Source organism: Equus asinus, chromosome 2, assembly GCF_041296235.1.
Source record: "Equus asinus isolate D_3611 breed Donkey chromosome 2, EquAss-T2T_v2, whole genome shotgun sequence".
NCBI classification, from domain to species: Eukaryota; Metazoa; Chordata; class Mammalia; order Perissodactyla; family Equidae; genus Equus; species Equus asinus.
The window spans coordinates 76,610,343-76,682,431 of record NC_091791.1 but is presented as its reverse complement, the minus strand read 5'-3'; the positions used below and the strand labels follow the sequence as shown (position 1 = coordinate 76,682,431).

The 72,089-nt window shown below is 42.7% G+C and overlaps 2 long non-coding RNA genes across 2 annotated transcripts; one reads left to right on the top strand and one right to left on the bottom strand.

Moving 5' to 3' along the window:
• Positions 1-13,098: 13,098 nt before the first annotated feature.
• LOC139041243 (uncharacterized) lies at positions 13,099-24,436 on the top strand. Its single transcript, XR_011496065.1, has 3 exons — positions 13,099-13,356; positions 13,963-14,009; positions 21,750-24,436. It is a non-coding gene; the product is annotated as an uncharacterized lncRNA (long non-coding RNA).
• Positions 24,437-32,787: 8,351 nt separating this feature from the next.
• On the bottom strand, positions 32,788-46,886 carry LOC123283380 (uncharacterized). The gene is made up of 4 exons (XR_006524023.2): positions 46,797-46,886; positions 44,794-44,949; positions 41,149-41,284; positions 32,788-38,000 (listed from the first exon to the last, which is right to left on the bottom strand). It is a non-coding gene; the product is annotated as an uncharacterized lncRNA (long non-coding RNA).
• Positions 46,887-72,089: the final 25,203 nt, after the last annotated feature.

Genomic DNA, 72,089 nt, shown 5'->3' with positions numbered 1-72,089 from the left:
CACTTTGAGGAGTAAAGTCAGAAGTGCTTTTTAAAAAGTCTGAAGACAGTTGAGAGGTTAATAAATGACGTCCAGCTCTGCTCAGTAAATCTAAGGCAAAATCCCTCAGCAGGAAATAAAAGCACATGTGATTACAACCTAAGTAACTGGATGATTGGAGCTTATACATAGTCGTTGGGTGCTTAAAGGTTTTATGTTTTCCCGTCTGGTCTCTGTAATTAATGATAACAATAACAATGATACTACTAAATAGTTATCAGTGACCAAACCCTACCATTTATCAGGTATTATGCTAAACACTTTAGACATGGGACCTAATTTAATACTTTCAACAATATGAAATAGACACTAATTTCTCTAGAAAGATTCAGAGAAGTTAAATCACTTACTTAAGATAAAATAGTGGCAAGAATCAGAACTGTGAGTTGAACCCAGCTACCGGATCTCCACATCTGTGCTGCTTTGTGCTCCGTATCCAGGCATCCAGACCTGTGGGGAATGGCGGGCAATGATGAACCTATAAAGCCTGGTTTCCAAAAAAGCTAGAAATATACCCTTTCTTTGTTCTTTCAGCTAAAAATCTATTTAAAAGTTAATATACATCTCTACATCTTTATTTTTTATCATCTTTATATAAACCACACACCATACAATTCATCCATTTAAAGTGTACATTTAATGATTTAGTATTTTCATAGAGTTATGTAAGCATCATCACAATCTAATTTTAGAGCATTTTTGCCATCCCCACTTACTCTTCAGTTTTCTTCAAAGAGTTATGTAGTTTTAGCTTTTATGTTTAAGCTTACAATCATTTTGAGTGGATTTCTTAATATGATATCAAGTGGAGTCCCAGTTTCATTCTTTTTCATTGGATATCCAGTTGTCTGACCACCATGTTTGTAAAGACTTTTCTTTCTCTCACTGGCATCCTTGTTGAAAATCAATTGAGTTTACTTGTGGACTCAGTTTTCTTCCATTGATCTATATGTGTATCCCTATACTAGGAACATAGCGACTGGAGTACTGTGGCTTTGTAGTAAGCCTTGAAACCAGGAAATGTGAGTCCTTCAACTTTGTTTTTATTTTTCAAAATTATTTTGGCTTTTCGGGGCCACTTGCACTTCCGTATAAATTTTAGGATCAGTTAGTCAATTTCTGTGAAAAAGCCAGCTGGTGTTTTCATAGAGATTGCCTTAAATCTGCAGATAATTTGAGGAGGATTCTCATGTTACCAATATTAAGTCCTCTAATCCATGAACATAGGATATTTTTCAATTTCTTTCTTTCTTTCAATATTGTTTTGTAGTTTTCAATTTATAATACTTGCTTTTCTTTTGTTAAATTTATTACTAAGTATTTTATTTCCTTTGATGCTATTGTAAAAGAAATTGGTTTTTTAATTTACTCTTTTGTATTGCTTCTGTATATTGTATCCTGCAACTCTATTCGATTTGTCTATTAGATAGAAATTCTGTAGAATTTTGTATATGTAAGATAGTCATCTGCAAATGGAGATAGTTTCATTTCTTCCATTCTAATCTGGGAATCTTTAATTTTTTTCTTGATTAATTGTTTTGGCAAGAATCCAGTACAATGTTGAATAGAAGTGGTGAGAGTACATATTTCTGTCTTGTTTCCTGAATTTAAGGAAAATGCATCCAGCTTTTCACCATGAACTATGATGTTAGATATGGGTTTTTCATAGACGATCTTTGAGGTTGAGGAAATTCCTTCTATTTCTAGTTATGTTGAGCCTTTTATCATGAAAGTTGTTGGATTTTTCAAATACATTTTCTGTATCTATTAAGATAACCACATGATTTGTGTCTTTATTCTATTACTGTTATACGAGTTGATTTTCAGATGTTAAACCAATCTTGCATTTCTGGAATAAATCCCACTTGATCATATTGTATAATCTTTTTGTGCATTTGCTGGATTTGGTTTGGTTTGCTACTTTTTTTTTTTTTTTTTTTTGCTGAGGAAGATTAGCCCTGAGAAAACATCTGCTGCCAATCTTCCTCTATTTTCTATGTGGGTTGCCGTGACTGATGAGTAGTGTAGGTCTGTGCTTGGGAACTGAACCCAGGCTGCTGAAACAGAGTGCTCAAAACTTAACCACTAAGCCACTGGGGCTGGCCCAATTTGGTACTATTTTCTTGAGAATTTTTGCATTTATATGCATAAGTGCTACTTGTCTGTAGTTTTCTCTTTTGCATAACATCTTTATCTGGTTTTGGTGTTAGAGTAATGCTGCTTCTCATAAAATTTGTTGAAAAGTGCTCCCTTCTCTTCTATTTGTTTGGAAGAGCTTGTCAAAGATTGGTGTTGATTCTTCTTTAAATGTGTGATAGAATTCACCAGTAAAGCCATCTGGGCTTGGGCTTTTTTTTGTCAGTGGTTTTAAATTACTAATTCAATCTCTTTCCTTTTATAGGTCTATTCAGATTTTATATTCCTTCTTGAGTCAGTTTAATTAGTCCACATGTTTCTAGATATTTGTCCATTTTATCCACTTATCTAATTTGTTGCGATACAGTTGTACATAGAATTCCCTTATAATTCCTTTTATTTCTGTAATATCAGTAGTGATGTCTTCATCACTCTTCATCACTCTCTCTTTTTGCCTTGGTCATTCTAGCTAAAACTTTGTCAGTTTTGTTGATCATTTCAAGGAACCAAGTTTTGGTTTCACTGATTTTTCTCATTTGCTTTTCTATTCTCTATTTTAATTATTTCTTCTCTAATGTTCTTTTTATTTCCTTCCTTCTATTTTTTTGGGGGTTTAATTTCTCTTATTTTTCTAGTTTCTTAAAATGGAGTGTTAGTTTATTGATTTGAGATCTTTCTTCTTTTTCAACTTATAGGCATTTAGAACTATAAATTTCCCCCCAAGCACTGTTTCAGCTGCATCCCTTAAATTTTTCTATGTTGTGTTTTTATTTACATTCATCTCAATTATTTTCTGATTTTCTTTGTGATTTCTTCTTTAATCTACTGATTATTTAATAATATATTATGTAATTTCCACATTTTTGTGATTTCTCAAATTTACTTATATTATTGATTTCCAGTTTTATTTCATTGTGGTCAGAGAAATACAATATAAATTTTTATATATATCAATCTTTTTAAGTTTATTGAGACTTGTCTTATGGCCTAGCAAATGCTAAAGAATGTTCCATGTGCACTTGAGAAGAATGTGTATTCTGTTATTGTTGGGCGGAGAGTTCTAGTGATGTCTCTTAAGTCTAGTTGGTTTATAGTGTTTTCTAGTCTTCTATGTGCATTTTAATATAGTTATCCTCTTCCTTAGTGAATGGGAAGTATTGAAGTCTCCAGCTGTTATTATCAAATTGTCAATTTCTCCCTTTAGTTCTGTCAGGCTTTGATTCATCCATGTTGGGGCTCTGATGTTGTGCCTATGTTTATAATTGTTAGGGCAAGAGAGTTTAAGCATGGCTGGCTCGCCTTGTTAGAGCAGGAAGCTCAAGCGTGGAAAGGGCTGAACATTCTACTTGCTTGTAAGGTGGCTGTATTAGTTTCCTGGGACTGCTGTAACAATGTCCGGTAGTATGGGTGGCTTGAAACAATAGAAAATGATTCTCTCACAGTTCTGGAGGCCAGAAGGCAGAAATCAAGGTGTTATGGGACCATGCCCTCTCCAAAGTCTCCAGGGGAAGAGTTTTCTTGCCTCTTCCAGCTTCTGGTAACCCCAGGTGCTTCTTGGCTTGTGGCAGCACAACCCCAATCTCTGTCTCAGTAGTCATGTGGTGTTCCCTCCTTGTCTGTGTCTGTGTCTTTTTTCCTCTTCTTATGAGGACATCAATCATTGGATTAGGGCCCATCTTAATGACCTCATCTTAATTTGATGACATCTGCAAAGATTCTATTTCCAAATAAGGTCACATTCACAGGTACTGGATGTAGGACTTCAACACCGCTTTTTGGGGCACACAATTCAACCCATAACAATGGCCTTGGGAGAGCAGTTTCTGTGAGGTGGTGGTTCATCTGCCAGACGTCTGTGACAATGAATCACATCTATCCAACTGAAGGACATTTTACTCCACAGTCCCTGAGGAAAAATGACCCACTGAAGCACCCAGGAAATGTGCCTGACTCCAGAATCACTCAAAGTGCAAAGTACCATCACCCCAAGTACCCTAATGAGAAGTGCTTCAGTCCAGGATCCTTCAAATAACAATACTTCCATCAACATACCCCAAAATAGATCATCATCTTTGCCCAGTTAGGGCCCATTTTGGGATAGACTGGGACGGCTGCCATATTCTGATTTCAGCTGTGTCAACAAGGCAAGCTTGACCTGTGTCTGCCTAGGTTTAGAGTCTTAGAGTGAAGCTTCATTGCTAGTTGATGTGGAGCATCTTGGACAAAGTCCATTCTTTCTAGGTGTGTGCTGGGCGCTTCCCTAAGAACGATGTACAATGAACTCTTTACACAGAGGAGGAGTTAGAGGTTCAGAGAGGTCACATGAGTAGCCAATGCTCACAAGACTCATTAGTAGAAAAGACAGATTTTGTGCCATTCTAGTGTTCTTTGCATTGCACTATGCTGATTCTATTTTATTGCAAAGCTGTTACCATCAGTGAACATTTTGTCCATGCCTGGAGCCTTCAGACTGGAGGATACTTGATGGAAGCTGAAGGGAATTCCTGAGGTCTGTCAGTGAACCCAGGGCTGAGGGTCTTTAGTATCTCAGAGGGCCATTCTTTCATCTGTTCATTGTTCATTAATGTTGGCCAAGCACATACAAAGTGCATACAAAGTATGGCAAGGAAGCTATTCCCAAGAAGCTTGCAGTTTTGGAGGCACAGGCATTTACATTCAGCATTATCAGTGGAGGAATTCTGGGGGTAGCCACCTAATCCAGACTGGAGGGCTCTTCCTTGAGGATGTGACCTCTGAACCAAGTGCAGGAAGATTCTAGGAATTAGGTGCATCATATAGAAAAGCCTGGATGAGGCAAAAGAATGGTCTCCTCGGGTTTGAACCACAGGGGAAAAGGAGTCCTAGAGATGAGCCTGGAAATAATCAGAGGTGCTGCCATGAGGAGCTTTGATGTTACATGAAGGAATTTGACACTCTGACTTAAAGTCCTCAGAGAGTTGGGAGTTATCCAGGGAGCAAGAAAGATAGGTTTCAGATTTCCAAATGTCTCCACATTGTGCAAGACAGAATCCTACTCACTGCGTCTGTGTTCCTGGGCCCTGACATTGCTCAGGGCCACCTTGGGCTTCCCACCCTGCCTGAAAATGAAGCAGCAGCTGCAATTGGGCTGTGCCCTCTCAGAGCTGGGGTCAGGCTTTATTGGGGCCATGATCTCTGTAAGATCCAGGCCTTTTTTCTAAGCCTGTGATCAGAGGCATGCTAGGCCTGGCAGGGCGGAGGGAGAAGCCTTGTTATCTTAGCACCCCAGTGAGCAGGGGATGCTTTCTGAGCCCCTGAATTTGTGCCCTTCGACATGGCCATGAACAAAGACAATAATGATCTTGGGATTGGCATGTCAAGAAAGCCAAGTCTGTCAGATAGGATGGGAGTTAATAAGACCCTTAATTTAGGCATCTATTCCACCATTCACTCAAGCATCAGATATTTATCAAGTATCTACCATGTGCATGGCCATCTGCTTACCATAGAGATAGAGAGGTGGGAAAGGGTATCCCCTGATCCTCACTTCCCCATAGTGCAATGAAGCAGACACCCTGAAAATGTTCCAGTGATGTGGTGTTATGATGGAGGTGGGTGTAAATCCATGTCTGGGAGCCCAGAGCAGAGAGCAGTTAACCTAGATGCAGAGACATCAGTCCATGGATGAAGACACAGACCCCAGAAGGTTTTGGCCCCAGTTCTGCCTGAACTTGATTGAATTACTGTTCTCACAGGATCCTCCTATGAGGAAGATCTTTCTCCCAATTCCTTAAAAGACTATATTTCAGACGTTCTCCATACCCTTATCTTTAATTCTTCCACCTCAGTCTTAGCTGATGACCAAAGAGACAAAGTCAGCTCTTAGATGTCAATGGTCCCCAACACCTGTCCTTAACCACCGTCAGCCTTGGGATACTAAGGTTCTAGATACTGTCTCCACTCTCAGAAGCATATCCTTAGCCCTGACTCTCCTAAACTTCAGATCTGTCCCCTCACATATCCCAAAGGTACTCCAAACTCAACTTGTTTCAACTCAATATTCATCAAGTCTGTAGCCTTTCACACCAAAGAAACATGGTTATCTTTCTGAATTCTATAACTTCATTAATGGTGGGGGTGCTCACCCAGCTCCCTGATCCAGAATTCTAGGGATTACCCTTGAATTCCCCCATGTGGTCCTTTGGATGTAGGAACTATCTAAATACCATTCCTTCCTCTCCTATTCACTTCCAGTGTTACTGTCACATCATCTTTTACCTGAATTATTGCCATTGTTTGACTGTGATTCCTCGCCTATAATCTGCCCTTTCCTAGTCCACCTTCCACACTGTCCCTAGGGTGAGTTTTCCAAAAGCGCAAAACTTATCATAAAATCCACCATGACATTCCATAGCTTACAAAGCAGACAAGAGCCTTCAGAATTTGCTCCCTGTCTACCTCTGCTCACCTGTTCTTCAACTTTCCCCATCACCTTTTTCCCTAGCTTAAACTGCAGCAATCTGGAGTTGCCCTTTCTATGGACACTGTTGACCACCTCCCCACACCTGCTCCCCTCCCTGCAACAGATTACCATTTTCCCCAGATCCTTCAAGGAGGGCTGCTTGCCTTCAGATCTCTCTGTACGTGGTGCCTTCCTGCTCTACAATCGGCCTGGGGCGGACAGAGAGATTAAGGAAAAGTTTCTCTTTCTCTCTGTCTTGCTTGGTGTGAGTAATGAAGCCCATGGCTCCATTGCCACTGGTCATTATCTTGAGACCACTAAAGGGACAGCCCTAGAATGAAATTTATGGTGAGGACACAGAGAAGGCACCAGGATCCTTAATGGAGGCATTAGGCTGCCAAGTGGCATCTCAGCTGGAGGCCTGCTTGGATTCTAGTTATGTAAATTTGGCAAAGATTTTCTGTTACTCGTAGCCCAAATCCAACAGATGCCAATTCAAGCCTCCATGCCCACATACACTCTGCCTGGACACTGGGTAAATACATGTCCCAGATGGCCGGTTTATGTTCCTGGTTTGTGTCCATCAGTCGAGCATAATTATTAACAGCATCCCCTTTCAGGCGCCAAGGTTCCTGGGTCTCGACTGTAGAGTATGTGTTTACTCTACTGGAATTACTCTGTAGGGACAGACTCTGCCTGAGAACTCCTACTCAGACATCTAGGGCTTGTTAATGCATCACCTGGATGGGGAGGCTTATTCAATCTCCCTCTTTACTTTCCTACTCATTGAAGGGAATCCTCTTGCCCCTTTGTAACAACGCCTGTTGTGTGGACATGGCTGGTACTGGATATACTAGACTGTATTGAAATATTTATATTTATTTCTATTAGATTGTGAGCTTAATGGCAGGTCCCACATGTGCTCAATAAATGGCTGTTAAAGACACAAATGCATTGTTCAAGGTATGTTATTTTCATACAGTAGGTGGAACATCTGAACCACAAAGTGGCCTCATACTTATTTATGAGTGACACAGCTTGACAGAGCCTCTGGCTCCTCTTCCCGGGGCACAGATCTCAATGACCAGCAGAGAGCAGTCATTGTGAGGCTTTCCTGACTGGCACCCTCAGCCCACTGAGCAACCCACAAGGTCTGCCCTAAAGAACCCAGCACAATGCTCTGGGCTCCCACTTGGCCTGGGGAGCCTGGAGCAGGATGACACTGAGAATGTTCCTATGGGCTCCTAGCCACTAGGCTGAGCTGAGTGGGGACTACCTCAGAAGCCAAGAGTTGTTGGAATGCACAAGGCTCCTGGGTCCCCATTTCACTTCTCAAAACGAAATGCCCTTTATTGCCAGGCAGACTTCAGGCATCTTAGAACCAAGCCCCATCTGTATTCTCTCTGGTGCTCTTTGTCCCTATGCAGAGGATGTTGCCAGTGGCCATGAACAGTTTCTCTATTGGACAGGCCGGACTAAAAGGAGGCAGAATGGCTGTGGGTCTTCATTTCACTTCTCTGCTTGGTCTACTTCATCTCCGGGACTCTGAAGGTGCTGTGCATGGTGCCCTGTATTCCCTTCTCTGCCACTCTGGAAACCTTAGCTTATTAGGAATTTCCATCATCCAAGAATTTTGAAGGGATCAGGGAACCCAGGAAGAGTTTACTCCTTAGCAAAGATCTCTGGGTTCATCGAAAGGGAGAATCATGCCTCCCTGGTTAGCAAGGAGGGCTTTAGAAAACACTTCGCAGTCAGAAGTGAAGGTAAAATCAAGGAGACTGAGGAAGAGTGATGAAGGCACCCTGGCATTCTCCTAAGGCAGCACATGGCCAACGGCTCAGTGTCTCCTGCCTGCTCTGTCCATGGCTCCCCACAGGGTTCTGAAAGCCCAGAAGTGTCAGGGCAAGAGGTTTTACAGAGAGGGGTCAGACATGAATACACCCATTAGAATAAACTCCTAACTCTATAACATGGCATTCAGACTCTCTTCCAGCATTATCTCCCTAGTCTGCTATCTCTGGGACACAGATGCTCACAATGTCTCATCATTGGCAAGAACCCACACAATTCTCAACCTCCATGTCTTTGCATAGCCATTTAACTTGGCCTAGAATGTTTCTATGTCTTTTCAATCCAGAAAAACTGTACAGAAACTTGAAAGCCCAACTGAAACAACTTCTCCTAAGAAGTCTGCCTTCTAGGAGTTTCTGAGACCAAAGAAATCAGGGTCTTCTTTCTTTTTTTTCTCCTAAAACTTTGCACGTACACTGGCTTTAGATGTTAGGATACTAGAGTAACTATTTGAGTGTGAGTGTGTGTGTGTCCAAGTTACCACCTGAGATCCCTTATTGAGAAGGTACTGTCTTGTCTAGGTTTCCAGAATGTTCTCCGCTTCATAGTTGATAAACTGAAACATTGAATGAGTTGACTCATGCCTGTGAGGAGACTACCATTTACAGGAAGTTAAACTTTAAAACTATGAGAAGTTGTCTTTTCTTCTTCTGGTTTGGCAAATAGCTTTCATTCTTTAATGGAAAGCTTTAATTGGAGACTTAACTCTGTATTTGGTAATGGGCCTTACTAAAAATGGATTAGAGCAGTTAATAAACTCCCTCCCTAAATGTTAACATATTATAGGGCCTGCAAAGGTTACTTAACTTGGCAAGAAAACTCACATTAAAGATCAAAATAACAATTTCCTGGATTTCTGTGTGGGCTTCTAACTTGTCCCAGTATCCTTGGGCCACGAGTAAACAGCTGTGACATAATCAGTAACTTCTGTAAATCGACAGAAATCCCAAGCTCTTTGCTGTTCTCTTGCAAGGAGGGTGAAGGAAGAAACAAGAGTAGACATGAAAGAGTAACTAGTTACCACAGCCAAGTTTTAGAGCGCATGTTGTGAGCCACCCTCTCTTCTAATAGCTTCGCCTAAGTGAGCTCTACAACCCAGCTGGGATAGGTTCTGCCGTGAGTCCCACCTGGACAGTGACTCACCTGCGATGCAGAGTGGGTGGGTCTTTCCCTAGGTCATATAGCTGGGACCCTAATTGATGCATTTGATTTGAGAGCCATGATTCATAAACACTCTGTTAAATTTTCTCCTTAATTAGAAACAACTTCAGGTTCAGAGAGGTCAGCTGAGACAAACAGACAGAGACATGCCCTGAAGGACAGGATCTCACATTCTTCACTCCAGGACAGGGGCCAGTGAGCCCCGGGTGCAGCCAAGCTGGGCTGTGGAATAGGCCTGGACTGTGGTCTGAATTTAGCTCCGTAAGGGGCAGGCTGCCTTTTGGCACGTTGTTCAAGCCCTCAGTACTCTGTTTTCCTCACCTGTAAAATGGGTGGTTTTGAGGGTTAATTGAGACACTTGATGTATGGAGCTCAGCATGGTATCTGGGCACATGAAGCGATGGAATAGAAGGGTGAGGGGTCGGAGGAAAGGCGGCCGTGGTAATAAGCTTCTGCTAAGGCAATCGTCTTAGAATTGTTCCCATTTCTGTGGTCATAAGAATGTCCTAAACAAACAAAAATTTCCGAAAGGCCCTCAGGAATCTATTTGTCCCCTTGTGCCTTTCTCCTCTCAGAAGTGGAAACCAATTTCCACTTCTCTTTTGCCTCCTTGCCTCCCATTCAGCCTTACCCATCTGCTGGATTGTGGTCTGGCCGTTCAGCTGCAAGGACTGGCCCTTAGATCTGTGTGTGGTCCCCAGCTTGCACCCAGGCACTCAGCATTGCACAAATACAGCTGTGCAAAAGTGTGCTGCCCTCACCTGCAGCCTGGCTGAGCAATATCTTGCCAGCCCATGTCCATTGCAGGGTAGGAGAGAGTGGAGCTATTCACCTGAGAACGTCCTGCTGGCTTTGGCAGATTGGTGACAACAGGTGAGAGTCTTCCCTCTTTGAAGCAGGGCTAGTGAAGCTAGGTCCGTCCACCTTTTAGCAAAGTCACAAGGATGCTTCCCACAAGTAAGAGGGGATTGTGGGCTATTTCACTGAGCTATCACATTGATCTTAAAATCAGATGGAGAAATTTATGGATTTCAAGGAAAAGTCTCAATGTTAGTGACATTCAAACACCAACAGCCTGGGCTCTGGTGGTAGGCATAGTCCCTTGGTTCAGCTATCCACAGCTCTGCCACTTTCACAGGCTGAGCCAAGGTGACTGAATTCCTCACATAACCAAAACACTCATTCATCATGCGTGTTTATAGCAACTGACACACTTCAAGGCCATTGACAAAAGGCAGCCTGCTGATGGCCAAGGGTTTCACTGGTCACGCAGTGGGAAAGGACATTGGCCAAGCCTTGAGATCTGGGTAATATGTGACTTATCTCAGGAACGTCTGACTTTGAAAAATATACAGAGTGACCCACAATGGACCCTTAAAATTCTACTTGCTGGCCTTATTCATTCTCTGCCTCATTAAAAATGTTGGTTGTTTAAAATTGCTGAGGGATAATTAAACAGACCTGCAGTTGATTTATGGGAGACAAACAGAGCTATGAACGCACAGAAAAATTGTGTTCTGAGGGAGGTAATTTATGAAGATAAAGCTAAATGCTGATAGGGAAGAAGCCCAACTCAAGACTGGCTCCAAATCTCTGGAGGCCACAAACGTCCAGGTAAGTATCACATCCTGACATTCTGGCCTATGTTTTGAGTTTAGTGGCTTTTTAATCCTATCTCAAGACCTGAAAGAAAAAATGAAACGCTGCACCCACATACCTACATATACCCACATGCACCCCCATTTACTTCATGTAACCACGGAGGCTAAACTATGCTTGGAATTTGAAGTGGAATCAAAGAGAATGGTTGTGATAACTGAGTCTGATGAGTGGTCTTCCCTTTTTTCAACATCCAGAGGTTCCCAGCAGTGTGCCTAATGCTCTCCATAAGGTTGTTTTTCCAAGTTATGAATTGGAGGGTCTTGGTGCAGTTCAAGCATATCTAGGGCTTCGGTCTGGGAGTTCTTTGGGTGGGCTGGGGAAGGTTTCATTGATTTCTGTTCTTGGTGAAGCTCACAGTAAGAGAACAGAACAGAACGGTTTCCATGGGGAAAACCGTCTTGGAAGGCAGAGGACATCCAAGACTATGAAGCACTTGGGTTTCCCAGCCTGGCTGAGCTCACTGCTGGTCTTGGAGCAACCTTGGTCAGCAGAGAGGGCATCTTGAAGAGGGCCCTGCAGCCCTGTGGTTCCAGGCCACAGCAGCAGCTTCCAACAGCTGCACCTGGGCCATAGCCTTTGTCCTGCCCTCTCTGTCTGGTCACTTTTGTCCGTCATTGGTCAGTCAATCAGGGACATCTGCTTCTGGCCGCTTTGAAGGGATGACTCTCTTCTGCCTCAAAGGACGGCTCCTTCCATCCTGAGAGGTAGTCCTAGGGAAGCCAGCATGGGCCAGGTCCTACCTGGGCGCATCCGTGCATTGACCCAATGCTCACTTCTGGCCACATTTTCTCTCATCAGCTGCACCCTGAGCATATTTCGATTCCTAGCATCTCCGACTCAGTGGCCCACACCAGAACCGCGGGTAGGGTTCAATACCTGATCCAGGATCCCAGATAACTTCCTCTGCCTGTGTTGTCCCAGATGTGCACCCCGAGTGTCCCATAACTTCCAAGGGAAAAAGAAACTGAGCTCTAGGAATGACTACAGGGCAAAATAGCATTCATTAGCTATTTTCTCTATGTGGATCTTTTAATGAAGTGCTCCTAACAAAATCAAGGCGATCCTAAGAAAAATGGCTTGATCCCAATTTCCTTCTCATTTCATCTCTACCCTTCCTTCTGTATGCTCACCACGTAGGAAATCCTACCCTTCTCTAAATCTACCTGTGTTCCTGCTTCTGTGTCTTTTCGAATGGCAATGTCTTCCTCGGGAATGACCTTCCTGCCGCTCCTGTGTCTCACTTATTTAAAATGTCAGCTTCAGCATGAAGCTTTCCCTGTTTCCTTCTATCAGAAATCAGCTCAGAATCTGAGTAACTTCTCTCTGTTCTGAACCCCAAAGCTATCCACAAATCACCACTAAAGACCTCTTTGTTTTAACAAAGGATACGTTTTGCCAACCTGGTTTGAGTTAGTGTGTCAACTTGGAAATACTTAAAATACTTAAAATACTTTTAATGCAGAATTTAAGTTGATTTAAACTATCCTTGTCCTCAATTTGTCTGAATTGGTAAGTTTATTGTATGGAAAAATAACCTCCCCATCCTCATAAACCCATATCTTAAAAAATAGCAAATGGTTGCGTTATTCCATTTAAATGTCCTCGAGACTTAAAAAGGCAACTACACACTTAAGGTTTTAATGTTTCTGTCATATTTATCAGTAATTTTAACCCAAGAGGTATTAACAAAGTAGAACTTGTTGTTCACATTGGAAATGAAAGTGCCTCCTGCTCTGCGAATCACCAAGGCAGCGCCGTCCCCATCGGTGGTGTCCTGAGCTTGACAACCAAACCCGGAAATGTTTGTTTCCTTTTTACATAAATAGGAAAGTTGTACTGCTGCACTTGTGACCCTGAGCCTGGCCTCTGCGTTGCACTCTATTCTGGTAAAAATGTCATTTTTCTCTCTCTATAAAGTATTTGGACAATCAGCAGCAACACAACTATAAGCTAGAATGTGAAACAGAGTGAATATTATCAGTAAATAAAATCAACTTGTTGACTTGTGGAAAATTGACCCATGAGGACTTGAGGAGCAGCCTTCAAAGCTGGAGCCCCATGCTGAGGTCAGTGCATGGTCTTGGCTGAATCTGGAGATGGACAAGGGCTGGGCATGTGTGTGGGGAAGGGTGCCATAGGGCGCGGGGTTTCAGTGGGTATTAAGATTTAAAGAAAAAAAACCCCACATTGTTCTTTGAAAAGAGATAAATGAAAACTGTTGAAGCAACAGGCCTCCAGGGACTAATTACTTGCCTGCTGTAATTCAGGAACTTCACCGGTGACTTACTTTGACTCAACATGTCAAATGCCAGTTCTGTGTTATGAAATAAAATACACATTCTTTTAATGTAAACAATACAAAAATGTTCTAAAATGTCCCAAGATGTTAGTCACCTTGGACACATTCAGTGTCCCGTGACTTGTCCCCACGGCTTTATGCCCAAAGATCACTTGAAGTGTAAAAGGAAGAGTAGAAGAATAAACAGTGCGGCCATGTAGTTAAAACCCATGGGGGCACCTCCTTCACGTGGGGGCTGAGGAGCATCTAAACAGCCGCTCAGGGGAACTCAAACTTCAACAGCATATGGTGTCGCACATTCAGAATCCAAAAGCGATCCCCAATAAGAGCCCCCCAAACTTAGCTATCTGCATTCTGCTTTTGTTTCATGTAGGTTGTTGCAGGAGATTGGAAGGAGACTGCTGGTCAGCTGGTACCCTGGTAAGTTTGAATCAGCAGTGGGGAAGGTGGTAAAGAGGATGGGTTCCCATCGTACCCCCTGGTTTTCCATGCAAACTGCCTCAGTTTCTCCTAGGGGGTTGTATAGATCAAATACAAAATGTATTTACAGCAGGCTAAGGAGTTGTGCACAGAGAGCATGCAGTAAGTGCCAGCTCTGTTTAAATAGCCCTCTAGGCACAAACACACATTGACGCTCACTCCGTGCCAGGCTCTGTGGCAGAGTGAAGAGGAGTAAGACTGCATTCAGGAGCACAGGCCCCTGTCTGGCTGCTTCATCTCTGTCTCCTGGCTCAAGGTCTAACAAATAACAAAAACCCAATAAATATCAGTTGAAATAAAGACAGGGTCTCTATCTTCACGCTTTCCATAGTTTAGAAACAAACACTTTTTTGGTGAGCAAGATTGTTCCTGAGCTAACATCTGCACCAATCTCCCTCCATTTGGTATGTGGGATGCTGCCACAGCATGGCTTGATGAGTGGTGTGTAGGTCTGCACTCGGGATCTGAAGTGGAGCATGCAAACTTAACCACCATGCTACTGGGCTGGGCCCCAGAAACAAAATCTTTCTAATTACCCAAGGTGCAACCAGAGAAAGAGAGGCCACTCTAAGTATTTATAGCAGAGGAAACTGGTTACCCAGGTGACAGGAGGACTGTGAGCCCAGAGCACAGAGACACTGGAGGGTCCTGCAACCCCACTGGGTGAGAGGGACCAAAAGGGGCCAGGCGTGAGGGTCATCCTATGAAAGCTGAGAACTTGGTTTGTCTGGAAGGAGTTGGAGACCCAGGGAAGACTGCCAGAGATACCACCTAGGTGTGGGGAAATGGTGATGGAGAAATAACCTGGCTTCTCTCTTTCTTGCACTCTCTCTACTAATATGTCTGTCTGGGTGAATCCTGTCAGAAACCAGCTGGCAGAGGAGTCCAGGAAACACAGCCTGAAAGGGTTGACCCCTCCTTCCCTGAAGCTCTATCCCCATAATGCTGAGAGGGGAAGGGTTTGGAATGGCTCTGAGGGCAAACAGGCCTAGGATCAGCATGTCTTGCATTTGGATTGCACTGCACAGCCTAGGAATTAATTTCCTTAATGTACTTCATTTTAGAAATCCACGTGAAAGCTCTATGAGCAGTGCATTCTCACCTCATTTAATGTGTGAGGAAAGTAAGGCTCAGAGACTTCTGGTAAATAGCTCTAGGCCACCTAGTTAGTGCACAGCCCAGCAAGGCTCAAGGTTAGATCTCCCAACCCACATCTAGCACCCCCTCTTCCTCCATGTCACCCTTAGGAGGTTGTTTTTCCTCTCTTAAGAACTTGTAAAAGGTTTCCTTCACTTGAAAAGGTTTCATTTTACAGTGTTCAAGTCCTCAATTGCCTTCTGCCTAGTTGTTCTCCCCGTTATTGAAAGTGGGGTACTGGAGTCTCCAACTATTATGGTTGAGTTGTCTGTTTCTCCCTTCGTTTCTATCAGTTTTGCATCACATGATTTGGGGCTCTGTTGTTTAGTGCATATATGTTTATAGTGGTATATATTTCTGATTCTTATTATAAAATGTTTCTATTTTTTCTAGTAATACTTTTTGTTTTAAAGTCTATTTTGTCTGATATCAATATAGTCACTACAGCTTTCTTACACTTGCTGTTTGCATGATATGTCTTTTCTATCCTGTTACTTTCAGCCCTTTTGTACCTTTGAATCTAAAGTAGGTCTCTTGCAGAAAGCATATAATTGAATCTTGTCTTTTTTAAATCCAATCTGACAATCTCTGTCTTTGATTGGATTGTTTAATCCATTCGTATTTAATATTGTTGCTATATTGGATTTACCCATCTACCATGTTACTTTTTGTTTCCTATGTCTCATGTCTTTTTTGTTCCAGGTTCAGCATTTTAAAAGATCACTTTATAAAACTATAGATTTGGGTTTTAGGTGCAAAATTTAATAAGAAAATGTTAGTTTTCTTTCCTCCCTTTGTGCATGCAGATCCTTCAAGGTCTTCCTTGTGAGGAACACAAAAACCTCTTCACCTTGCAAGTCCTGGTGAGCCACTCCGGGGAGGGGATACGGGGATGAGATGTGGTTAGGGAAATGCTCAGTAGCACCTTAGCCACCACTCTCCCTTCCTTACACCTCTTTATAGAAAACTCCTCAAGTCATTTCAGGCATGTTAAGAGGCTAGTGTCTGAATGGCAAAGGAATTCTCCTGGATCTAGCTATCACTGCCCATGAGGAAGAGAAGGGTGGCTCTCTGAGGATCACATCAGGCTAAAGCACTTTCCCCCACAGCTCCCAACACTGGAGCACCAGCCAAGGCTTCTCCCTCACCAAAATGGACGTTAGCTTACTCCCTGAAAACTGCAGCCTGGTTGTAAATGATAACAGGGGAGCCAATTTGGCAAATATCTTAGAGAAAAAATCTCTGAGATATTATCAAGCGAATAAAGTAGAAAATTATACTCCTTGCTGAACCCACCAGGTACAACTAAGGATGCATGTGGAAGGGACCAGGGGAACACAGGTTTGGAAGACAGTTTTTGATCCTAGTTAAATGGTAATGTGCCAGCTGCTTTTCTTTTGTTACATGTCCTTTATTTTTGTTTTTAAAAATATTATAATACTTTTTGATTTTTGGTGTAAGAAGCAATAAAAAATGAAAAATTAAGGATGTATTGGTGAAAAGGAGGGGGGAGGTAAGGAAAAGTTTGGAGAAAGAGAATATGAAAAGAGGGAGGTTCAACCTTATTAGGGCTGCAGACAAAAGATAATCCCCTCACGTTTTGAGCCAGCTACACTTGATGAATAATGAAAGGAGATCTGAGCCTCATGTATGTTTTAATATTTATTTAGTGTAGTAAAAGATTGGGGAAAAATAAAGTAAGGTATCACAGGGAGTTCAAGACCTAAAATGGACCATCTGAAACATGATCTTAAAAAAAGATACTGCGATTCCAGTCCAAAGACTTTAATTTCACACAAGGGAATAGGAAACTTCATGCCTATAAAGCATTTTTTATGTCTGCCTATTTGCCCTGGGGGAGAAAGCAGAAGGCTCATCTCTGCGCCCCCATCCTCTCTGAGCTCTGCAGGCGGAGACTGCTTCTGTCCGCTCCTGTTCTATGCTGCTGCCTGTGACTCTCTGTAGGACCCTGTCCCTGGGCCAGCTGCATCTCAGGCCCCATGTCCAGGATCCCACCTTGTTTCCAAAACCACCTTGGATGTCACTGCCTCGTGGAACCTTCCTGACCCTGTTTTAAAAGGGCACTTGGATCCCCTACAGTTGCATCCCAGAGCTCCTAGATTCTGTCCTCCTAGGAGAAACAGTCACTTCTTAGGTTGGGTCACGGTACCTGTTGGGTGGATTTATATGTGTCACCTTAGCTAAGCTGAAATGTTATTCCCCAGAATTCTGTGCTCAGTTGTCTCAACAATTCTCTGAATTGTTCCAAGAGAGTGTGGACCACACTTTACATGAGATGTGGAAAGTCACTGCTAAGGAGCAGCCTACCCTCTTAGAGGTCAGTACAGATCATTGTTGCTGGGGCAGCCACCAGTGGAGCTTCCAGGGTCCTGCTGCACCTCCCGCTCCAGTCTCTCCAACTAGAGATCAAAGCAGTTCCAGTTGGTCCTTATTGGTCTGGTGCTGCCAAAAAGGGATCCTTCTTCTCATGCTTCCTACATTTCGTGTCCATCATCCTTCCCACAGGCTCCAGGCTTGGGCATCTGATACAGAAGCAGCAACCTCACATGGACTGCGTCCAGCCTAATCCCTGGGATAAACGCCTAGGACATAGACCCAGTGGTTCTCTTTGTGGTGGGCCATTGACTGGGGCTCACCCGCATGCCACTCTACCTCTCTTTCAGGCTGGTTCAGGGATCAGGTCCGATTCTTCCTAGCAAGTTCATGTACACAGGTACTCACAGAACACAGGCTGGTTTGGGGACTTCATTATCTTCAAGCTTAGATTCCCTTGCAGGCCGATAGTGGGGTGAGTCTGAGCACAGCAAGGCCTGGCTGTGTCCCACAACTAGGGACGCTTTGTTTTTGAGGGTTCCTCTCACCATGTGACTACTTCTCATGGCAGGTGCTCAAGGACAGGATTCACTCTGATGGCAGTGACTTCTCAGATGCCTTCCTCTGACCAGATGGCCAGGAGATAGAGTGTGCCCCCAGGGACAGAGTGGGTGCTGCCAGCGCGGCTGTGGCTCTGCAGACTTGCTGTGCTGAATCCTCGTTAGGAAGCCCAGGAAGGGACATGGCCTCTTTGCCCCCTTTTGGCACAGATGTGTTTGCCTCTCCAGTATTTCTAATCTGGCCCCAGGTTCTTCCACAGGAGGACAGGCTATGGCTGCTGCCTGGTTTGTGCGACCTAATAATTAGGTCCCTATGATGCCCTGGGCTTCAGTCACTTATGTCCTATCACCTAACTCTGGCTCAGTGTGGCGACTGTGCCTTCCCCTGTGAATGTCTCCCCACTCCTGTGAGTTTCTCTGTCTAGGAGTAGAATGACTTGTGAGGTGCCCAATGAATGGGGGCCAAATCATCCTTTCTATTGGTCCTCTTTGAATTGGAAATTCTCAGCACAAGTCACTACTTTGAATTTAAGAGTGACTTTCAAATGCCGACAAGAGCAAGCCATCTGCATCTGTTGCTGGGTTCCATTCTCAGGACGTGAGGACAAAGCAGGGCCCTCTGAGGTAGCAGACACAAGGCCCAACTCACAGTCTTGCCCCTTGGCCAGTTGGTTGAATGGCAGCTCCATCTCATACTTCCCACCCAAGAGCCTCGTTTGCGAGGAGTGACCAGGCCAGTGGAGTGTCATGCTGGGTGTTTTAACAAACTGACCTCCAGGGTTTCTTCCCTTTTATTGTTCCCTAAAGTTCTCTGAAGCACATGTTACCATGGTTACAATGATAGACCCTTGGAGCATCAGCTCTCCAAGTGAGAGGAGACATTCCACTGCCCAGTAGGTTCCTGTCACTTTTGGAAGGGCACTGGATGTCAGCAGAGAAGGAGTGTGGGCATCTGTGGGGTGATGCACTGACCGGTGCTGCACTCTTAGGCTGGGGTGGACTTAGGGGCTGAATGGTGCACCCCCCCAAATTCATATGTTGTAGTTCTAACACTTAGCACCTCAGAATGTGACTGTATTGGAGGTGGGGCTTTTAAAGAGGTAGTTTAGGTAAAATGAGGTCATTAGGGTGGGCCTTAACCCGATATGCCTGGTGTCCTCATGAGAAGAGGAGATTAGCACACAGACTCACACAGAGGGAGGACCAAGTGAGGACACAGGGAGAAGACAGCCATCTACAATCCAAGGAGAATGAGCATCAGAAGACACCAAATCGGCCAACATCTTGATCTCAGACTTCTAGCCTCTAAAATTGTGAGAAAATAAATTTCTGTTGTTTAAGCCACCCAGTATGAGGTATTTTGTTACGGCAGCCCCAGCAAACCAATACGTGTGTCGACTTAATTCCCCTCCATTTCCTCTAATGCCCTCCCCCACCCCATGTGACTTTGATGTATTTAGTGGCCACTCAGTGAGTAGTCATTCAACAGAATGAGACTGAATGCACGTGGCTAGCTTCCCTTTTCACATTCCTTGTGTTTTGGAGACAATGTCTGTATATCACCTTTGGAGGCCCCACTGTGGCCCCTGGCCTGCACTGGCTGCCTCATCTCAGCAACTTGGGGGTGGTATTTCCTCCTGGAGGACATGGAAGAGTAGCTACAGGGGTGCGAGGGGCTGGGCCTGGAACCTGGACCTGCAGATCCTGCTCCAGTGAGGTCCCTTCCCCGCTCCAGGCCGGTGGATTCCGCTCCTGTTGCTTATCCTTCATGGCCTCCTCCCTCCTGGCCTCTGCTTCGGCTGAGGAATTCCAAGGACACAGGCATGGAGAGGAGACACACAGAGGACCAGGTCACAGAGCTGAGGGCAACTGTGCCTTGAACGTGGATTTCATTGACTTGGGATCTCCCTTTGTCTTACTCGTCTTAAATCTTAGAGACGGCAAATTGTACTTGCCAGTCTTATATATTTCGGCATGGGGATGTGAAAGAAAACCATATGTCAGTCTGCTTTCAGTTTAGTCACGTATATGGTCAATGAGACAGCAGGGCAATTTGTCTGCATGTAAAGCAAAACTATCTCTATTCACCAAAGCTGCCCATTTGTTAAAATGTTATAGTAACAGTCAGACCTTCACTGGGTGATGGTTTACAGTTTCCTGACTGCTTTTACAAGCATTTTTGTTTTAATACATGCGTTATTGTCTCTGTTTTATAAATATAAAATTAAGATCTGCATGCTGTTCTGAGAATCATGGTGAAATCTCCCTCTATCCTGCTCAGGTCTTGAATCATCCCTTTGTCCAGCGGAGCCATACTGTTTACGCTAGCCGCCTGTTAGTCACTTAAGAGCTGTCTTGGTTATCAGATGGACTGTTGGCGGCATTGCAGTGATTGTGTTCCCTCCTTTTACTTAATAATGGCCCCAAAGTGCAAGATTAGTAACGCTGGCAATTCACGTATGCCTAAGAGAAACCATAAAGTGCTTCCTTTAAGTGAAAATGTGAACGTTCCTGACTTAATAAGGAAAGAAAAAAAATTGTATACTGAGGTTGCTAAGATCTACGGTAAGAACAAATCTTCTATTTGTGAAATTGTGAAGAAGGAAAAAGAAGTTCATACTAGTTTTGCTGTTGCACCTCAAATATGTATGTATAGGAAAAAACAGTATATGTAGGATTCAGTATTATCTGCGGTTTCAGGCATCCACTGAGTGTCTTGGAACGTATCCTCCGTGGGTAAGGAGGACTACCGCATCTCTGTGCCGCTGGCCCAGCACATCAGACCTGCGTGTAACTCAGCCCACTGCACCATTCTCCACTTGGACTATGGGAGATGGCTCCTCAAAATCTGTGAGAACAAGAGAGCTCCTTTTTAGGAAAGCGTGTTTCTAATCCTGCTGGCTTTCCCAATTCCCAGGATCTGAGTCTGTGAAAAGTGCCCCCATCTTCCACCATCTGTAGGCCCAGGCCAACCTGTGCCTGAGCTGATTCAGACTGGTGTAGAGAATGTCAGCAGCTGTCTTTCCCAACCTGGGTCAGAAAATGCCACTGTTTCTCCATGTCCAGGCCCCACTAGAGAGAAGTGGCCATTTTTGAGAATTATGGCAACCTCTCCCACATGCCCTGTTGAGAAATTGTTGGCCTTCCCTTCTGAGTAGGTTTGGGTGACCTATGTGTCAAATGCTGGCATGGCTCAGAAGCTAGCCATGCTCTGCTACTGCCAGGACCCTGGGCTCCTGAATAGCCCTTGGTGTCCATCAGTACCCACCTGTCTCAGGACCTACGGTGCTGCAAAGTGTCTGAGTTTTAGTTTATCCCAGCCCCTTTCCACATGGGTGTAATTTGAAATTGGGCTCTGCTTGATTTCCTTCTCTGCCTTCTGTTGGAGAGTTTGCCAGCTGTCCTGTCCTAGACTTAAGCCAGTGTTGGACCTAGCGTCTCAGGCCCTGCTCTTAGCGTCCCACACCTGTAGTGGGCAGAATTCTGAGAGTCCCCAAAGATTTCTATCCCCTGGTGTACACATCCCAAATAAGCTCCTCCCCTTAATTGAGGGCAAGACTATGAATATGATGGATTAGATTGCAGAGGTGAAGGTCAATTTGCAGATGAAATTAAGATCTCTAATCAGTTGATTTTGAATAACCAACAGGGAGATCACCTGAGCCCTTAAATGAGATTAGGCCCTTCCTGAAGAGAGATTCCAAACCTGAGAGATCCTTCTGCTGGTCTTGAGGAAGTAAGCTGCCACGATGTGAGAGGGCCTGTGGATGGGCCATGAGCGGGGAGCTGAGCGTGACCTCTAGGAGCAGAGAGCAGCCTCTAACTGATGATGTCCAGTGGGCAAGAAAGCTGGGACCACAGTCCTGCAGTTGCAAGGAACTGAATTTGGCCAAGAACTATGTGAACTTGGAAGTAGACCCTGCACTCCAGAAGGAAATGCTCCTCAGCCAAAAGCTTATGAGAGACCCTGCCCAGACTTCTGACCTACAGAAACTGTAAGATAATAAACACGTGTGGTTTCAAGCTGCTAAGTCAGTGAGAATTTGTTACACAGCAATAGAAAACTAATGCAGTAACCCTACTTCTATCTCCCTCCACCATGTTGGTTAGGTTTTTATCACAGCTGTCAGGTTTCCTCCCTCTCTCTGCCACTGCCTGACTTCTTCACTGGCCTGCATCCTGGGCTCCCATTCTTCAGACACAATGAGCAATAGGTTCATGGTATGGTTGACAAACCCTAGGCTCTGGGCTATAGCTTATCTTCCCCAAGGTCAACCCCTCTGGCTCCTTGCACTTGAATGAGCGAGAAGGAAGGAGAAAGTTTGGGTCCCATGGTGCTTCTCTGGTGGGCTCCACTCCACATAGCTATGTTCCTAGTTCCTATCAGATAATTTCCAGGACCTTACAGGAACCACAGAGCCCAGCTGCTTGAAATCAGGAATGCTCTCCCAAGCCTTCCCTAAAGAAGGTCAAGAAAACATCACCATTTCCCCAGGCCCAGACCACAGTAACTCGAGACTAGAGAGGAGGGAACATTGTTTAGAATTATAATGCTTTCTCCCATATGCAGGGTTGAGAAATTGTTGACCATCATTGCTTAGGAGGCTTGGTGATTTATTTGTGAAATTCTTAGGAAGGATTGCAATGAGAAGGAAATCACCAAGGTCTCAAGGCTTCTGAGCAGCGTATTTAAAAATATGCTATATATTCAGAAAACACTTAGGATAAACCACAGGAAACACACAGGAGAAAATTCATTCCGTGTCAAAAACAGTTGGAAATGTAAAGCCCCAAAATGTGCCAGTGAAGATGGAAAATGGAGTCAGACCTCCAACTTGATCTCCGTTTATCAAGCAAAACGTCTCTTAAGAATTTTTATTTTGATGTAATTATAGAATCATAGGAAAAAAATATCATTGCAAAATGGTACAAAGTCCCATGTCCCTTCACCTAGCTTCCCCCAATGCTGATATTTTATATAACTGTAGTACAATATCCAAAACAGAATTTACATATAATTGGCATTACACATTGTGAGTTGAATTATGTCTCCCCTCCAAATTACATGTTGGAGTCCTAATGTCCCAGGACCGCAGAACATGAACTTCTTCGGAAATAGGGTTGTTGCAGATGTAATTACTTCAGATGAAGTCATATTGGAGTAGGATGGGCTCCTCCTGGTGTCTTACAAGAAGATGACCATGTAAAGAGAGAGACACACAGGGCGGATTCCAGGTGATAACAAAGGCAGAGATTTGAGTTATGCAGCTCAAGCCAAGGAACGCCAAGGATTGCCAGCAAACCACCAGAAGCTGGGAAGAGGCAAGGAGGGATTCTCCCCTGCAGGTGTCAGAGGGAGCACAGCCCTGCTGACACACCAGTTTCAGACTTCAAGCCTCCAGAGCTGTGAGACAATAAATTTCGGTTTTTGGTTTTTTTTTTTTTGAGGAAGGTCAGCCCTGAGCTAACTACTGCCAATCCTCCTCTTTTTGCTGAGGACGACTGACCCTGAGCTAACATCCATGCCCATCTTCCTCTACTTTATATGTGGGATGCCTACCACAGCATGGCTTGCCAAGCAGTGCCATATCAGCACCCGGGATCTGAACCGGCGAACCCCGGGGCGAAATGGAACATGCGCTCTTAATCACTGCGCCACCGGGTGGGCCCCTTCTGTTGTTTTAAGTCACCCAATTTGTGGTACATTGTTATGGCAGCCTTAAGCAACGACTATAGTACAATACTAGACTAGACTAGTGACTGTGTTCAGTTTTCATCACTTTTTTTACATGCATTCATTCATGTGTGTGCATGTGTATAGTTCAATACAATTTTGTCCCATATATAGATTTGCACAACTGCACAAATATGACATGTTAAGAGGACGAAAATACAAGGTACAGACTGGGAAAAAACATTTGAAAACGAGTTATCTTGAAGAATGCGTATTCTACTGTTTTTGTGTGGAGTGCTCTGTGAATGTGTACAGGCATAACTTATTTTATTGCACTTTGCAGATGTTGCATTTTTTAAAAGACTCTCCACCAGCAAAAAGATTATGACTCATTGAAGGCTCAGATGATGGTTAGCATTTTTTAGCAATAAAGTATTTTTTAGTTAAGGTATGTACACTGTTTTTTTTAAAGACAATGCCATTGCACACTTAATGGATGATACTATAGTGTAAAGATAACTTTTATATGCACTGGGAAACCAAAAAATTTATGTGACCCACTTTATTGCAATATTTGCTTTATTGCGGTGGTCTGGAACTGAATCCACAACATCTTCAAGTTATGCCATTATTAAATTCTGTTGGTTGATAGTGTTATTAAGTTTTTCTATATTCTTGCTGATTTTTTTTTTGTGTGTGTATCTGTCTAGTTGTATGATCAATTCCTGAGGGAGTGGTGTTGAAGTCACTGGCTCTAATTGTGGATTTTAAGTGTTTCTTTTCCAAGTTTTATGAGTTTTTGCTTCAGGTATTTTGAAGCTCTATTATTTGGTACATACACATTTAGGAGTGCTACATCTTCTTGATCACTTTTAGCATTATATTATATTACATCCCTGTTTGTCCCTGATATTTTTGTATGCACTGAAGTCTACCTTATCTGATGTTAATATAGCCACTCCTAAGTATATTAGGTGAGTTTTTTTATAGATAACATATAGTTGGGTTATGTTTTCTTAACCACTCTGCCAATCTCTGTCTTTTAATTGCTGTATTTAGACCATTTACATTTAATGATTATTGATATGTTAAGACTTAAGTGTGTCATTTTATTATTTGTCTTTATTTATTCTTGCTCTTTCTTGTTCCTCTATTTCCTTTTTCTTGACTTCCTAGAAGTAATTTCTACATTATTTAGAATTTTATTTTGATTTATTTGCAGTATTTTTGAACATATGTTTGTACAGTTTTTTTTAGTGGTTGCTTTAGGTATTACAATATGTGTAAGGAACTTATAATTATCTACTGGTATCATCATTTTGCCACTTTGATTGAAGTGTAAAAACCCTATTTCCACTTGGGTGTCTTTATCCTTCTCAATTTTTAAATCTAATTGTCAATATTTTTTCTACAAAAATTGAACACACATCAGATGACATTATAGTTTTTGCTATGATTATCAAACATAATTTTAAAACATCATGAAGAGAAGGATAGGAGAAATATATTCCCACTTTTAACCATTTTATTGTTCTTTGTTATCCTTCTGTTATTTCTTTTCTGTTTGGAGAACTTCAGCCATGCTTTAAGAGTATGTCTTCCGGTGACACATTCTTTGAGTCTCCCTCATCTGAGAATAGCCCCATTTTCCTTTCATTGATGAAGGATATTTTCACTTGGTATAGAATTTGGGATTGAACTTTCAGTTCTTGAAAATGTCATGTCACTTCTTTCTGGCCTCCTTCGTTTCAGTTAAGAAATCTGCTATCATTTGAGTCATTATTCCCTATTGGTAATGCATCATTCCTCTCCACTTTTAAGATGTTTTCTTTTTCATTTTCAGAAATTTGATGTGTTTTGGCATGAATTTATTTGAGTTTATCCTGTTTGAGGTTTGCTCAGCTTCTTGAGTTTATAGATTTATGTTGTTCAGCATGTAATTTTCAGCCATTATTTCTTTGGATATTTTTCAGCTCCATACTCCCTCATCTCCTTGTGGGTCTTTAATGACATGAATGGTAGATATTTTTTGTTGATGTCCTACAGGTCCCTGAGGCTCCTCTCATTTTTTTCCCAGTCTATTTTCTCTCTGCTGTCCAGATAGGGTAGTTTATATTTTTATATCTTGCAGTCCACTGATTCTTTCCTCTGTCCCCTCCATTCTTCTGTAGAGACTATCCATTGAGTTTTTAAGATTTCAGTTATTATATTTTTCAGTTCTAAAATTTTCGTTTATTCCTTTTTTATAATTGCTAGTTCTTTGCTGAGATTTTATGTTTTTTTATTTGTTTCAAGATAGTTAAAAATTGCTCATTGAAGAATTACTATAATTGCTACTTTAAAATCCTTATCAGATAATTCCAACATCTGAGTCATGTTCTTAGAATCTGTTGTCTGTTCTTATTCATGATATGATTTTTCTGGTTCTTGTTACAATGTGTAGTTTTTTAATGGTATCCTGGACATTTTGGCTATTGTGTTGAGAGTTTCTGGATCCAATTTTGTCTGCTTTCTTTAGAAGTCACTCATCCTGGTTATGTGCAGTACACAGGTCTGGGTTGAGATAGATGTTCATCTCCCTACTCAGCCCTACTCATATCAGGATGAGGGATAGGAAATGGGATGGTGCTAGCATTGCCTCATTGCTGATAAGTTGGAGGAGAAGTTCAGCTTCCCAGTTAGCCCTGGTGATACTGTGGTGGGGGTTGGGGAGCGAAGGAGTTTTCTGTTGATATTTGGCTAGAGTAGAACAATTATTGTCCAAAGACTTTCTGTTCTGTTTTTGATCACCATTTTCCCAGTCCTATAGAATTCAGGATTTTCTTGGGCCTTTTTGTCTGCACCTGTTGGTAGTTCCAGGTTGCATGCTTCTCCTCTTTATGCTTCCATGAATAACATGGAAGCATAAAGAAAACCCAGGGATCTCACAGCTGTGTTGTTCCTCAAGTCTCAAGGTCCCTAGGAAGTTGCCTTAGTCTTTCCACTTTTCAGAGTCTTCTTATGTTTGCTTTTTTCTTTTGTTAAAATATTCTTAACATAAAATTTACCATTTTTAAGTGAACAGTCCTGCGGAACTAAGTATAGTCGCATTGATGTGCAACCATCACCACCATCATATCTAGATCTTTTCATCTTCCCAAACTGAAATTCTGTCCCCATTAAATAATAACAGCCTATTCTCCCCTCCCCAAACCCTCGGTAACCACCATTCTACTTTTTGTCTTTGTGAATCTGATGGCTCTAGACAGACCTCATGCGAGTGGACTCATAAAATAGTTGCCCTTTTGTAATTGGCTTATTTCATTTGGCATAATGTGTCAAGGTTCATCCATGCTGTAGCATGTGTCAGAATTTCCTTCCCTCTTAAAGCTGAATAATATTCCTTTGTGTGTATATACCACATTTTGTTTTTCCACTAATCTGTTGATGGACTCTTGGGTTGCTTCCATCTTTTGGCTATTGTAAATAGTGCTGCTGTGAACATGGGTGTACAAATATCTGTTCAAGACTTTGCTTTCAATTCTTTTGGGTATATACCAAGAAGTGGAATTGCTGTCATAGGTAATTCTATGTTTAAGTTTTTATGTTTGACTTTTTGTGTTATATCCAGTATTTTATATTTTTAAGAGGGAAAACTAGGGAGGAAATGAGACTACTCCACCTTGGCTGGAACTGGCAAGCTAATCAATTAAAAAAATATTTTTCTTAGAGTTAAGAAATAAAACACATTACAACATAACTGTAATCTCTTAGATTACAATCTCAAGGATCTCTTGAAGTTTGTGTCAAGATCACGAACACACGTCTCCTTGGAATCCATACTTGCTTCTGACACCCGGCAAGTTTTCCTGATGAATGGTTAGGTTCCAGGCCCTCTGGTCAACCAAGAAGTATAAATCCAGTGAAGCAAATTATTTTCTGACTTCTTCAGTGTGATTTTTTCTTTATTGGATCTGCTAACATATAAGTAACACAGAGGTGTTACAATAAAGCTCATAATAATCCTTTTTCTTTTTCAAGAAACTTTCATTTCTGTGATCTCACTGATCCCCATAACATGACTGTGAAGGAAGCAATCAAAGCCAAAGTCATTTATCTCAATTATATAGAGAAGGAAATGGGCTCAGAGAAGTAGATTTGGATGAGAATTCTGTAGCTTCTGATGCTTAAGCCAATGTTCTTGCTTAACATAGTACCCATATCACTTGATTGAATTAATGACAGTAGGACCACTTCAACATTTTTGATTATCAGCTCCATCTTTATCAATAGAGAATGTCTTGTAAATGGGGCTGTGCCTTGTTTCTTAGCCTGGGAACTGTGAGAAAAGGATAAGGATGGAGGGAGCAGGTTGGTGGGTTGAGAACATCTGGTTTGCATTTGGCATTGGAAGGGATAATAACTCTGTTACCCAGCCTTGTAGTTTCTCTTTCTGATTTATCATTTGAGACTGGCTTGGTCTACCCTGGAGCAGGACATTAACATTAATACAAACTGAGGCACATTTTTTGTGAATTTTAGAACTCAGGGCCACCTATGGTTGAGGATTGTGTGTACAGATGACTTAGTGGTGGAACAGCTCACATCAGGCTAGGGTAACAAAGACAGAGGCAGCAGGAGGTCCACAGAAGGGATCACTGGACACGTCTGCTGATAGATATACCTGAATCTCAGAGTCACATGCTCTGCCGGGGTCTGGGATGTCTAGTGGGCTGCTTAGCAATTGATCCCATGAAACTCTCCAAGTGGAAGGTCAGATGAAGACTCAGAGCCTCACATTACAGAGCATGATAAGGTTTGCATAGGATGTCCTGAACTCCCAGCCTAATGACTGGTAGACTAAGTGCCCTGGTGGTCCAACAGTCTCTCTGGGAAGCCTCCTTGCCTCCCTGGATTGGAAAGTCAAGTTCCTGTGGAATGTGACCCAGTTATCAAGCCAACTCAGTGTGTGGTTTTTATGCTAATGTCAGTAGTCTCACTCATGTTATATACCTATGCTAACCAGACGAGGCAGAGCACCAAGTCTCAGGTTTGGGCATACAGGTAAGATGACAGGATTATGCACAAAGGTTTTTCTTAGCCGTTCTCTCCCTTTTTTAAAAACCATTCAAATACAGATCTTCTTTGACTTATGATGGGGTTACGTCCCAATAAACCCATTGTAAGTTGAAAATACCGTTAAGTCCAAAATGCATTTAACACTCCTAACCTACTGAACATCATAGCTTAGCCCAGCCTACCTTAAATGTGCTCAGAACACCTACATTAGCCTACAGTTGGGAAAAGTCATCTAACACAAAGCATATTTTATAATAAAGTGTTGACTACTTGGTTTAATTTATTGAATATTGTACTGAAAGTGAAAAATGGAGTGGTTGTGTGGGTATAGAATGGTTGTAAGGCTATCAGTTGTTCACCTTTGGGGTCACATGGCTGACTGGCGCTGTAGCTTGCTGCCAGTGCCCAGTATCATGAGAGCATCGTACCACATATCACCGGCCCAGGAAAAATCAAGATTCAAATCTGAAGTACAATTTCTACTGAATGCGTATGGCTTTTGCACCATCATAAAGTCAAAGAATTGTAAGTCAAACCATCTCAAGTCAGAGACTGTCTTTAGTTTTTCTATTTTGTTTCCACCACTAGATGTGCAGTAGATTTGTCTGCAACATGAGCTCGTTGTGTGACTTTGCATTCCCTAATTTTTTTATTCAGTAGAATAATTTAGTTCTATCTTTAATGACCTCAATAAATGACCAAGTTTGGATTGTTATATTTGGCTTCTCTCTGCTTTCCTTGTAATAGGAAAGCAATGGGAGCAGATATTTAGATTTCTATTACAACCATTAAACAGGTTATCAGTGAAACCTCAGGAAGTTATGTTCTGCCTCTGAATGAGGAAAATGCCCTCTTCCAGTTCTTCATTTGTCATGTTTATAGCCTCTGAAGTAACTGAGTCACACGTTCTCCTGGAAGTGCCTGCTGGACAAGCTGCTGCCCTGAGAGCAGGAGAGTTGGCACTGGCATCCGAGCATTTGAGCATTGGTGTCTGGCTTTGGTCCTTGGAGTGAAACACAGACACTGGGTGGAGGAGTCAGCTTGTTCCCATGACAAGGACCCGGGGGCTCCAAACCTCACCCTGACTCCCTAATTGCCCCATTTTCTCACTCTGCTCCCCTAGATTAAAGCTTAGGAACATTCTGCAGAGACAATCCCTTGGACTCTCATCCAGAGCCTTTTTTAAAAAATATTTTGTATATGTCTAACAAGTTTAGCAGATTAGAATGGAGGAAAGAGGCTACATATTTATGGAAATATATTTCTTTTCCAAAATACATCCAAAGTGATCAAAAAGTTTTTTTAAAAAGTACCTGAAATGATAACTGTGGTAGACTGAATAATGGCCCCAAAGATGTCCAGGTCCTCATCCTTGGAACCTGTGACTATGTTATGTTACATCACAAGGGGGCATTAAGGCAGCAGATGGAATTAAGGTTGCTAGCCAGCTGGCTTTGAGATGGAGACATCATCCTCCATTATCCAGGGGAGCCCAAAGTAATCACAAGAGTCTTTAAAAGTGGAAGAGGAAGGGGGAAGAGTCAGTGTCAGAGAGATGCAATGCGAGAAGGTGTGGCCTTTGCTGGCTTTCAAGATGGTGGAAGGGGCCACGTGCCAAGGAGTGTGGGCAGCTTCCAAAATCTGGAAAAGGCAAGGAGATGGTTTCTCTCTTAGAACTTCTAGAAGGAACTAGCCCTGCCAACACCTTGATTTTGGTGCAGTAAAACTGATTTCAGGCTTCCCACCTCCAGAACCGTAAGATAATAAAATCTGTTTTGCCACTAAATCTGTGCTAATTTGTTGCAGAAGCAATAGGAAACTAATATAATAGCATACCAAAAGGCCTAATTTCCCAAGCTTTTGGGAAATGTGAGGGTATTACCATAAATTATATGGCAATACTGGAACTTGGGGTCACCCATGGAGCAGGTGGTGTGTGTAGACGTCTGTTGTCCAGCCTTCCCTCTGCAGGTGCTTGCTGAGCCTCTCATCAAGGGCTGGAGCATGTTTCCTTTCTGCTTTAACCACAGACTGTGGCAGAATCGCTTGTTTCCAGCCAGGCCTGAAGAGGTTTGGTCATGCCCCCTCTGGCTTTCCTGGAAGCAGTCGACCTATAAGAAGTCTAAACATTTAAAAAATTTTTCTTTTTCCTAAAGATTTTATTTTTCCTTTTTCTCCCCAAAGCCCCCTGGTACATAGTTGTGTATTTTTAGTTGTGGGTTCTTGTAGTTGTGGCATGTGGGATGCCACCTCAGCATGGCCTGATGAGCAGTGCCATGTTTGTGCCCAGGATCTGAACCGGAGAAACTCTGGGCCGTCGAAGCAGAGCGGGCGAACCCAACCACTCGGCCATGGGGCCGGCCCAAGAAGTCTGAACACTTTGCTGGTGAGCCAGGCCTGGTGAGTCCCCAGCCATTCTAGCTGCCCAGCTGATGCATCAGGTGTGAGGGAAGCCATCGTGATCCTCCAGTCCCAGCAGCGCCATGTGGAGCAGGAACAACCATCTCCACCCAGTGCGGTGCAGACTTTGAGCAAATAATGCCAACGGTGCATATCACATCATTCACTGAGTTTCTCCTGTGTGCCAAGTGCTGGTTGAACTCCATGCTTTTTGGTGTTAAGAGCAGATGTGGTGTCTGACCTGCATCCCTTCCAGCCTATTGAAGCAAAACAGAATGAACTAGCAAACAGTCGAACACGTGTTTAATCATAAAAGGGGAAACTGAAGACCAGAGAGCCCAAATCATTTTCCAAAGGGCATACAGCTAAGTATAAATGAGGACTCATACACAAGGTGGGGTTCCAAGCCTGCTGGGCCAGGTTGGTTACTACTGCAAGCCGTTTGTTTTATCCTACATTATCTCAGACAACCACCGATGGCCATCCCATAGTTCTGCTTGACCAAGTTTCAACCAAGTTAATGTTCACATTTTCCATATGCTACTTTTTCCCATTCTTCAAAGATCTAAATTTTCTTGGTGTAGCCTCATATAAAAGTCTATTACAGAGATAAATTGCAAAATTTGATTAGGTTTCAATGAGTGGAAAACTATGTAGTTCAAATAAATGCAGAAATCATTAGTTTCGGGACTCGTGGATAAAATGCTCCCAGCTGTAGCCGTGCCCTGTCTACTTTCTTTGAAAGAATTTACAACGCAGAAAGAGGCTGACAAAGCAGAAATGTCAATTAAAAAATGCTTTCACTTCTGGGAATCATTCTGATAAAAACATATAATTCAGCTATGGTTAATTACTATGTATAAAGCACTTTCTGAAATGTCTTCTATTCTGTGGGATATATTTTATTTATTTATTTTTTAATGGAGGATCACACTGTCCTTTTTCTAAGCTCACGGAATCCTTATTTGTGGCCTACCATCAAATTTCCAACATTCGGGGCCGGCCCCATGGCTGCGTGGTTCACTTCGCATGCTCTCCTTCGGCAGCCCAGAGTTTCACCGGTTTGGATCTTGGGCAAAGACGTGGCACCTCTCATCAGGCCACGCTGAGGTGGGGACCCACATAGCACAACCAGAAGGACCTACAACCAGAATGTACAACTATGTACTGGGGGCCTTGGGGAGAAGAAGAAAAAAAAAAAGAAAAGAAGATCGGCAATAGATGTTGGCTCAGGTGCCAATCTTTAAAAATAAAAAATAAAATAAAAAATAAAAATAAAAAAAGGGATAATAGTAATCTTTACAGGTGAGCTTATTGAGAGAAATCAATAAAAAAGAAATTTCCAACATTAAATATTCAATTCAAGGAGATAAAGAGGAATTTTCCCCCTCTGCCTCCCTGCGATTGGAGCACGTGGCCAGGAGCGGACGATGGAAATGCATATTTTGTTTCATGTGATCCAAGCTGCAATAGACATCTGTTTCTCTGAGAAGCAGATCACAGTTCTGTCTTTCCCAGAATCTTTTATTTCGTTTTTAGAAAGATACAATTGGGGTGTACAGTGCTGCATTTAGGTGGATAATTTTATTGGGCAAAATTCTAAAGGAATTCAGCTTCTGGGTAGAGTTGGATAATATTTTCCTCTTCACAGCTTCATCTAACTGTGTGTATTGGTTTCCGATGGCTCCTGTGACAAATTACCACAAATTTAGTGGCTTCAAACAACCTGAATTTATCATCCTCCAGTTTGGGAGGTCGAGGCCCACACTGGCTCTCACTGTGCCAGCATCAATGTGTCGGCAGTCTGGTTCCTTTTGGAGGCTTTGGGGGAAGATCTGTTTCTTTGCCTTTTCCAGCTTCTAGAAGCTGCATTCCTTGGGGCATGGCCCCTTCTTCCATCTTCAAGGCCAGCAGCACAGCATCTTCAAACCTCTTTCTGACTCATCCTCCTGCCTCCCTCTTTCACTTACAGGGACCAACGAGATTACCTTTCGGGCCCACCTGCATAGTCTAGGGTCATCTCCTCATCTTAAGGCCTCACCCTCAACCACAGCCACACAGTCCTTTGTGCCAAGTAAGGAAACAGGGTCAAGGTGTAGGATTAGGACATGGACCCTTTGGGGTTATTCTGCCTGCCACTCTGGAATTTTCATGGGCGGTTGCTGGGCTGCTTTTCTGACTTGCCCGCACTGGCTTGCTCTCACATACCTACCCACTGGTGGAGGCTGAGGCCCCTGTGTTCTGGTTTCTGGCCTGGCGCTCGCCTCCCTTGGTGACACCACCTGCTGGGACCACGAGTTATATCTTTTTAGTAGGAAGGGCCTACCCGGTTCCACGGTGCTTCTCTCTGTTCTTTGATGCTTCTTTCCCACAGAAGGGGCACTTGTTGGGAACAGTACTTACCCTTGGATGGTTCAGCATCCAGTTAGCCTTGCTGTTGGTGTGCCTGCATGTTCACCTCAGACTGCTTGGTTTTGTGATGGCCCCTTCACCTCTAGAAGAGGGGTCTTTAGGCATTTTGGGGATACTGTCTGCCCTGACCTTTCCCTATTTTGTCTCTTACTTTAGAACAGGTGTCTTTGGAGTCCCCATCTGTCTGCTAGGATCACTATCTACTGGCTGCTCCTTGGCCCTGGGAGTTATGGTCCTGCATCCTGCCAAGACAGCCGCCCTCCAAGGGGCCGGGACTCCCTGAGACTGGCCCTGTCTGGGATGCTGACTGACACTCATCAGCACACTAAGGCCCAGCTGGCTGAGCTGGCCCAACTTCCTCTAGGGCCTGCCCTACCCTCATGGGTACCTGGTCCATGTCCCAGCCCCTCTGGGCTTGGCACACCTTGCTGCCTCCTTGCACTCACAGCTTGGGCAGCAAAACGCAAGCCAGGTGTTTGCATTTCTCTGCTGGGGACATAACATGACGGCATCACAAATGTATACATGTATATCTAATTGGAAAATTATTTATTAGAGAACCATCCGAGATGGTACTTCAAAATATTCCCCCTCACCCCGCTGCAAAAAGATATTCCATATGGGTGAAGAGTCAACTATAAAAGTAAAGCAATGAAAATCATCTAGAGGGAGAGAGATGAATATTTATCAGATTCCAGGATGAACATGGGCTTTGTAATTATAATGCTTTGGGGAAAATTAATTCACTAGAAGCCCTCCTGGGAAGAGCATGGTAATTGTTTGGAAAAGATGCCCAATGAGCCACTTGAGTGGGGAGAGAGACCCCAGGATGCTTAGGGAAGGTGAGGGGGTTGTAAACCACCTTCTGGAAAGCTGAAGACCTTGCTAATGAGTTGACTTCATGCTCTGCTGAACCCTGGGAGATGGTTTAGGGACAACTATCAGGTCCTGTGCAGTGCAGCAGAGGGAAGTTGAGGTTCTAGTGGGGTTAGGGGATATATATTGAGGGGAATGATTCGAATTTTGTAAAAGTTAAAAACCACTGAAGAAACAGCAACAAAAATATACCATGAGCAAAAATAAAAGAAAATAGCAAACTAAGGAAAATGTTTGCAGGAAATATGACCAAGATTTAGTTGGCATATTCTTACTACTCTCTATGAAAAGCACTAATGCTTCAAAAGAACTTGGCAAGGACAGTGGGTTGGCCAGGACCCTCTGAGAGGGGCAGGAGATGAGACCAAGTGTGGGAAGGTTTTATTAGGGGAAATGAGGGTGAGAAGAAGTAGAGGGTGGGAGTTGACAGGAAGTCAGACTGGAGGGAAGGGGAAAGAGAAGGTTGGGAGGAAGCATCGTGGACTCCCTAGGAATCCTGGTTTCAGGGAGCAGGCCAGAACTTGGTCTCCCTGCTGCCCACCCTCATGGGCAGGGTGGCCTCTGCCCACGCATGGCTGGGCTGCAAAATCAGAAGCTGGGGTCATTGGCTATCTACGCTCCCTGTGGTTGGAGTCTGGAAGCACATTTTCATTGCCTGTGTAGATGTGACAAGAAAGTGGCGAAGGAAGACATGCAGATGGCCAAGAAGCACTTTGTGTAGAGTGTCCTACAGCCTTCTTAGAAGGCAGGGCTGGCAAAGGGGGTGGGGTAGCTGCCCCAGTTGCTCTCAGCCATGGGCTTCCCATCACGTACTTCTCCAGGCAGAGGATAGAGACCTCCCACACTGTCCTCAGAGCCTCAGAAGAATCACGGATCTCCGAATCTCAGAGTACGAAGTTACTCTTAGTGTACCCCCGTGGCCATCTAGCCTGTATCTGAACACCTCCCCTGCCAGAGAACTCACTCACATTTGAGACATTACTACAAAGGTCTTGAGCAGTGCTACTCAAAGCGAAGTCCACAGACCACAGCATCTACATCACCTTTTTAGAAATGCAGGGCTTCAGGCTCACCCTGGACCCACCGAGTGAGAATCTGCATCTTTACAAGATCCAAGGAACTGTGTACACATGTTTAAGGAGGAACAGCACTGTCTCAGAGCAGGCTTTGTGGGCCAAGCTAACACCAGCCTCCCACCAACTCCTACCCACTGGTCTTAGTTTTGCTTTGGGGAAGCACATGAAATGATACTGCCCCCTTTCATGCATAGTACAGGTAACAGTGATGGTGAACACCTGCTGTGGCCATCAGTCTGGCCTGGCCTCGGGGCTCTTAGGCTGGGGGAGTGAGCAGTTCAGAGAGGAGCCCATATTTCAGGTGGGTGGATGTGAAGAAGGAATGGCTGGTTTGGGGATGCTGTGAAGGGCTTTGTGCTTATGATTTAAGGTTTGTGATGAAGAATGGCCTAGATCATCAAGGGATTTGAACGTCAGTATGAAGACTTTCTTCTGTGAACAATAGGACTTTAGTCTGTGACTTTCTTTGTGGCCAGCGTGACTGGGGAACTGAATTTCTAAGCTGTAAGTGTAAACTACTCAACAGATTAAGCATAATTTTTATATCAATTACATGTTGCAATGATAATAGTTTGGATAAATTTAGTTAAATAAAATATATTATTAAAATTAACCTTTTAAAACCTTTTTTAAATATAGCCACAAGAAAACTCAAGATTACATATGTGGCTCACATTATATTTCTATTGGACAGTGCTGCCCTAGAGAGGTGAGCTGCCCCTCCTGTGTGCTTCCAAAGGGCCCTGTCCTTATTCCTGGTATAACACGCATCAAACTGCCCGGTGATCACTGATCCCTTGACTGTCCTCTCCAACAGAGTCTGTTTCTCTAGGAGGTGTGCTGGGTCCTGACCACCATGACATCCCCGGCACCTAATCACAGCATTTTACACAAAGAAGATGTTCAAAAAAGAGTGATGGGAGGGAGGAAGGAAGGAGTGAGGGAAGAGTAGGGAGGAAGGGAAGGTAGGAGGGAGGAGGGAAGGAAGGAGGAAGAAACACTGATCCTAGCACATGGAATAATGCAGCTCTGCACACCCAGGAGCCTCTGAGAGGCCAGCAAAAGGGGCCCTTCCCTAGGCCAGGAGGGTGAAAAGCTCTTACTGGTCTGGATCTGGAAGAAGAAGCCATGGGGACGATGACTTGGCTTTCACTGGAACTAGTGAAGCTTTCATGGCAGAAATGGATTTCTATTGCAAAGATGAGTTAAGCACTGTTAGATGTTCACTCATGCACAATCCCAGAAATCTGGAAGAGAAATATTTTATCTCCTAACATAATGCAAAAAATAATCCAGACCGTATTATTTTAGGGGAGAGCACCTTCTCCCTCATCTTTCAGTCCATACGATGAAAGCATAATATATTTTAAGATTTATCTACCTGGCAGGCTTTTTTATGTTTCTCGGCCCATAGGCCATAAATCAAGCTGGGTCTACTCAGTACACTAAGTCCAGCCTGCGGGAGAGGGGTGCTCAGATGTAGTCTTTCTCTGCAGTCCTATCAGGGGTGAAGCTCTCCATGCTGACAGCTCTTGCCCTGGACAGAGCATCCCATGTGGTGTAATGAGATTCATACCCAGGATATGAAGGGAAGGCAAATTGGGTGAGTTAAAGAAATCTCTGCGGTGGGTGAGACGTCAAATAAAACTGTTGCTATTATTCTCTTTAACATAGCAGAATCTGTCCTTTTATACTCTATACAGAATGCATGTTCTAAAATGAGAAGATAAGATATATTTCAAACATGCCTAAATTGAAACACCTCATCACTCTTCCTCCACTGTTTAAAAGTTGTCTAATTCTACTCAGGGACTCGTTATCATTGCTTAGGAACTCTTTTATTATGGCTTATGGAAATAAGTGGAATATCTAAATTTTTTCCACTTGGGGTTTGATCAAGAATCCAACTACTGCTCTAGGTATTTGGAAGAATAAGATGTTATAGCAGATTATTAGAGGCTTTGGTAAGCTTCAGGAGCCTGGGCCGTGAAGGACCGGGGCCGCTTTTGGATAATCCTGAAAGGTGGAGGTCTCTGTGGTCTCAGTCATCTGTAGCACCCAAGCGGGTCTTTGCAAAAGGATGCCCGAGGTTCTGGGAAGCCCCATGTCAGTCTCAGGGGCCCAGAGCCCTGAAGTGGGCCATTTTCCAAAAAAGCCTCATGGCAGGGAAAACTCCACGACCTCCGTCTGCCAAAGGCACCTGCCTTCCCTCAGCTGTGGGAGCATTAGATGGCTTCTCTTTCTCTTCTCCTTCCAAATGTTGTAGGAGGCCACTTAACAGTAGACTCCGGCTAGATCCTAAGGGACTGAGTGTGTAGTTTCCAGGGTTTGCCCACTTCAGCTTGCGGTGGGACGGCTCAGACAGGCGCATATTGAGTATCAACAACACACATCTGGGAGGCACCTGAAAAAGACAAGAGGCTACCAGTTTATTTATCTGCAACAGAAAACTGGTTTTCATGTATGAAGTTTCATGCTGATTGTAAATCTTTACTTTTTTACTAATTTTAAATTTTTTAAATCATAAATAGGATTTTTAAGGCTAACTATGGTCAGAAACCAGCCCCTAGTAGTACTAGACTTTACAGGCCTTATTTAAAATTACACTTTGCCGGTTATTCTCCAGGTGTGAAGGTTATTTCACCTCATCACTTTACAGTTTCTATATTTCTACAATAGACAATGGTATTATTTCATAGAGGTTCAGCACATATTAAAGCAAGTAAAATGTAAAGAAATGATTTCCAACGGCACACACTCTAAATTATAGCTGTCTTCCTTTATTGTCTCTCATCCTTAGTGTGAAGGGTCTTCAGTAGGTTACAAAATCACTGAGTGTTACAGGATGAGTAGGAGTTAGGTGGAATTTAGGGAAGGTAGGAGATCCAATCAAAAAGAGTTCTATGCTCTCACATCGCATGGAGACTTGAGAGAGTCTTAGAGAGCCACTGTAGACTAGTCTGGATCTTCGGAAAGGAAGAAGAAGCATGAGTAGATGGGGGTGATGACATCACCAGAAGCCTGATTATGAAAGGTCTTAGGTTGACACTACAGATTTTAAATTTTAGATTTTTATCCTAAAGGCTATGGGGCTAAGAAAAAATAAGGCATAGTCTCTGTACTCAAGGAGTCCAAAGTCTTCATAGGAGATAGATAGGTAATTTAATTATAGTATGCTCAGTGCTAGCAGAATTTCTGCATCTCACATTCTAGAGGGTTCCATTCACATTGCAGTCTATGTAACTGCATGCCCTGGTGTTGTGCAGTTCACAGCTTGCAAAGCTGTCCACGGTGGCTCTGGTTGCTAAGACAAGAGTAAACACGGATTGCTATGTGTATACATTGGAAGGAAGACCTAATTTAGGATTGACTAAGCAGAAAAAATTTCCAGAAGGGGTGACACCCAATCTAACACTTGAAGTGTAAGTTGGAGTTTGCAATTTGAGGGAGAAAGGATCAAGCAGAAAAGGACTTTCAACGCAGTAGTTTCAGCATGTGCAAAGGCCTGGACACTTAAGAGTAGATGTATAGTCTGACTAGAGCCTAGAGGGCCTGGAGGCAGAGGACTGGTTGGGTAATGTGTGGGTGGGCAGAGACACGCTTGGATGCGGAGGTCTAGAGCTCAGAAAAGAGGTGTGGATCAGAAATACAGATGGCAGAGTCATCATTCTACAAGGTGGGGCCCTGGGGAGGGATGAGTTGTGACGGGAAAGGGGTGAAAGATGGAACCCTGAAATACCTGTGAGAGGGAAGGAAGAGTAAGACTGAAAATTCCTGCATGAAAGAGAAGAAAGTGGTATCTCATGTTGATTTATTTCAAAGTGTCCTTGGGATTTGACCACTAAGATGTCATTGATGCCTTTGTGAGAACTGTTTTGGGGGTATTTTGATGTAGGAAGGGTGAAGAACTTGACTGTTCTTGAAGAAGCTGGACAGTGAAGGGAGTAAAAACTGATAATAGATAAGGGTGGTAGAGAGAAGATTGAGGACTTTTCTTACCTTTTAAGATGAGTTTGGTTTGAACACATTTGTATGCTACTGAGAATGATCCACCAGAGAGATGTGGAGAATACAGGAAAGTGAAGGGACATCTATGAACAAAGCTCTTAGGCACACACCTCGTGGGTGGGGGAGTGGGGAGGGCACTCTGCCCTGGTGTATATCCAGAAAACAAGAGGAAGAATGTAGGTTCAAAAGAAGGAATGATAGAGTGCTAATTTATTTCTCAACTAAGTTCTGGGCTGGAGGAGGGGAGGGCTGGAGTTGAGGGAGCTCCTGTCCCATGTCCACCAGATTCCCCAGGAAACAGACTCTGAGATGGAGGTTTGCGTGCAAGATGTTTATGAATGTTTTCAGGAACAACACCTTGAAGGGTGAGGGAAGCAGGAAAAGAGGGAGAAATTGAACAGTAGTACAGCTGCAACAGGGGCCTCAGACAATCCTACAGGGAGCTCTGGCGCTGGCATGACCCTTCAGAGTTGTCCTGCCTTGAGGCAAGGGGGCTAAGCTTTTCCATCCTTGTGTCAACCAGTCATGGATTCAGGCCAGTCCTGGGGAGAAGCAGATCTCCGTGAATGAGGGAAATTCCCAGAGAGGGACTCAGGTGAGGGACATCAGCTGCCCGCACTCCCAGAAGCTGCAGCAATGAGTATCTCAGCCCTGAAAGGGACGTCTGAATTGCAGACCACAGCCTCCTCTACACCCTTTGTTTTCTCTGTGAACTAGTTGGTTATGGGAATAATGAGCGTGGAGGTGGGGACTGAAAAAGCATTGCAAATGTTAGAATGAATTTTGTTTTGAATGAGAAAATATTCCAAGGACCAAAAGAAGGGCTGTCAGGGGTGTTATGGAAGCAAAGTTGGAGATCAAGAATTTTATTGGTCTCAGTCTTCAAGGTTGTGTGAGTTCACCCACAGAGCTCGGCATCGCATGTGTAGGTATATAGAAAAGTACAGAGCTGGCTTCATTTAATGCCGGGTGAAGTGGAAACTTAGAGGTTCAAGACAGTCAAGTATATTTGTAAAAGAGCTTTAAGAGATGAATTATGAGACCCAACTGAAACCAAGTCTCTGTCCACTTGAGAAGACCATGGGGGAGGTGGGTTTCTCAGTGCAGAATCACCTTTCAGTCCAGGCAAGAGAGCTGATCTGTTCTGCGAAGAGGCCATATGTTGGATCTAAAGAGTGAGAGTGTCTGTCATGAAAAAAATGTGCTCCAGACACTGTGGCAAACAAAGGAAAAAAGGGATGTGGTAGGAGGGTGTGGCAGTGGGGAGGGGCGGAGCATATGGCTGAAGGACATTGGATCAGCAGGGAGCAAGGCAAGAGGCCTAAACCATGGATGGGGATCAAGGGTGACAAAAATGTGAGGTGTTGGATTATGGGCCTTGAGACTCCAAAACTGGGTGGTTCTTCGTTGCTGTGAAATCAAAGAAAGCTTATCCTGAGCAAGTAGGATCTGTATTCCTTGGCTTCAAATGCACTGACCTCATGCTGGAAGTGGCAGCAGTCCCAGATGAGTGAGAGAGAAGATGCTCCCCCAGAGTCCCTTACCTCATGTGAAAAGCAGCAGCCGAGGCAGACCTAGAGGCCTTTGGGAGATGAGATGTGACTCCAGGGGAGTCTTTCCTTGTGTGGGAAACTCAGAGGGACTCGGGTCATTAATGAGTTGACAAATTCAACTTCTGCACTAAAATAGAAGGTGAGATTATAATCATCTTTGTAATATATGCTTTAAAATGTATTCAGATATATCATCTCAATTTTTAGTCACAGTCCCCCTCTGATGTGATTTAACCTTCTAATTTAAAAAAACATACATCATAAATCGATTGATACATTTTTGTATTAATTTAAGGAGAAAGCACTCTTAGAAACACTGAACTCTTTCTATAATGTTAATTCATTTTTATTTTTTTGGTGAGGGTGATTGTCCCTGAGGTAACATCTGTGCCAATCTCCCTCTATTTTGTATGTGGGGTGCTGCCACAGCATGGCTTGATGAGCGTGTGTAGGTCCACTCCTGGGATCCAAACCTGTGAACCCTGGGCCACCAAAGCAGAGTACGCAAACTTAACCACTATGTCCCTGGGCCAGCCCCTATAATGCTATTTTAAAATTAGCTAGAGTTTTTATTGCGAAAATATTTATGTAGCTGGTTGACAATTTAAATAAATACAAATGACAATAAAAAGAAGATAAATCCTCTGTTCCTTCAGAGCACTCATCTGCTAGGGTTCAAAGCAGCTACTCTTAGAATTTTCTTCCACATCCTTTCAAAAATGTTTCAACACATAAAACCACATTTATTTATCTTTTTAATGCAATTTGGAGCACTCTTTACAGAGTAGTTCACACTTGCTCTTCATTTTACTATCAATCTTGGTAATTATTTCATAGCAGGACATATAGATCCAATTAATTCTTCTTCATGGACACACTGTATTTCATTGTGGGAATATACTGTGATTTATCTGACTCCCCTCTGTTGATGGACTGGTTGTTTCTAGCCTTTGCATGGTGACCAAAGTCAGCATCAATATCATTTTACTTAGGCCTTCGGCACACGCAAAATCCCATATCTGTCTGGAGAGCGGCAAGTTCACAGCACGCGAGCAATTTTAATTTATTTAGATAATAACATATTGATCTCCAGTGAGATCAGCTGCATTCTATATGTTTTCCTAATTGTGTGTTTTGGAAATCTTGTTAAGTGAACAAAAGCACAGATGAAGAAGGTTCAAGGAACGGGTGGCATCCAATGCCCCAGTGGTAGAGAAGCCTTGCCATGTTGGACCTTCCTCTGGGTTTCACTATAAATGGCTAGATCATTTCTACCCCGAGCCCACAGGAGACTTTAAGGTTCCCAGTGACATCCTGGCCAAGCCTCAGTGGTTGAGGGACTGAGGTCATTAGTAGACACCCTGATTTCTGGGCCTGACTTCTCATCATACAGACAGGTGAGGGCACACAGGGCCATCCAGAAATGTGTAACCCCAGAGATATTCCTTCTCTCCTCTGGAGAAAAGTTGACTTAATGCTCTTCTGCCTTTCTATAGCCTTTTGTCAAGCTGGCATTGACAAAATACATTCTTATTTTCCAGACTCTAATGTAAATCCTATAACATGATTTGGGCCCTGTTGTGCAAAGTTACTATGCTTTCCAGCATAAACACGCACCATCAGTTATATATAGACTTTAAATAATTATAATTATGTTTTCCTCATATATACTTGATTCTTCTTAAACCAAAGACAATAAGTAATCAATATATTTAAAAAAGTTTGGTTTGGCAAAAAAATTCAGCACTACTGATTTATTACAACTTGCAAACTTTGAGGAGTTGCCTCATTCCTTTGCTCATATTTCCTGTATGCAAATAGTCTTACATAGTCTCATTTATCACAGCTACTTCTCCTCTGGGGAGCTTCCATTTCCTGCCACCTCGGCCTCCTACTTGTACAAAAACATTGGAACAGGGAGCCAAAAACCTCACATTGAACAACTCATTGAGAAAAAAGCAATCAATTACATGTGTAAATAATCTATTGGTAAGCAGGGTTGTTTACGCCATGGAATCTCAATGAGAGAATGGATAAAAGAGATTTGCATAAAATAGCATGATAAACTCCATGCACTAAAGCCTATCTTTATTCAAGTGATGACTGGAATTCTTGAAAGTGCTGTCTGGCTGTGGAGCAAAACCAGGTGGTAGTAACTGCTTCACCATGTGGCACTGAGGGGCAAAGGTTTGGGGACCAGCATGAATTAATCACAGGCTTTTAGGATGTCATCACATTCCTTGGGTCTGGCTTTGGTGAGTTCCAAAGAAAAAGTTGGGAAAGAAAGGCCATTTTGGTTTCAGCATTTTCTTTTTAAAATGCCAGCATTGTAACTGCAGGCTCCCTTTGATGTCAGGAGCCCAGAGTCTTTGTGGACAGAAATCCACTGCAACCTGGCAGATGCGTTCAGTGTCTTATGTAAAAGGGGCATCGGGGGACAGATCAACCTGAGATACGGTCTCAATCAGTGAGAGCCAACACCTGGGCAGGGCCTCCACTGTTGAGCAGCCGGACCAAGATCCCTCCACTCAGGGCATTTTGCCTGAAATAGTCCCCGAGTAGAGGTCCATTTAAGGTTCTCTGGCCAGCCATTAAAAGAGATACGCTTCCTACCTCAGACCAGCACAGTTATGAGAATCATGAGCGATCCCCAGTTGCCAGTTTGCCGAGTGAACTAGAGTGTGAAAGTTAACAAGAACTGCAAGGTCAATAGCCTGTCTCTCTTCTAAACATACCTCCAGGGAGATATGCTCAGGTAAGCTAGTCTGTTGACAAGCCAAGCAAAAGGCAAACTTTGATAATCTACCCTAATGAACACATTTAATAGAACTTAGCAGAGCTTGTATTACATTAAAATTATAAAGAATAGATATAGTCAAGTATTTTTTGAAAATAGCTTCTGACTATCAAGGACCAGAGTCTTCGTTTTCTGAGACCTATGTGTTTAGTTTTACTTATTTTGTTCATGTATAACATACTTCACTCAATAAAGTCTTTGATGTGGTTTACAAAAACATGTGCCATATGTGCAGATAAAAAATATACACAATAAGAGATTTCCAGGTTGTGAATGACACTTGCTACCCATGCCTAATAAATCTCTTCCACCTTCCGCTAGAATCCCATGAAATAAAGAAGAAGGGACAAAGCTCCTAGCACCAGAAGCAAGGAGTTTCATCAGCGAGCCCAGCCATGGAACTTTCACAGATTCTTTACAGACAGCTCATATTTAAAGGTCTGAAACAACACATGACTGGAGGGGAAGGAGGAAGGAGATTGTTTGCATTCACCCTGTCTGGTTTTGCCTCAGAGATCTTGTCCCAGGGGTTCAAACAGAAAGCTTGGCCACCAACCCCCAGTAAGAGGATTTGCTTTCTGAGATGCTGAAGTCTTTCCTCACAGAACCATTCCCCTGCTCTAGCCACCAAATTGGAACTTTCCACCTTACCACATCTACTAAGGACACTGTTACCTGGGTGGATATGTTCACATGGTGATTCACTGCATTTTGGGATTGAACTCAACAGTAGAGACTATGCAAACAGCAGGAGCAAGAGAGTCCCTTTCTCTGGGGACTGCCGCTTGCATGGAATATCTCTAGCCAAGATGAATAGAACAGCGTGCGTGTCCACCTACCCAGGAGCACATTCTCCTCTTCATATGCAGCACATTGAGCAACTTCAGCAGAGGACGGTTCATCGCAGTTCAGTGGAGACATACAAATTAGATTCCTGATGGACAAGAGGATTTCAGCCAAGGGGAGGACACAACAACCTTCCCTCAGCTCAAGATCTGCAGGTGAGAAAAGGGGATTAAATGCTCCGCAGCTGTTGACATAGAGCCCTGAGACTGATTTTCTCGTTCTATTGTGACTAATAAAATAATGAGAAGACACTGGGATTAAAAGAGGGCAATGGTTGTCCTAAGAATATGGAGAAAAGGATTTATCACCCACGACAGGGGAAAACAAATATATATATATTTTGTACTCTGAATAAAATATATAAGAAATCATGAAGTTTGTGAGATAGAGATGAACATATGGAAGAGGCTAAGATAGACTGAGGTAAAAGAGACTGGACAAAAAGTAAAAGGAAGGTGGGAATGTCAAAGATTCTGTTACAAAATTAAAAGCTGTACCATAAACAGTGAAGAAAAGAGCTGGTAAAAGAAAAAAGACAATGACCTGGAGGCCAAGCTACATGGGCTTCGTAAGAAAGTAGGGTGAATATACAAGGTAGATATGATGAAAGGGAATGTGAGGGATATCGAGAAAGGAAAATCCAGTGTCTGGTGAGTTGGCTTTCCGTGAAGTAAAAACTGGAAAAAATGATGCAGAAAAAAATATCACATGGAAGAAAACTTTTCTGAGGTTATAAAAGAAAATACAGACTTTCAGAATAAAATCAATCATCCTGGGACTAGAAACCTGCATGCAGGTATATCCTGCCCAAATGTTTTAATTTCAGTGATAAAGAGTAATCATTCAAGTCACCCTGCAGGAAGAAAGAAAATTACAGAGGAAAATATTGGAAAAAATTTTTCAGAGACTTCAGAGCATTTCTCCAATCACTGAACATTAAGAGACAGGGCAGTGATTCCTTTGGGCTTGCTTGGGGAAAGATACAGAGATTCGAAGTTTCTATGTCCAGCCTGTAAAAAGCTATCAGAAAGACATGCTTAGTTATCCAAGACCCACGTGCCCTTCTTGGAAAACTTACTGGGAGAGTGAAAAATAAATAGAGGCAAATATTTAGGAAGGGGGAAGTCATAAAATAAAAGGCCCACGGTCAGCATTATTGCCAGGTACACACTTAGATCTAGATATGAAATAGTTTTGTAAAGAAAGAGTCAAGCTTGTTTGCAGAAATTAAAAAATATATTAAATTAGAAGGTACTTGACATTTAAATAGTAAGTTAATAAAAATAATACTGGCAAAAGCAAATGGATGAGAGAACACGAATATTCCTTATCTAATGAGAGAGTAAAAAGTTATTAAATTTTCTCGAATTTGACAATTAGAGAAAACAAAACATGTATGTTTTGGAAACTCTTAAAGAACACCACAAGTAAATTTGAAACAGGATATATGTTTCCAAATCACTGGCAGAAAATAAAAACAAAGGAAATGTTCTTAGGAAAAGCACAAAAGAAACAATAAAAGCATACCAGAGGAGAGAGCATAAAACAAGATGACAGAATTAAGAACAAAAAATACAGAATCTATATGTCCATATATATACATATAAAATAGGAAATTATATATATATATATATATACACACACGTATATATTAAATCACTCAGGTTAGGTTAAGCAAAATAATCCAATTATAGTGAATTTAAAAGAAAACACTTAAAACAAAAAGATACAGAAACATCTCAAGTAAAAGTGAGGCACAGATACCCGCATACCCTTCTGCTTCCCAAATGCACCTTCTCTCCAAAAAGAGTGTGCAAAGGCTGCTTTCATAAAAGGTAGCATTCATGCAAAAAAGTTAGTGAAGAAAGTTACATTATTGACGAAGCATACAATTAGCAATAAAGAAATAATAGGAATAGATTTATATGTACCAATAAGACACCATGACAAAGAAAGCAGAAGTTCCTGGAAAGCTTGTAGTCAACTGCAGGCTTACCTAACTCACTTCTTTGAATGCATCCAAGTGAAAAAAAGATCCCAACACAGGCAAAGAACCTTGGTCATTGATGAAACAACAAGCCTCACCTGTGGATAACGAACAGAAGAATGTATATAAAAAGCAACAAGTTTTAGACAAAGTTAGAGGAAGACGTTAAGGGAGGGTGAGCGTGTCTCCTAATATAGAGGAATATTTAGCTCCCGGGAGTTGTATGGCTGAAGTCCCTACAAACATTCTTCAACCTGGAGTGGGAGTACTGGGCTACAAATGGCTTACAGTCCATTTCCACAGCATAAAAGAATCTGAGGAAGCAAAGCTGAAGAGGAGACCATGTTGCCTTGCCATTTAAATTTTCTCTGATTGGAAGGAGTGACGGGAGATAGAGTGGAGCAGAGTGGAGAAAAGTGGGGAAAATGACCTGGGAGTCAGCTTTGCATCTGCCGAGCCAAGTCCAACGAGCTGAAATAAATGAGCTCTGACCCCCTTGTCCCCAGGCAAGATGTTTATACTTTGTATTAGCTGGTCTCCTGCCAAGACAACCTGCTTGTTCAAGAGGAGAAATGGCCTAAATTGGAAGGGAGAATTTCCCCCACTATGTACACATATACCATCAACCAACTGGTGGGAGAGAGGATGGAGCATGTTAAATGGGAAAGGCTTGGAGGTCATGTACAGAAAGTATAGATGTTCAATTCCAGGGTCTCCAGCAGTCAGGGTCTTCACCTATCCCCACTGCCTTTTTTTGTGGGATCATCCAAGGTGACTGCATTGGCAACATCTTGCCACTGCTACAAAAATTCTAGAAGGAATCGCCTAACAGCTATGTTGCTTCTTGGTCCCTCCAAAGGAACTAGTAAGCAGCAGATAGGGAGAGGTGGAGTTCAGGTAGACAGAAAGAGAACCTCCAATAATGAGGAATTTGCAAAGCTGGCAAGTTCTCCCTGGGAGGAACTGAGGCCCCTATGGCCAGAGGTTTATAAGCATGGCTGGGCTGCTGTTTGGTGGGGAGTCCCATCACTCTTGAGCTTACTTTTTGCTGCGACTAGGAAGAAGGGGATACAGAAGATGAATGTGGCGAAAGAACCTAAGGCACCTCTGATCGCTGCTTGGATGCACCCCCATGTGTTGTTCCAGAGCTCTGCAATTCTTCCTCCACCATCGGGCGTGAGGACATACTCTCCAGCCTTTCCCAAGACGTTGTGGTGAGGGGCGAGCCTACACTGCCCACAGAGCATGGGTGGTCCCATCTCTCCTGACCGAAAATCGACTGTCCAAGGTAAATTAGCATCTGCTGAACCTTAAATTGCAGGGCAGGACTCTGGAATGCCTTCGCCACCAACTTTCTCCATCAGCATTTAGGGCTAGTGGGAAAGTGACTGTTTATTTTCTTTTGTTTTTACATTTTTGGGTTAGCTTTACTGCTATGGAAAAATAAGATAAATAGTTTCACAGTTATGGAGAGTGGCTGGTGCAAAGACTCAAACGTGCCAAGTTTATGAACAGGAAATTGAAGCCAGTGGTGCTTCTCAGTGACCCAGATGCTCCCAGCCCACAAGGTCTCTCTGGGTCCGAATCCTCCCATTTTTCTCTTTTGTCCTATGAAAGCACATGTGAAGGGCAGAGCTACGTTTTATCAAGAAGCCATTCCTCTCTTGTTTGTTGACATTTCGTCATAGCCATTCCAGTGGCCATCTACATCTCCTATTTATACTCTGTCACTCATAAGGGGTGGGTTTTATCCTCTCTGCAGCTTCCCCCTCCTCCTTCTTTCCATTGCTGATTCTTCAACAAAGGCTCACATTTGCTGATATTGTGCTGGTACGGTGCCCTGGCTTCTGTTCTGGATAATTGGTGTCCACGTCATTAGAGTCATTAGGTATTCTAAATGTCTCCCTTCCTGGGACCAGCCCTCACTGCCTCTCCATTCCCCTTTATACAGCCATCTTCCTGTTCTTCTCAGGCCGCCCGCCACCTTATCACGAGATACTCCCTCCATTTGAATTTGACAGTGCTCCACTGAGATCTGGACCTGGGGTTGGTTACCCTGCTCATAAAACTCTGACATTTCCCCTTCACCTTCCAAACTTGGTCATTTTCCATCGTCCTCGACTTACCTCTTCCAGTCTCAGTTTCCATGAATTCTTAACCTGACCCTCTGCTTTAGGCAAGCCTGAGTATTCCCAGTTCGCCTGCTGCCTACACTTCTCATTCTCTACCTGATATTGCCATAAGGTGGTCATCCTGACTTCCCCACTAAACTGAATTCTGCAAGAGAAAGCAAAACATCTGATTCATCCCTAAATCTCCAAGCCACTCTGGAGGCTCAAATACATTGGTTTTTCTCCTTGGACTTTTTTCCCCACAATTTTCCTCTGGCCACTTGCAAGGCTAATGGCTCCCAAATACTATCGTTAGCAGAGACCTCTGCTAAACAGAAGACCTATCACCTTCCCAAGCATCTCCTGTCAGAGGGCCACAGCTAGCAAGGTTAACATCTACAGGTGTAACCCAAGCACCTCTTTGTTCTGCCTCCTCATCCCGTGTTTGTTCGGATTCTCCTGCATTCCTTCCCCAAGTGGAGGGCATCAAAGCCGACATTCCACATCTTCCTATTCACCCAATTCTTCTTCTCTTTCACTCCCATTTTCCACCACTCACCACAACCTAAGAGAGCTTCCACATTGACACCTTTGGCAATCTCCCACTCCTCACCAACTCCAAATCTTGTAATCTAAGTGGTCTCTCAATTTACTAAAATAATTCCACTTCTTAGAATGCTTCGAAGACTTCCAGTTGCATATAATTGTTCTTCTCAAACTGAGTTACGCGGACCCCTGAGGAGTACTTCTTGGGTTCCCAGGCACTTGAAGCCTCTTGAGAGATGTGGTTTATTATTCTGGAGTATCAGTTTTACTTGATACTTAGAACTAGTATTTTTAAATATTAAAACAAGTATCAATCTATTACAGAGTAGAAGATAAAATTGGAATATTTTAAGATATTTTAGATAAATCATGTGCACAGGATTCCCTTTTGGCTATGACCTCAGACTCTTAGGAGGTGTGAGATCATTCTCCTTAACAGTTTGAATTTCCAATAAAATACAAACGTCCCAGTATGTCCTAACAAGGCCTCTGAGATCTGGCCTTCTCCATCTTTCCAATCTGATTTGTTTCAGGGTCTTTTCTCAAACCCCATGTCCTGGTCACACTTCATCCTATCATGTTTCGTTTCTGTTCATGGCGTCTCTGCCAAGATTGCTCTTACCTCATCCCTTCCTATGTGACAAATGCACATTTCTTCCTCTTGCTTCAGCTACACGTTTACCTCTTCTCTGAAACCTCTATCCTTTCCTCCCTAAATGGAGTAGAATTGGTCCCTCCCTTCCTCGTGTTCCCGATGTGTCCCTTTCCCCCGGCTTCCTAATAAATTCATTTTGGTAAAGTTAATGTTTTGGTTTTGGTGTCTCAAACAACGGCAAGAAATTTTTTTCCCAACTGTGCATGGTTCTGAGCAGCTTCCAGGTAGGGCACCTACCTGCCTACACAGTTCTTCAATGGTGACTCTACGTATGAATGTCACACTTAAGTGGCCTTTGCTCTCCCTCTTGGGTCACAGCACTGGGCTCCACTCAGGGTTACACCCCAAGATGATCATTTCCCAGCTGTGTTCCCAGGGAATGCCACCAGAGGGACCTTGCCCAGGGCTGCTGGGGGTACCTGCTCTTCCTGTTCTCACCTTCAATGGATCATTCAGACTTGCCACTGGGGGTGCTCTCCCAGGATCCTATCTCTCTCTCATTTGATTTTGCTGTTCTTTCCTCCTTGGGTATGAGAAAACTTCTCAACAAAACCTCTTTTATCTTCTTTTAGAAGATTATATGCTCCAAGAGTTGGGGAATTTGCACTCTGTTCCTAGAACCTAGCACTGCCCCTAATCTACAGCAGGTACTTACTAAATGCTTGTTGGTTGGATGAATGCAGAGAGTACTGCAGTGCACATTTTTAAAGCCAGCCCCAGATAACCTACCTCTCTTTCAAGTTCCTTCTGAGGAAAGTAGAGCCTCTGAGCTGCTGTCTTTCCCTTCTTGCTATAGTTCTGCCTTAATGGAAAGGACAGTATAAACATTCACGTGGTGAGGGAATGAATATGACTCCATCCACCTAAGGGATATACACGTATACCTCAAATCCAAGAGGACCTCTGTCCTTTCTTTCCATCACTCAACATCTCCCTTGAGAGAGCCTCATTCACCCTACTGTGTTGATCAACCCACACCATGATTAGCCCACTCTCCCAGGCTCCAGAGTTTTCTCTGTCATTTGGTTTCCAGGCTTAATTTTGTTTTCTTCCCAAGACCAGCTGCCATCCTATGATATTAGCATTATAGGTCTTCATGAAGTACTTGAGTGACTCCAGGCGTGTGGTTTACACAGATAATTAGAGGGTAATGAAACAAGTGATACAGCCATCAATAGAGAATAACTAGTTCTTTTTGGAAGGAGAGGAGTATAGGGAACATCTTCACCAAAGATGTGATATTTGAACACAAGGCTGGGCAGGGAGCAGAAGAAAGCAGAGAAAGAAGACAAAGAATTCATTCTAAATAGAAGGGAGAAGAGCAGGCAAAAGAACAAAAGTATCCCTGGCCTTTCCTTCAATCCAAAAATTATTAACAGAATCTGTTTATTTACACACATTAATGCTTTTCTCTTTCTGGAGGTAATTTTATACCTTTATGGAAACTTTAAAAGCCTATTCTTTATTAGAATTAAAAAATATACAAGAGAAAGATAAAAACATAAGGCCAATGTTATCTCAGACAATCCAGAACAATTTAAATCGCCATCTGGAAAGCCCGTCAGCAGACAGATCTTTTGGTTGCTCCCTTCTCTTCCTTCTCTGCCAGCACAGCTTCCTCTGTCATTCAGAGCCGTATGTGCACACACTGCAGTGGGGATGGTCAGGCCATTAGCAGGCTGGACAGTGGCTGAAGATTGGCAATGGCTTCTAATGGAGACATGGCCTCTGACTTGGAATTCCCCTGCACAGAGGTACTCATGGGGTGATGTCATGCACGTTCTGTGTTGAGTTGTGTTTCGAGTATGTGAGTGTGAACTTTCTTTATGTACAGGAAACAAAGGAAGGAAAGTGAATTTAAGAAAACAATAGTAATCTTAAAAAATGGGTCAGATTTTAAACAAAAGTATGGCAGCCTGTTCCATATTTCTACTTATTTGGAAAGGGTGCTGTTCAGCCGTCTTGACCAACTCCTCAGTGCAGCAGGGGCCCTCTCCTGTGCCTTTTACGCAGAGCTTTGTGGTGAAGGTGGTGAAGTGGGCCCTTTGGAGCTCAGAGGCCGACACACCGCAGGGAAGCCAGAGAAAACTCTCTGCTTTTAAAGGGCTCGTGTGACTGTATTCCAGTCCTATTCGGATAATCTCAATCTTCTTAACTATATAATTTAATCCTCACTGGAGAGCTTTCTTTTGCAAATGAGAAAACAAGCTCAGAAAGTTGTTCCTTGCATAAGCTCTCAGCACTAGTGGGGGGGCAGAAAGTTACATGGGTTCACTTGAGGCCAAATATCACCGTAGAGTGAGGACGAGGAAGAAGGAGAGTAGGGGTTCGGAAAAGGAGCAGTGAGTACTGGTCTGAGGTCAAAGCCTGAGACTGTCCCTATTGTGGCACATTAACATGTTTGACCAACAGTTGATCCCAGGAGGCAGACTTGGGAAGGTAAAGAGTAATAGCAGTCATATGGTAACTGTGTTAGGGCTTGCAGATGTAATGAATCAATAGAAGAAGAAAACAGTCAGGTTGGGAGGAGAGAAATGGCTTTCCCAACATCCAAACTCAACAAATTTACTTTTGATTCAGCCTTACACTCTTTAGTCCAAATACTACATCTTGCCAGAATGTTCCTGTCTTGAAACAGTAATCTAATAATCTTCAAAACCCTCAGGGGGATGGAGCATCATTTGTTCCCTTCACCTTCCGCCCTTATAAATTACAGTCTTTTGGAAAATTATCTTTGGCTCCTTGGATTTCAGCACCGAGGGATGGTATCCTTGGCATGGTTCAGAAAGGACGCACACTCCCCTCAGTCCTGCTCTGTCCCAGCTCCAGGCAGCCACCTCTTGACCTCAAGTTTTTAATCTTGGTGGCGTAAGCTAAACCCTTAACCTCCTCTACAAATCATGATGCGTATGTGAACAGGGAGGTGGTCCCCTGTAACCTGGAAATAATGTTCTTGGCTGCCGCTTCCTTCTCTATTTAATCCTAAGAGACATGGCTTTTTTACTTCTATGAGATTTAGGAGTCTTGAGGTTTTATTGTGAAAAGAAGAATTCTGTGTGGTTTTAGAAGACAAGTCACTTTGAGTAATTCAAACCTTCATTTATCTAAACACAAAGGCAGAAGGACCTCTTAGCAAATTGGGTCCCATGTGATAAAGAATTTGGCAAAGATTTTAAATCTCTTCTGTGTACTGCCTATATTTTTACCTAGAAGTTCCAATAGTCATCTTTCCCAGTGAGCCTGGCTCTGCTAGTTTACCTTCATAGGTGTGCATTTTATGCATGTGTGTGCAGACACATGTGCACTTGAGCATGTGTGTATGTGGGGTCATGTAGAGAGAGAAAAGGCTCCAGCTATTTACTAAGTCTGTAGCAAAGGAGGTTCAGGGACAATTAACAGAAATCTCTCTTGGCAGAAATGTGCCTGTTTGGGTCTGCTTCTCATTTTAGACAATTGGAAAAGGCAATCAGTCAAGTTTTATTGATGCCAAAGAGTTTTTCACAGTCACCACTATGGGCTACAAAAATGAAATTGTTGACGTCTTATTTCTGGTTATTTTTTTCCAGATAATTGTGAGCCCCCAAGCATCGTATATTCTGAAATAAGGCAGTTCCATTCCATAACTGAGCATTTTCAATGCATTGCATGCAATTGATCTTACCAACATTCTGCAAAATTCCAGACCAATCGCATGTGTGTCTATCAAGCCCATCCAGATTTCTCCCTCAGCTCTAAGACTGATCTCTCTGATCTTAATTTTACTCAAAGGAGCAAGAGATAAAATTGAAATTGCGTATGAACGTTTTTAGCCATTTATTAACTTTCTGTACATATTTTGGAGATGAAGGCCTAGGTTGTTGTAGGACTTTGGCCTGCTCCCTCGAGCCCCATTTTGGTTGGGTCTTCTGGATTATTTTGTTTCCCCTCTTGAAATTATTTAGGCTGTGAGCATCAGTGATGAGCTGACTCATCCTCGGGCACTCAGATGTCTACTAAGGTTCCAAGCAAGTGCTCACCTGCCCTGATAGGGCTGAAAGAAGACACTCTTCTCCCTTATTTGAAGAGTGAAAGCAGCTGACCCTGTGCTCTTGGCGGCAGCCTCCTGTCCGTGGTGTTAGAGGGCCAGACTGTGTGCCAAATACAGACAAGATGAGACTGTGAAGCCAGCTCAGCTGGTTGAGAGCTGCCCTCTGTGAGCACAGGGCCGATGTGGGCCCGGCACACTGTCGCGGCTGAGCAGGGCCTTGGCACCTGCCCTTCAAGGTGTGGGCAGCCAGGCTGATCTCATGAAGGGGGTGCTATTTCTCTCAGGCCAGCTGCCCTAAGGATCAGACTGGAGACCAGGTGCACAGGAAGCTGAGTCATGAGTGGCCGCCATGGTTGCTCTCAGCCCAGAGGAACATAGGGAAACTCATTATAGGCTGTGAAAGTCCGCACCATAAAAGTACAGGTACTTACTACCCAGGAAGGAAATGGGGTGACCAGTACAATAATATTAGCTGCTGAGTAACTCTATGAAAGTCACAATTTTAGCTATATCTTGTTTAAAATTAAAGAGCTAAATGGAAATATGGGCTAAATTGAAGGGATTTGCCAGGCCATACTGATGATCTCACTTGCTTTCTACCATTACTAAAGCTGAAGCAATTTCAGAAACTTAAGTCTCTCCTTGTCAAATTACCCTCCTGAGCCATTTAACTTATAAGCGGATGCTCTTATTAATCTCCACTGAAATCTGTGTGCACATTGTGTCCACATCTACATCTCCTTTTTTATGAACAGGGAGCTGAAGTTAAATAAGATTCCCAAGGCCACAGAAGATTTTAATAAGATGCTGAAATTTTTCTCAAACCATCTCTTCTATCACTCACCTAAATGTGCGCTTCTCTCTCCAGATGTGTGTAATGATGCAATCAGTTGTCATGGTGGTCAAGTCAGAAATCTTGAAGTATGTTTGTGTCCCGGATCCCAGAACTCCAATCAGCAGAGGGACAGCCAGTGTGGCACTGGGCTGGGAGCTTGGGGGAGCCTGGGTGGTCGGCACATCCCTGCTGAATGTTTAAATGCTGACTTCATAAGAGGGCCTGCCCTGGCTGTTGGGGGACAGAAACTCGGCCTATGAACTGCTGATAGAAAGGAGGTTTTAAGAGAAACTTTTTGTAAATGGCTAATATGACAAACTCTTGCTCTGCTTGCTCCTAGATCTGGATTCATGAAGTGCAAATGGCCCTGAAAGAGCTTTAATATTCCCACCATTTCCCAGACTCTGCTCGTGAGATGCTTGTTCTTTGCCTCGTTCCTATCTTTCTGATATCACTTACAGAAAGTTCCATATAATTAGAAAGTCCTTACATGCCCATACCCAGTGAAGTCATACCCCACACACAAAAAAATCAGAAATATAAATGAATATGTTGACTGCTGAAGGTCAACAAAGATTTTTTTTTTTACATGAACTTGCCACAAATGCCAGGACTATGGGTCTGAATCTTCCCCAAAGCAATTGTCTTCAGGTTTTCTATGCAGTGGTCTGTTGCAGCAGCTCTGCCCAGCAGGGTTGCTCCATATGGCACCATATTGACCCAGTTAAATCCTCTTTCTTCTGGACTTTGGAAATGAGATGCACAGAGGGATGCCGTTATTGGACTAGCACACTCCAGATACCTCACAGACAGAGAGTGAACAAGATCCCTCAGACAGCAAAGCCAGTGGGAGATGAGGGTCATTTTATTGGCAACAAGAAAACAAGATAGACTGAGAATAACCAAATTGCCATGTGAGGGACAAGGGGCAGTGCTCAGTGGACACCTGCTGCAGAGGGCTGTGTGAGGCCTCACCGCAGCTGGGCTGCATTTTGGACATTTTTGGTTGGTAGATGCTGACTTTTCTCTCCTCCTTTCTACTTCCCAGTTAGGATGAACTGACACTGGCTCTCCAACCTGAGGCTCCTTCCACTCCTTACAGCTGGGAGAGCCCAATGGCCACAGTGAGATTTCCTCAAGCGAGCCATGAGTTGGAAATGAAATCATGAGCTCACATAGGGTTAGACTAAATCGACAACACCTGATGATCTGTCCAATATGGGGGAAGAGTGAGCAGAAAAGGTAAACCCTGGTGTCCAGCCTCTGCTTGGCCAAAGCTGCAGAGGACCAGCAGCGAGCATGCACGTGGAGAGGCAGGAGTGGACGTGCACATCTACCTCAGTGTGCAGATGACATGGATCTGAAGTCTCTTTTTATTAAATTTTGTTTCTCTTCTTCTTGCTCCTTATTTTCTTCCTTTTTCCTCCCCTTCCTCCTTTTCTGTATGGAGACACATTCAGTCAATGTTTCATCAGCTTCCCTAGTATTTTGACCTCAGGCTTCCTGGTCCATCCCTCTAAGGAAATTTGTATTATCACATTTCTGGCTCAGGACAAGGTGTATTCAATACAATTAGTTGGCGACTCCTTGGAGCGGAAAATTTCTGCCAGAAATGTTCTGAGTTCAGGGTGAGTGACTGAGTCATTTCTGAGCTCTGATCTATAAGCTTGAGGGCAGGAGATCACAGAAATTAAAAAATTGGCATCTTTTCTGAAGTCAATTTCCCTGTGAAGGTCAGTAGTGGAAAAGTGTGTCTGGGGAGCAGAGTTCTGTAAAACAATGTGAACAACCGCTCCACACCCTGTTACTATGTTCCAGGCACTTGCCTGTGTAAATCCATTTGCTTTTCACAACAAACATGTGAAGAAGTACCTCTATTAACCTTTTTTCTGGATGTGGAAACTGAGGCACAAAGAGGTTAAAAAACTTGGATGAAGACATGGGATGAGTAAGTGCTGTGCCAGGCCCTATGGTTCTGAGACTGTGCTCTTATGGCCACGTTACACCACTTGACCTCTCTGGGCATCCCTGCATCTTTCTTCACTCTTCACCAGATGAACTCTAGGCTTGGCTACATCTAGAGTTCTCTCCATGCTATAGTCAATTTGATTTGCTTTTTGGGGAACAAATCAACCATGAAACCAACATATAGAATAGCCTTCAAGTTTTTAGGGAAAAAAAAAAAGCCTGCCTATAGACTTAGCCAATAAGAGGAACTCGTTCAGAGAAGTGCCCTGCCTGGGCTTGGAACATCACGGGATGGCCCTATCCTCTCTGCCACCACTTCCCACGAATGCGAGGAGCATGGTGCTTTGAAACTCTGCTGATGGGGAGGTGAAGGTGACGAGGATGAACTGAGGATCCTCCAAGATGTAAAGCTGCCTTCCAAGATACTTGATTCTGCTCTGGAAATGTTTAGTTTTAAATGAATTTTCTTAAAGCCTGATTGTTAGCAAATAATGAATTAAGATAAAGTAACTCTCCTACAGGGAATTATTATGGATAGAGTGGGGTTTGCTGCCTAGTGGAGTGAGGAAATGGCTGACCTTGAGCCCTCTCTCCAGGATCTCACACTCACCTAGAGGGGTGGTCACTTCTGGTGCTGCCATACCCCTTCTGTTGGCACAGGATTGCCAGCTGACACAGGGCCGCTGCAGGTGCATAAGGCCCTCTGATCTGCTCAGGAGTCAGTGTGCAGGACCGAGGCAGGAGGTTTTGGATTCATCCCTGGGTCTTCATTGGGCCTTTCTACTTGGGCAAGATTCATGTGGAGCCCCACCTTAGCTTGCAGCTCTCCATCTTTAAAATGGGACTAATGGAAGGGTAGATAGCACTGTGCCTCACAAAGTGACAGAGAATAATTCCTCTGGCTGTCCAAGACAGGGTCATCTTTGAGTGACAAAAGGGACTTGGGGCACATGGCCACAGATGAGTGATCACAGATCGAGTGTGTAACCTGTTTCATTGTCCTTCATTCATTCTTCATTACAGCACACATATCCTTCAACTCTACATGCTTCATGCAACTCACTGAACCTACAAGCGCTCAGATACCAGCCTGCTAAGTGGGAATGAGGTCAAATCCATCGTAAAACCCTCAGGTCTCCAGCTGGGACCTGCCACCTTTGCCAACATAACTCGAGGTCTCTTCGCTCATCACAGGCTGCTACAGGTGCATGTGGTCCCTTGCAGCCCCTCAAATCGGTTCCAACTCCTTCTTCAAGCTTTACCACACTTCAGGAAAACTGAGCTCTTGCTAGTTCATCTCGCTGCCTGAATGCCCAGAATTTGGTGCCTGGAACTGTTTTCGATCTGTCAGCCTTGAGCTCAGGCTCTGACATCTTGTTCTCAGAATAGAGCCGCCCTCCAGCTCCATCCTGCTTCTGAAAACAAACTAACAAACAAACCTTTAATTATCATCTTTTTATAGCTCATTTTTCCCCTTCAGGACATCTTTATTCTTCTAAACTCTTCTCAACTCTACCAATTAAGTCTAAAGCCCCTATCCCAGGTTTGTACTCCTCCCTCCTAATACACACTTACTAAGAATGAAGTATATGATGGTTTAGCTTTTCCAGGAAGCAGAGGATTCCCATCCAAGATGGAAGTGTGTCCCGAGTCATTCACTTCTAACTTATCCCTGCTACACTGCTCCTTCTGTAAACTAAATGATTCCAAAGGGGCTTCTCCCCGTCATCAGGGCTTGACTCACTCACTGCGAGGAATGGCAGTAGACCGGAGGCCTGGGTCCGTTTCTCTTGCCCTCAAGATGCCACCTCTGGCATCCCCACATCCCTGTTGTCTGCACACCCAGGAGAATTCTCTTTACACAGTACTTCCCCACCAGGCACCTGACCCTCGTCCTCTCCACCTGCATCACATTCAGGCTGGCTCCCTGCTCAGAATGAGGTCTTCTCTCTGCCTCTCCAACTCCATGTGTCTTCTAGATGCACATTGTGTCCTGGGGCCTCTACACTCTGGCCACCCTTATGGTGACTGGTCACCAGGTGGGGTTTAGTGGTAGACCCAGAAAAGGAGAATCATTTTTGTAGATTTCTTGCACGCTGTCTGTCTCCCTGCTCCAGCACATGGTCTCCATGAGGCTGGAAACACACCTGTCATGCTCATCACTCTGCTTCCAGTTCCTGACCTGTACTTGGCACAGGACAGGCACTCAGGCATCTCTAGTGACCAAGTGGCAGCAGGAATGCATCACTGTGTGCTAAGAAATGTTTTCACATTACCTGATGAGCCCTCTTACCAATCCTACAAAAGAGGCACTGTTCTTATCCCCATTTTACAGATGAGGAAACTGAGGCTCAGAGTAACTGAGGGAGTACTTGTCAAACCTGGCTGATAATCAGAATCACATGGCAGCTTTTGGAAAGTACAGATTTCTGGGCTTCTTCAAAGATCTACTGAATCAACTTTTCTGGGGTGAAAATATCTGTAATTTCCAAGAGTTTGCCAGGAGCTTCTGATGATCAGTGGAGTTTGGGAAGAACTGAATTAGGGTCACAAAGCTAGTAGGGGAGAAAGCCATGACTCAAACCTGAGCGTAGCTGGCTCCAGGCCCTCTGTCCTCCTGCCGCAGAGTCTGTGGGGTGAGAGACCCTCATTCTGCCTTTTGAAAAGTGGAGCCTCCATGAGGTTCCAGCTTACACAGTGAGTCAGCATGAAAGGAGACCTTGGAGGCCAAATCCCCAATGCTGGTTGAATGGCATAGCCCCTCCCTGGTCATCTTCACATACATTGCTATCCCCCACACACTAGCCGTATTAGTCGCTCTTAGCAACAGAATTTAAGATCAATGATTAGAATTATTTTTTAAATTCTGTATTTATATGTAAATGCTAAGCTATTGATGAATGTAAGATCTCAGAAATGAGTGCTATGTAGGACCTTTAGAGGCTGGTCATTTTCAAATGAAGTAATAGGTCTGAATGTGGCACAAGTGAGTAAAAGCAGGAAACATTTGCTTTGTGGCTTGGGAGCGGCCCTGTCTACCTTTGCTGCTCATGGGCGCAGGGTAGAGGGAAGCAAGAGAAGATATGACTGCCTGCCTCCCCTGAGGAGAACATCCTGGGTATGGGACGTGACTCCATTTGCTGTGCCAGAAGGTGGTATCAACTCAGCTCTCCGTGAACATAAACATAGTGCCAGAGCCTAGGTTAGGAACCAGGGTGCAGAGATGAGGAGAGTGCCCTTGCTGCTCTGCAGAGTGGATGGTCTGACAATTCTGTAGCAGGCAGACAGCATGGTCTGCTGGAGAACCACTGGAGGTGCTTTAGATGGGCAGTGCAGGGATGACATTTAAGCTGGCCGGCTGTGAGTGACTAGAGGGTGCCAGCCATGCAAATATCTGGGGAATAGAAACAACACATACACAAATATGTCAGCTTGATGCTTCTTGTACTGGACAGAGGCCTGTTCCACGGGAGCATAGGGTATGCGAAAGAGAGACATGTCTGATAAAAATCACTTGGACCTACTTCCGCAGATGTTTGACTGCTTTAGTGATCAAAGTGATTACTTTTTCCTTTGTTTCTGTTGTTAATTTTGATTTTTGTTTGTTTGCCGTTTTGCCTGCCTGTCATCCATCTTTTCTTCAGGAACCACTCCTCAGTTTTGTGTTGGCAGCTCCATTGGGCAGCTTTCTAGTGCACTGGAATTCAAGTTGTCCTCACCCATCTCTATCTCTGCTGACCAATGAAGGAGAACGTGACCAACGCCAGGCCAATCCAAAATGGTCTCCCTGGAATTTTTGACTGAGTGAATAAAATGCAAGCATGATTACACTGGGTTTTTATTCACCCCAATGACTGTACTCTGAAGGCACAAGCCACCAGTTCATACTGTCTATATCCCAGAACTATCCTAAGTCCAGTCTGTTTGTAAGTCTGGTTGTTTAACTTCTGTTTCTATTCTCTGAGCTTCCCGTAGCCTTCTAATTCAAAACATTCATGAGCCACAGTTGTTTTCTGTTGCTAGTCACCAGAAAAAAAAAAAAAAAACAAGTGATACATGGGGCTAAGTAAAATGCTCTTAATTCTGAGGATGCCTTGGTGCAGTTGAAAGCTTGCCATTGGAGAATTGCATGGTATTTTCTCTATGATTTGGGAAACAATCTGGCACCAGTAAACAGAATAGATAACAATGGAGAAAACTGAAACGTCAAGGTCACTCAATTTCAAAACCATCTTTAATGGTGGCTATGTGCCAGGCCCTGAGTTAGCTATGAAGAATTCAGAATTAAATGGAGCCAGGGCACTCTTGCCCTTTTCCTTCCCTTCTCCCTGAAGAACTCACTGTCTGGTAGGGAATATAGTTAAAAAACTAATCTTTAACTTACCCAGGTAGAGTTAGTGGGCTATTCTTAATATCATAATGTTTCCTCATCACCTTCCTATATAGTTAATCCCATTGTTTTAAGATTTTACTCGTATTTGTCTATCTCCTCATGAGACTCTGAGCTCCACAAAGATAATGTTTGTATTTACTTGCTTACTCTTAATTTTTGCATCCTCCATGCCTGGCTCAGGGTTTGACCCACATGGCTTTAACGTATGGCTATTAAATGAATGGACGAAAGGACGCATGGGACATTCAAGCATAAAAGGAAAAAGGGCTGGACAACAGCGCTGGCAACACAAAAATGCAAGGTAAGGTGTAAGCAAGACCCTTGTCATAATGAATTTGAGGCATTAGCCAGGTTATTGGATATGGAGTCAAGGGGTAGGTGGAATTCAGTTTCCCTAGACCATGCCTTTGCAAAACCTGGCCTGTCTCTCCAGCTCTGATTTGTCTCTTCCAGATTTTGGCTTTTGCTATAAGTCTCTCTTCCAAGATTGACCCCTTGGCTCTCGGTTTTTGAAGGCTTCTTGGGAAGATTTTAGCTTCTGTGCTCTGTTTTCTCTTTCAATCTCACTCTGCAGACAGAGATGTACCTTCTGCTGACTTTAGCCTGTACCAAAGTCAAGCCCGCTATACTGGAGATGACAGGCCTGATTGTGAACCCCACCTCACAGGGGAGATAGTGAAGACCAGGCAAGTAGGACAAGGATGGGCAAGTAGTTGTGGACATGATGATGATGATGATAGCAATAGCTAACGTACATTAAGTTCTTACTCTGTGCAAAGAACACTGCTAAACACTTTACACAAATAATCTCAGTTAATACTCAAAACTGTTATTATCTCCATCTTACAGATGAAGAATCTTAGGCTAAGAGAGGTTAAATAAGTTGCCCACAGTCAAGTTGATAGTACATAGTGGGACCAGGATTAGAACTGTGCAATGGAACTCCAAGGCGTCTCTCCTAGCCAGTATGATATACTGTACTAAAAAAAATGTTAGTCTTTCTTTCTTTCTCTCTTTTTCTACTTTCTTTATTGGGGATGGGTTTTCAGACCCTGGGCTGTATTGCTATTCTTGGTTCCTCTCACCCAAACTCCTAGCTATTTGGCTGTTACCAGCCATGAATATCCTAGCGGTTAATGAGACAGAGATCCCAACACAAAGAATGAAGCCAGGATTCAGGGTCAGTGGTACTATGAGTATGATCTGAGGCTGAACCCCCTGGGGACTGGATTGGGAATGTCTCTTGCTTTAGGTCAAGCTTGGTCTCAGAGCTGGGGTAGATCTCATCCCACAGGTAACGGCCATGTCCTAAACTGTGGATGGAGGGAGAGGCCAGTCTCCTTTTGTAACCAGGCTATTTTATGTTGTATAGTGAGCTGGAGAGGAAGAACTAGCAGGAGGAGTAGATTCATCTTTCCATGAAGATTGGCTAAGAACAGAAGTTGTAAGATATGGAAGTACCTCAAAGCTAAAAGAGTTTAAGGAAGAGATTTTTTAGGAGAGAACCTTACACTAATAACACAGACTCTCCTCATATGTTTTCTTACAACCAAGAGAATCATCAGTCTCACCATAAGGTTGAAGGGCTAGGAGTGTGTTCACCTGAACCTGTGTCCTATCCAACTGGAGGCTTCAGCTTTTACGGCTAGATTATACCAAATGCATAAATCTTAGCTGTACAGTGACCCCAAAGTGCGTAACCTAGACTTACCTAGTCTTCAAGGAAGCCATAGAGAACCCAACCCTCCCTAAATCTCTGAAATTAAGCAATCAGTCCCGAGGCAGAGATTTTAGTTGGTTTCAAGGCTTCCAAAGTGCCACCTCTCTTATAAAGGTAAAAAAGAAACAGAGAAAAGGATGTCATCTCTCACAACCACCATTTTGTTCATTGTACTAGAAGTTCTAGCCGATAAAATAAAGCAAGAAATAAAAATAAAAGTTATCCAGATTGGAAATAAAGAAGCAAATTGTCTTTATTTGCAAACAACATGATTGCCTATATAGAAAATCTGATGGAATCTACAAAAAGCTAACAGAACTAATACATGAGTTTAGCAACACTGTAGGCCACAAGATCAATACACAAAAATAAATTTTATTCCTATATACTAGCAAGACATCAGCAATTAAAATTAAAAAACTACTTATAATAGCACCAAATTATGAAATAGAGATAAATCTGCCAAAAGATATGAAAGACCTCAATCTATACTAAGAACAAAAAATGTTGAGGAAAATTAAATAAAACCAAAATAAACTGACAGATACCTGTTGTTCATGAATCAGAAGACTCAGTATAATTTAGATGTCAATTTTCCCCAAATTAACCTATAGGTAATGGAATCCCAGTAAAAATCTCAGCAGGCTTTTTTTGGGGAAATTGATAAGTTGATTCTAAAATTCAAGTAAAAACTCAAGAGACCTAGAATAGCCAAAACAGCTTTGAAAAAAAAGAACAAAAGTGAACCAATAGTAGCTGATTTAATGACTCCTTGTAAAGCTACAGTAATTAAAACAGTGTGAAATTGGCATCAAAATACATAAATAGATCAATGGAACAGAATAAAATGTCAAGAAATAGACACATACATATACAGACTATTGATTATCAAGAAAGGTACAGAGGCATTGCGCTGAAGAAAAGATAGTCTTTTCAACAAATGCTGCTGGAACAATGGATATCTATATGCAAAATAAAAAGAACTTTGGTTTGTATCTTGTATCACAAAAAAACTTAAATCAAAATGGATCATAGAGAGCATCATGACAGAGTGATTTGTTCCCTTTGTCTCTCCTCTCTAAGTTACAACCAGTAGGACATCCATTAACCAACAAAGGACTCTCTGCACAGCACATCAGAATGCCTGAAAGATCCAAATATCTACATGACTGAAGGTGGGTGGACGGGACTTCTGGAAGGGAGTGGAACTAGGGGAGAAGTTCCTTCCCCCTACCTTGGCAGTGGTGTTCCAAAACAGAGATGCCCACAGCAGTGGAGTGATGCTCTGACTTGAGGCTTCAAAAAGCACCCACTTTCTCCTGATGACCAGAGGCTGCAGGAGAAGAAATAGTACTTGTGGCTTAGCCCCTGCCCCTTCCCCAGTGTAGTGGGTGGTGCCCACAACCTGAAGCTTCAGGAAACACAGTGGTGCTGCTGACCTATCTCCCTTCCCCTTCCCAGACAGTGGTGACTCTGACCCCAATCTTTCCAGTAGCAAGGGCTGCATCAAAAATGTGGACACCCTTGGCAGGGGCAATGGCGCCCTGACCTGAGGTTTCAAAATGCACACCAGAGCCAGAGACCAGAGGGTGCAGGAGCAGCAGCAGCACTCATAGCTCAGACCTCCCCCCAGCAGTGGCAGGTAGCACTTGTGGCCTGAGGCTTCAGGAGCTACAGCAGAACCCATAACCCAGCCTGCAGTGGTGGCATTCCCAACACCAGCTCTACTATCAGTGGGGACTACATATAAGACCCCAGGCCCCTGACAACACCTGTGAACCCAGTGCCCCTGGCAGCAGTGCTGCAAGCATCCCCAGACAACCTGGAAGCAGCAGTGCAGGTGTTGCATGTTGCAGCAGTACCCAAGCCTGTGGAGAGCCTACAGAGAGCCAGTGGAGGAATATGAGGCCAGGTGACACCAGAAGCAGCAGAGATGCTTGCAGCCTGGTGACCCTAGTGGCAACATCTGTGATTGCAGTGACTTTGTAAGCAGCAAGGCACCAGCAACCTGGGAGGAGAAAGGAGCACAAGGAGGGCACTGACAACGTCTCTGGAAGAGGCAGTGGAGGGTGAAAAGTACAGACTCTCAAATACAACTGGAAGAAGCTCAGAATCAAAGCAACCAAAGCCTTCCCCAAATAAGCAAGGTGTTTGCTATCAGTTATGCACTGGAAGAGGATTAACTCATCAAGCACCATGAAGAACTACATGGTAGAACAGAAAGAAAATGACAACTCTCCAGAAACCAAACTTGAAGGTTGTGATCTAACTGACATAGAATTTAAAATGGCTTCCATGAAGAAACAAAATGTTACAATAAAACTCAGAAAGATTCAATTAGCTCAGGAATAAAATTAATGAATAGAAGGAGTACTTCACCAAACAGATTGAAATTCAAAAAAACCCAAACAAACAGAAAGTCTACAGATGAATAATACAGTTAATGAGGTGAAAAAGTAGAAAGCATTGGAAATAGAGCAGACCATATGAAAGAGAGAGTTAGTCAGTTTGATGAAAGAAATTTAGAAATGATTCAAGTGGGAGAAGAATGAGAACTAAGATTTTGAAAAATGGAGAAATTCTACAAGAAATATCTGACTCAATTAAGTAAAGCAACATGAGGATAATGGGTATCCCAGAAGGAGAAGAGAGAGAGAAAAGAGAGGAGAACTTATTCAAAGAAATAATAACTGAGAACTTCCCAAACCAGGGGAAGGAGCTGGATATACAAATACATGAAGCTAATAGAACTCCTAATTATCTCAATGCAAAAAGACCTCCTCCAAGACACGTTATATTAAAACTACCAAAAGTCAATGCCAATGAAAGAGTATTAAGGGTGGCCAGAGAGAAGAAAATAACTTACAAAGGAACCCTCATAAGGCAATCAGCAGATTTCTCAGCAGAAACTACAGATTAGGAGAGAGTGGAATGGTATATTCAAAACACTGAAAGATAAAAGCTATCAGCCAAGAATACTCTATCCAGCAAAGTTACCTGCCAGATATGAAGGAGAAATGAAGACTTTCCCAGACAAACAAAAGCTGAGGGAGTTCATCACCACTAGATCTGCCTAACAAGAAATGTTGAAAGGAGACCTCCTACCTGAAACAAAAAAGAGAAGGTTTATAAAACTTTGAGCAAGGTGATAGACAGACCAAATCACAAATTTGTAACTCTATAACAGAATAGGTTAGCAAACAATTATGTCATAAAGGCTAAGGGAAAAGAAAGCATCAGAATATAACAATTTGGTAACAAAAGGATAAATTGTGCCAACAAAAACATAGGAGGGGAAGAGGGCAAAGATAGAACTTGTACAGGCAAAGGGAGATAAGATGCTATCAGCAGAAAAAGGGCTATCTCCTCTAGGAGATCTTTTATACACATTTCATGGTAAACACAAAACAAAAATTCAGAGCAGAGTCACAAAACATAAAAAAAAGAGGAAACTGAGAAATGCATCACAGAAAACCACCAAACTGAAATGGCAGACAGAAATACAACAAAAAAGAAACAATAGAAATATAGAAAAAGCAGAAAACAAAAGATAAACTGGCAGTATTAAGCCCTAATATATCAATAATCATCTAAATTTAAATGAATTGAATTCACCAATCAAAAAACACAGAGTGGCTGGAAGGGTTAAAAAACAAGACTCAACAATATGCTGCCTTTAGGAGACCCATCTAAGCTTTAAAGGCAAACATAGGCTCAGAGTGAAGGGATGAAATATGATACTCTGAGAAATTTGCAACCAAAAGAAAGCAGATGTAGCCATACTTATATCAGACAAAATTGACTTCAAGCCCAAAAAGATAGCAAGAGACAAAGATAGACCTGATACAATGATGGGCATTCCACCAAGAAGACATAACTGATTAATATATATGCACCTAACATAGAAGCACCAAAGTATATAAAGCAACCATTACCAGATCTAAAGGGAGAAATTGACACAATAATAGTAGGGAACTTTAATACCCCACTTACATCAATGGATAGATCATCCAGACAGAAAGTCCAGAATGAGGCATTGTCCTTAAATGAAACACTAGACCAGATGGACTTAATAGATATACATATAGAGAGAATATTCTATCCAGAAGCAGCAGAATACACGTTCTTCTCAAGTCCACATAGATAGACTACATGATGGGAAACAAAACAAGCATCAATAAATTAAAAGACAATTGAAATCATATCAAGCACCTTTTTCTACTACAGTGGTATGGAACTAGGAATCAACTACAAGAAGAAAGCTGGAAAAATCACAAATAGGTGGAAACTGAAAAACATACTACTGAACAACTATTGAATTAATGAAAAAAATCAAAGGAAAAATAAAAAAATACCTGCAGAGAAATGAACACACAGCATACCAAAACTCATGGGATGCACCAAAAGAGGTACCAAGAGGGAAGTATATAGCAATACAGGCCTACCTCAAGAAACATGAAAAATCTCAAGTAAAAAATCTAACATTATATCTTAAAGAACTAGAAAAAGAAGAACAAACAAAGCCCAAAGTCAGTAGAAGGGAGGAAATAATAAAAATCAGAACAGAAATAAGAGAAAGAAGACTAAAAAGACAATAGAAAGGATCAATAAAACTAAGAGCTGGTTCTTTGAAAAGAAAAACAAAATTGACAAACCCTTAGCTAGGCTCACTAAGAAAGAAAGAGAGAAGGTTCAAATAAATAAAATCAGAAATGAAAGAGGAGAAATTACAACAGATGCCACGGAAATACAAAGGATTAGAAGAGAATACCATGAAAAGCTTTACACCAACAAATTGGATAACCTCAAGAAATGGATAAATTCTTAGAATCATACAATCTCCCAAAACTGAATCAAGAAGAAATAGAGGCACAACCAGAGGCACTCACAACTAGAATATACAACTATGTACTGGGGGGCTTTGGGGAGAAGAGGAAGAAGAAAAAGATTGGCAACAGATGTGAGCTCAGGTGCCAATCTTTAAAAAAAGAAGAGGAGGAAGAGGAAGAAGAAGAAGAAGGAGAAGAAGAAGGAGAAGAAGAAGAAGAAGAAGAAGAAGGAGAAGAGGAAGAAGAGGAAGGAGGAGAAGGAGGAGAAGGAGGAGAAATAGAGACTCCGAATAGACCAACCACAAGTAAAGATATTGAAACAGTAATCAAAAACCTCCTAAGAAACAAAAGTCCAGGACCAGACAGCTTCTCTGATAAATTCTACCAAACATTCAAAGAAGATCTAACGCATATCTTTCTCAAAATTTTCCAAAGAATTGAAGAGGACAGGTTGTTTCCTAATTCATTTTACAAGGCCAACATTACCCTGATACCAAAACTAGATAAGGATAACACAAAAAAGGAAAATTGCAGGCCAATATTGTTGATGAACAGAAATGCAAAAATTCTCAACAAAATATTAGCAAATCTAATATAACAATACATTAAAAGGATCCAATACCACAATCAAGTGGGATTTATTCCAGGGATGGAGGGACAGTTCAACGTCCACAAATCAATCAATGTGATATACCATATTAACAAAATGAAGAATAAAATTACATGATCATCCCCATAGATGCAGAGAAAGCATTTGATAAGATTCAACATCATTTATGATAAAAATCTCAATAAAAGGGGGAGGGGAGGAAAGCACCTCAACTTAACAAAAGCCATATATGACAAACCCACAGCCAATATCATACTCAAAGTTTAAAAACTGAAAGCTATCCCTTTAAGAACAGAACAAGACAAGGATGCCCACTCTCACCACTCTCATTCAACATGGTATTGGGAGTACCAGCCAGAGCAATTAGGCAAGAAAAAGAAATAAAAGGTATCCAAATTGGAAATGAAGTAAAACTGTCACTATTTGCAGATGACATGATTCTATATACAGGAAAACCCCAAAGAATCCATCATAAAATCATTATAAATAATTAAGGAATGCAGTAAAGTTTCAGGGTACAAAATCAACATAGTTTTATACAGTAGCAACAAACTAGCAGAAAGAGAAATCAAGAATACAATCCCATATACAACTGCTACAAAAAGGATAAAATACCTACAAATAAATTTAAGCAAGAAAGTGAAAGACCTCTACACTGAAAACTATAAGACATTATTGAAAGAAATTGAAGAAGACATAAAGAAATGGAAAGATATTCCACGCCATGGATTGGAAGAATAAACATAGTTAAATTGTCCATATTACCTAAAGCAATCTACAGATTCAATGCAATCCCAATCAGAATCACAATGACATTCTTCATGGAAATTGAACACAGAATCCTAAAATTTGTAGGGAACAACAAAAGACATAGACCTGAAACCATAAAACTCTTAGAAGAAAATATAAGTAGTGTACTTTTTGATATTGCTCTTAGCAGCATCTTTTCAAATACTGTGTCCACTCAGGCAAGGGAAACGAAAGAAAAAATAAACAAATGGTACTATGTCAAACCAAAAAGCTTCTGCAAGGCAAAGGAAACCATGAACAGAATGAAAAGACAACCCACCAATTGGGATAAAATATTTGCAAATCATATATCTGATAAGGTGTTAATTTCCAAAATATATAAAGATCTCATACAACTCAACAACCAAAAGACAACCCATCAAAGAATGGGCAGAGAATATGAACAGATATTTTTCCAAAGAAGATATACAGATGACCAAGAGGCACATGAAAAGGTGTTCAATGTCATTAACATTAGGGAAATGCAAATTGAAACTACGATGAGATATCACCTTACACCTGTTAGAATGGCTATTTGTTTTTTTGCTAAAGATTGGTACCTGAGCTAACATCTGTTGCCAATCTTTTGTTTTTTTCCTTCATTTTCTCCGCAAAGCTCGCCAATACATAGTTGTATTTTCTGGTTGTAGGTCCTTCTGGTTTTGCTAGAATGCCTATTCTTAAAAAGACAAGAAATAACAAGTGTTGGAGAGGATGTGGAGAAAAAGGAACCTTCATACACTGCTGGAGGGAATGTAAACTAGTGCAGCCACTATGGAAAACAGTATGGAGATTTCTCAAAAAAAAATAAAAGTGGAAATACAATATGACCCAGCTATTCCACTCCTGGGTATTTCTCCACAGAACATAAAAATACTAATTGGACAAGATATACTCACCCCTATATTTATTGCAGCATTATTCATAATAGGCAAGATGTAGAAGCAACCTAAGTACCTATCAAAGGATGAATGGATAAAGAAGATTCCACATACAATGGAACATTACTCAGCCAAAAAAGACAAAATCATGCCACTTATGACAGCATGGAGGGACCTTGAGGGTATTATGCTAAACTAAATAAGTCAGAAGGAGAAAGACAATTACCTTATGACTTCATTCACATGTGGAAGATAAACAAACAAACGAACACTTAGACAGGGAGAATAGATTGGTGGTTACCAGAGGGGAAGGGGATGGGTGGAGGGTAAGAGGGGAAAAAGGGCATATATGTATGGTGATGGGTGGAAACTAGACTTGTGGTAGTGAACATGATGTAGTCTATACAGAAGTTGAAGTATAATGATGTAAACCTGAAATTTATATAATGTTATAAACCAATGTGAACTCAATAAAATAAAAAAAATGGATCATACATGTAAACATGAAGTCTAAAACTATAAATCTTCTAGTAGAAAATTTTGGACAAAAATCTTTAAGGCTGAATGGTAAGGCAAAAAAATTTTTAAGATACTGTATCAATCCATAAAGAAAAAAATGGATGGACTTCATCAAAATTAAAGCTTCCAGGGGCTGGCCCCGTGGCCGAGTGGTTAAGTTCGTGCACTCCACTGCAGGCGGCCCAGTGTTTCGTTGGTTCGAATCCTGGGCGCGGACATGGCACTGCTCATCAGACCACGCTGGGGCAGCGTCCCGCATGCCACAACTGGAGGGACCCACAACAAAGAATATACAACTATGTACCGGGAGGCTTTGGGGAGAAAAAGGGAAAAAATAAAATCTTTAAAAAAAAAAAATTAAAACTTCCACTCTTAAGAAGGCATTCTTAATAGAATGAAAAGACAAACCACAGTCTAGGAGAAAATATTTGCAAATCAAATGTCTAAAAAAGGATATATATCCTGAATACATAAAGAATTTCTAAAACTCAATGATAAGAAAAACCACCTACAACTCAATGGGCAAAAGATTTGAACAGACGTTTCACCACAGAAGGCATAAGGATAGCAAATAAGCACATGAGAAGATGCTCAATATCTTAGGGAAATGGAAAAGAAAACCAGAAGGAGAGGGGCTGGTCCAGTGATGAGCGATTAAGTGCGCATGTTCCACTTCGGCGGCCCGGGTTCGCAGGTTTGGATCCCAGGTGCGGACATGGCACTGCTTGGCAAGCCATGCTGTGGCAGGCGTTCCATATATAAAGTAGAGGAAGATGGGCACGGATGTTAGCTCAGAGCCAGTCTTCCTCAGCAAAAAGAGGAGGATTGGCAGCAGTTAGCTCAGGGCTAATCTTCCTCAAAAAAAAACCCCAAAACCCACAAGGAGACATGACTACACTGCTACTTGAATGACTAAAATGGCAAAGACTGAACATATCAAGTGTTGGCAGGATTGTGGAGGAAATGGAATTCATCTACATTTTAGAAATTAATTGGGCATGTTCTTAAAAACATAAATATCTACCTCTAATGTAATCCATCATTCCACTCCCATATATTTACCCAAGAAATGAAGGCATACTCCCATACAAAGATCTGCACACAAATGTTTGTAGAAACTTTATTTGTGGCAGCCCCAAATTGGAAATAATCTAAATGCCCAACCACAGGCTCATGGATAAACAATCTGTGGTGTATACATACAATGGATTACTGCTAAGCAATAACAGTGAACTACTGATACATGCAACATGTGTGAATCTCAGAATTATACTGAGTGAAATCAGCCAGACAGAAAAAGAGTCCATGCTGCCTGGTCCACTGATCTGCATTCTGCCCTCCTCTGCTCTGTGTGCTACGCTCCCCTGTGACGAATCCCCTGTGGGCAGTGATACAGTCAAAGCAAATTTTGACTTCCTG